Genomic DNA, 72089 nt, shown 5'->3' with positions numbered 1-72089 from the left:
ATTGTAAATTTAGAAAAATTTCCACTTAAGGCTGGTTTAGTGGTCCAGGGTCACATATACCGTTAGCTTTTCAGTGTGCTATGAACATAAATGTACACACAAGCTGATACACAAGATAGACTTAGAAAAGAACAAAGGACATCTATAACACAATTATGTAATATTCCAAATTCTGATTTCACAACATTATTGTTCTTTTTCAAAAATATTATCTTTATAATCTTGAAAAATATCAACAAATGAGTATAATGCACTGTGAAAGGAAATCTGCTTATATTGTACAAATATTCAACTCATATGCAAAATCCAATTGATACTATCTTTTATATAATACTAACATTAAAATGTCTGTGTCTGTCTATTTTTACTACATAAAATAATATCAATGCAGTGCTTTGTAAACTAAGCATTCAGAGATATATCAACTGAGCAGAACACAACATCTTAACTGTAGGAAACTACTTTATGTACAACTGCTTCTCTCTGTCTTTGAAGAGGCTAATGTAGTGGTTCCCAACACTGCACATTTTGCATCTCTCCTTTGTCTGACACTCCCAGCTCATGTCTTGTAGTATCTACTAATGAGCTGATGATCTGAATCAGGTGTGTTTGATTAAGGTGACACAGAAAACATGCAGTGTTGGGGGGCCTCCAGGAACATGCTTGGGAACCACTGGGCTAATGCAATTATATTGAATGTTTTTTTAATGAATATTTTCACATAATAATTACCTAAATTTCACTACTATAGTGTAGATGCACATTTCAGATTCATTGGGTTTCTTTTTAGATAAGTAGTATTTCAGAGTAAATGCCTTAAACAGATTAAACTTTTCTAAAAACGTTTGCATAAAGACATCAAACTGAAATTGTAATAATAAATCAGAAAGAATGTTGGTGTGTAACACATTATTTGTTTTTCTTGGTTTACTTACATACTTGTTCACTGTGTGCTTACATAAATTATATATCACAGGGAGATGATGTCAGAGCTTTTTGCAGTAGATAATATGGAATATCTAAAAAACTGTCTTTACTTAGAAACAAGCAGAAACACAGATCAGAAAAATGCAACCAGTAAAACAAATAAAATATCTGGCATCAAACTAAACCAAACAGGAAGTATTTATACAGAAGGCAAATTAATGAACTAATGATATAATTATCAATGTATTAGGTGACTGAAATGACTGATAAATCATACTGAAAAACTAGAGCAAAGGAACAAACTGAAGGTCTATTATCATGACAGATGACTTTGTCTGTCCGATTAAAAAAGAAGAACCACTTCAGCAGTGTGTGTAAAATACACCTGATGGAAAATTTCAGTGGTAACGTCTTTGGTGTCTATGGGTATGACCTTTATGACACTCAGTACACATTTAATAAGCATTTTACAGATGGTCAGAAGAAACAAAATATGAATTAGCTTGTCAAACTGAAAAATAATACAATCAACAGACAAACAAATATAATTTGGGCAGTATTACAGGTTTTGAACTAATATAGCCAAGAATATATGCAACACATGTATCACCACACACACACAAACACACACATGCACCTCACATCCTGTATTTAACCACCTTCTTATTATTCGTCTCACAAATGCCGCCTCACTAAAGGCGAAACTAGCAATAGAGCAAAGTTCTGCATCACATATCTTGTACTGCATTTATATATGTCTACATGTCTTCTCATATAATAGCTTTAACCACAGTCAGTTGCACAGTAGTGGAACTTTACACAATGACTTTCTGTAGCTCCAATCCTCTGAACTTGTGTGAAATGACAAAGAGCAAAATGCACAAATTTGCCTGCTTAGCAGGAGCAGCTCTGTTCGCGCTTTTAATTAGTTTCTATAAAACCTGATGCATTTTGTGTATACTTGGCTAAAAAGATGTCTTCAATCAAGATTCAAACTGAGAGAGTGGATCTGTGCCCCAATCATTTGCTTAAATAATTTAGAAATATGTGCGTACTGTATATTGAAGACAGGAGAAGGTGTAAAGCAGAACCTTGTGTCACTCCAATCTTTATTGGTATTAAATTAGATAATTCATAATTTAAATAAACAAAATGGTAACATATTTCATAAATATGATTAATTTGTACGGAGGTGCATAATTGAGCAGACACATTTATTTCTAATATTTTAGACACAAACAGAATTTTTGAAATGAGTGGAATTTGCAAAATCATTTACATCTAGTTTCCAAATTATTCTAAAGACACTAAAACCCATTCTCTGAACCAAATTCTCAATAGCCTAAACCAGTGGTCTCAAACTCAATTCCTGGAGGGCCACAGCTCTGCAGAGTTTAGCTCCAACCAGCTCCAAATCACACATGCTCAGAAGTTTCTAGTAAACCTGAAGACCTTGATTAGCTGGATCAGGTGTGTTTGATTAGGGTAGGAGAAAAACTGTGCAGAGCTGTGGCCCTCCAGGAATTGAGTTTCAGACCACTGGCCTAAACCAATGTTAAATAAATCACCCTGTACTTTTCAAACAAGTTCAGGTAGTTTAGACACTGTTTGCAGATCTCATGCACTCTTTTTGCAAAACTCTAAACATATTCTCACTCATTAAATGCAATTTACACTGTGATAAACTTGGGATGCAAAACCCTAAATGCAAAAAAGCAAAATGGTTCTCATAGTTTACATACAATAATTCAAAACTGTTTACACTAGTTTCTAAATATGTGAATGTACAAAATATAAGCCAATTCAAAGTGCACAGATGGCATGGGTGCATTCATCAATCTGAGAGGTACAGGATAGTTTCTATATGATGTGGAGGAAGAGGATGACAAGGAAGAGCAAGACCAAGAACAGTCATTTCAGATGAAATTAGAGCTACTGTGACTGAGACCATGTTTTGTGCATGGAATGACAGAGAACCGGACAAAGTTTTCAATCAAATTTGTGCAGATTCTCTGTGGCCACCATAATCAGTTGGAAAGTTCAAAAGAATAATGGAAGAAATCTTGTGTAGAATTGCAAGTCTACCATGTTAGTGTGGAAAAACTGGCCCATGTTGACACAAACAAGGTTTTTTCCCCTATTGCCTGCCTGCGATGTAGATGAAGTCCTCTGATACACACACACACACACACACACACACACACACACACACACACACACACACCGGTCCCATTACATCGTACACCTGTTAAATTGCTTGGTAACACCAATTGCTAATTGAGAAAATATTTAGTGAGCGGCAGTAGTGTGGACGATAATGCCTAGTTGATGTCAGAGGTCAGAGCAAAATGGGCAGACTGGTTAGAGATGATAGCTAGGCAACAGTAACTCAAATAACAACTCGTTACAACTAAGGTATGCAGAATACTATCTCTGAACACACACCACATCGAACCCTGAAGCAGATGGGCTACAGCAGCAGAAGACCACACCGGGTACTTCTCCTGTCAGGTAAGAACAGAAAACAGAGGCTACAATTTGCAAGGTTTGTCTATATTTCTGCTGCTACATTCAGATGGTAGAGTCAGTTAGAGTCAATTTGGTGTTCTGCCTTGACTCAATGGTTCAGGCTGCTGTTGGTGGTTTAATGGTGTGGGGGATATTTTCTTGACACACTTTGTGCCCCTTAGTACCAACTGAGCATCATTTAAATGGAACAGACTACAAAAGTATTGTTGCTCACCATGTCAATAGCTTTATGACTTCAGTTTACCCATCTTCTGATGGGTACTTCCAGCAGGGTAATGCACCAAGCTCAAATCATCTCAGACTGTTTTCTTGAACATGACAATGAGTTCACTTTACTCAAATGGCCTCCACAGTCACCAGACCTCAATCCAATAGAGCACCTTTGGTATGTGGAGGAACAGAAGATTCACATCATAAATACTGTAGATCCACCACTGTACTGGATCACATCAACTCCACCATTGACAGTGTAACAACAGAAAAACAGATAACAACATACCCTAATCAGAAGCCATGGATGAACAAGGAGGTGCGACTTCTGCTGAAAGACCGCAACGCTGCCTTCAGGTCAGATGACGCTCAGGCCTACAGTAAATCCAGGGCTAACCTGAAAAGGGGCATCAAAAAGGCCAAGTACTGCTACAAGCTGAAGGTAGAGGAACACTTTTCCAACTCAGACCCCCGACGCATGTGGCAGGGCATCCAGATCATCAGTGACTACAAGTCAAGCAACTCCACACCAACAGTCACGGACGTCTCCTTCCTTAACGAGCTAAATGACTTTTATGCTCACTTCAACAGCGACAGCAAGGAGACGGCCACCAAAATCTCACCCTCAGCAGACCACCAACCCCTTAAACTCACCCCCTCAGATGTCCACACTGCACTGAGCCGGATCAACGCACGCAAGGCTGCTGGCCCGGATGGCATTCCTGGACGTGTGCTTAGGGCATGTGCAGCGCAGCTTGCAGGGGTCTTCACAGACATTTTCAACCTGTCCCTCACCCAAGCAACTGTCCCAACATGTTTTAAGTCCACATCCATTGTGCCAGTACCGAAACACTCCTCCCCAACGTGCCTGAATGACTATCGCCCCGTAGCACTCACACCCATCATTATGAAGTGCTTCGAGCGACTGGTCCTAGCACACCTCAAAGACTGCCTCCCACCCACACTGGACCCACACCAATTTGCCTACCGCAGAAATAGGAGCACAGAGGATGCAGTATGCACAGTGCTGCACTCTGCACTCACACACCTGGACAATAACAACACGTATGTTAGGATGTTGTTTGTTGACTTCAGTTCAGCATTTAACACCGTCATTCCCTCCAAGCTGACCACAAAACTTGGAGACCTGGACATCAACACCTCCCTCTGCAACTGGATTATGGACTTTCTGACCAACAGGCCTCAGCATGTTCGGTCAGGTCACACCCACTCCACCACCATCACACTTAATACTGGCGTACCACAGGGCTGTGTGCTGAGCCCATTCCTCTACTCCCTTTACACCCACGACTGCAAGCCTGTGCATGGATCCAACTCCATCATTAAGTTTGTAGATGACACCACGGTGATTGGCCTCATCAGTGACAACGATGAGACTGCCTACAGGGAAGAGGCACAGCACCTGGCCACATGGTGCGCTGACAATAACCTGCTCCTTAACACCAATAAGACCAAGGAGCTCATTGTGGACTTCAGGAAGAAGAATGGAAGCACTCATGACCCCATCCACATTAACGGGCTGGCTGTAGAACGTGTTTCCAGCTTCAAGTTCCTGGGAACCACCATCTCGGAGGAACTGTCCTGGGCCACAAACACCTCCAGCCTGGTCAAGAAGGCTCACCAGCGCCTTTTCTTCCTCAGGACACTGAAGAAGAACCAGCTGTCTTCATCCATCCTGGTGAACTTCTACCGGTGTGCGATCGAGAGCATCCTGACCAGTTGCATCACAGTCTGGTATGGGAACTGCTCAGTGGCTGACCGCAAGGCACTGCAGAGGGTGGTGAAAACTGCCCAGCGCATCACAGGGACACCACTTCCTGCTCTTGAGGAAATCCAGAGGAAACGCTGTCTACGTCGAGCTCGCAGCATTCTCAAGGACTCCTCTCACCCTGACCACGAACTGTTTAACCTCCTCCCCTCCGGAAGGCGTTTCAGGAGCCTCCGGACAAGGACCACAAGATTCAGGAACAGCTTTTTCCCTAAAGCTGTCTCCTTGCTGAACTCTTCCCTCTGACACCCCTCAACACCCCCCACACCACACATAGACTCCTCCCCCTCTTCAACACTCTGATTTATTTATTTATTCACAACAAGCAAAAAACAGTAACTTGTTATTACTTGCACTACTGTCTGTTCATCCAGGAACACTGTATAATCCATTTGCACATTGTAATATTTTCTATGCACTTTACTGTCCATTGCAATACTGTAAATTATGTTCATAGTTCTGCCTATAGTGTACATACACTTTTACATAGCCATCTGTATAGTATGTTCATAGTACACCTATCTGTATATCGTGCTTATAGTATTTAATATCTGTAAATTATGTCCATAATACTTACCTGTATAGTTATTGTACATATTATAGACATTTATTCTGTACTTACTGCTTATTGCACTTCTGGTTAGATGCTAACTGCATTTCCTTGCCTTGTACCTACATGTGCAGTGACAATAAAGTTGAATCTAATCTAATCTAATCTAATCTAAATGTGAAGCTGAAAAATCTGCAGCAACTGCGTGATGCTATCATGTCAACATGGACCAAAATTTCAGAAGAATGTATCCAACACCTTGCTGAATCTATGCCATAAGGAATTAAGGCAGTTATGAATGCAAAAGGGGGTCCAACCCAGTACAACCAAGGCGAACTTTATATGCACATCACACCTCTGTTTATCAATGTGGCTACTGGCTACCAATAGCTGCTCACATAAAATTCAAGGCCATTGATGTTTGCTTACAAAACCACCATGGGATCTGCACCCCTTTACCTAAATTCATTACTTCAGACTTACTATATGTGCCCTCTAGAAGCTTGCATTCTGCAAATGAATGTCACTTGATTGTGCCATCCCAAAGCAGCACAAAGTAACTTTTACAGACTTAATTAAATGTTTCCTCCTGTGGAATGATCTGCTCAACAAGCAACTGAGTCCTTAGCTATCTTCAAGAATCGGCTAAAAACATATCATCTTTATTTTGACCCTCTAACTTTAGCTCTCACTATTTTAATTATATTCTTTAACAACAATAATAATAATAATAATGATATCTAACTTGCTTTCTAATCTTTTTGTATTCTATTTTCTTTTCATTTATTATACAATTAACAAAAGCAAAAAACAAAAACAAAAAAAAAAAAACACTCGCTTGCTCTATTCTTTTTCTATTCTATCTGTTTTCTTTTTATATATTATATTTTTTAAAAGCCCTTGGTATGTGTACTCTGTTAAGCTAACTGAGACTTGTTATAGAACTTGTATATCATTGCTTTTTAGTTGATTTTGATTGCTTCCATTGTCCTCATTTGTGAGTCGCTTTGAATAAAAGCATCTGCTAAATGTATAAATGTAAATGTAAAGTGGGCAGTGAGTGATTTTAATAATCATTATGTGCTCTAAAACTTCCTGGTATACAGCTGTGTTGACCTTGGACCTCAGAAAACACAGTGGACCAACACCAGCAGATGACATGGCACGACAAACCATCACTGACTGTGGAAGCTTTACACTGGACCTCAAGAAACGTGGATTGTGTGCCTCTCCTCTCTTCCTCCAGACTCTGGGACCCTGATTTCCAAAGGAAATGCAACATGTACTTTCATCAGAGCACATAAGTTTGGACTACGAAACTCTTTCTTTTCTAGCATTTTAAATACAGTTGCTCCTTTACACTTAAGGAAGGTTAAGGAAACCAGTATGACACCATGGTATAATGAGCATACTCGCACCCTAAAGAGAGCAGCCCGAAAAATAGAGTGCAGCTGGAGGAAAACAAAACTAGAGGTATTTCGTATTGCTTGGCGGGAAAGTAACCTATCCTACAGAAAAGCATTAAAAACGGCTAGATCTGATTACTTTTCTTCTCTTTTAGAAGAAAACAAACATAACCCCAGGTATGTATTCAATACAGTGGCTAAATTAACGAAAAAGAATTAATAAAAAATAAATAAAAGTGTTGACATTTCCCAACATCACAGAAGTAATGACTTTATGAACTACTTTAGTTCTAAAATCGATACTATTAGAGATAAAATTGTAACCATTCAGCCGTCAGTTACATTATCGCATCAGACAGTGCACTATAGACCCCCTGAGGAACAGTTCCACTCATTCTCTACTATAGGAGAGGAAGAATTGTATAAACTTGTTAAATCATCTAAACCAACAACATGTACTGTATGGTAGACCCTTTACCATCTAAGCTCCTAAAAGAGGTGCTTCCAGAAGTCATAGATCCTCTTCTGACTATTATTAATTCCTCATTGTCATTAGTATATGTCCCCAAAACCTTCAAACTGGCTGTTATTAAGCATCTCATCAAAAAACCACAACTTGACCCCAAAGAACTAGTTAATTATAGACTAATCTCGAATCTCCCTTTTCTCTCCAAGATTATATTCCTTCTTAGAGAAAAATGGTATATGTGAGGATTTCCAGTCAGGATTTAGACCGTATCATAATACTGAGACTGCTCTCCTTAGAGTTACAAATGACCTGCTCTTATCATCTGATCGTGGTTGTATTTCTCTATTAGTCTTATTGGATCTTAGTGCTGCGTTTGACCACAACATTCTTTTGCATAGACTTGAACACTTTTATGGCATTAATGGAAGTGCATTAGTATGGTTTAAATCAGGGGTGCCCAACCCTGCTCCTGGTGATCGACTGTCCTGCAGAGTTTAGCTCCAATCCTAATCAAACACACCTGAAGCAACTTATTAAGGTCTACAGGCTCACTTAAAAATTAAAGGCAAGTATGTTTGATTAGTGTTGGAGCCAAACTTTGCAGGACAGTCGATCGCAAGGAGCAGGGTTGGGCACCCCTGGTTTAAATCATACTTATATGACCGCCATCAGTTCATAGCAGTGAATGAAGATGTATCATATCAATCCCAAGTGCAGTATGGAGTACATCAAGGCTCAGTACTAGGGCCGCTACTCTTCACGCTTTATATGTTACCCTTGGGAGATATCATCAGGAAACATGGTATTAGCTTTCACTGTTATGCTGATGATACTCAGCTCTATATTTCTTTGCGGCCCGGTGAAACACACCAATTTGAAAAACTATTGGAATGCATAGTCGATATAAAAAACTGGATGATGATCAATTTCTTACTGCTAAATTCTGAAAAAACTGAGTTGTTAATTATAGGACATAAAAACTCTGCTTGTAATAACCTAGAACACTGTCTAAGACTTGATGGTTTCTCTGTCAATTCTTCGTCATCAGTTAGGAACCTAGGTGTGTAATTTGATTGCAATCTTGCAAGATTTTAAAATATTGCTTATTACTTATAAAGCCCTGAATGGTTTTGCACCTCAGTATTTGACTGAGCTCTTTTTACATTATAATCCTCTACGTACGCTATGTTCTCAAAACTCAGGCAATTTGATAATACCTAGAATATCAAAATCAACTGCGGGTGGCAGATCCTTTTCCTATTTGGCGCCTAAACTCTGGAATAACCTACCTAACATTGTTCGGGAGGCAGACACACTCTTGCAGTTTAAATCTAGATTAAAGACCCATCTCTTTAACCTGGCTTACACATAACATACTAATATGCTTTTAATATCCAAATCCGTCAAAGGATTTTTAGGCTGCATTAATTAGGTAAACTGGAACTGGAAACACTTCCCATAACACTCTATGTACTTGCTACGTCATTAGAAGAATGGCATCTACGCTAATATTTGTCTGTTTCTCTCTTATTACGAGGTCACCGTAGCCATCAGATCCAGTCTGTATCCAGATCAGAGGGTCACTGCAGTCGCCCGGATCCAGTACGTATCCAGACCAGATGGTGGATCAGCACATGAAAAGGACCTCTACTGCCCTGAAAGACAGCCGAGACCAGGACAACTAGAGCCCCAGATCGCCTGTAAAGATCTTGTCTTAGAGGACCACCAGGACAAGACCACAGGAAAAAGATGATTCTTCTGCACAATCTGACTTTGCTGCAGCCTGGAATTTAACTACTGGTTTTATCTGGTCAGAGGAGAACTGGCCCCCCAACTGAGCCTGGTTTTTCCCAAGGTTTTTTTCTCCATTCTGTCACCGATGGAGTTTCGGTTCTTTGCCTCTGGCTTGCTTAGTTGGGATCACTACATCTACAGAGATATCATTGACTTGATGCAAATAAATGCACAGGCACTATTTAACTGAACAGAGATGACATCGCTGAATTCAATGATGAACTGCCTTTAACTATCATTTTGCATTATTGAAACACTGTTTTCCTAATGAATGTTGTTCATTTGCTTTGAAACAATGTATTTTGTTTAAAGCGCTATATAAATAAAAGTGACTTGACTTGACAAGTGCAGTATGGAGAACCTCTTTAGAGAGGTCCCTTTGAGCCACTGGATTCAGTGGAGCTCAAGTTCCTGTCTCTTAAGACAACACTCCTGATCGCGCTCACCTCCTTCAAGAGGGTCAGGGACCTCCAAGCATTTTTGGTAAGTTAAGAGTGCCTTGTGTTTGGGCCGGCCTACTCTCACATTGTCCTGAGACCCCAGCCTGGATATGTGTCTCCCTTCCGAGACCAGGTGGTGAACCTGCAAGCACTGCCCCTGGAGGAGGCAGATCCAGCCTTGACATTGCTGTGCTGTGGCTCACTGGATAGTGGATGCCATCGCCTTGGCGTACCATTTCCAAAGCAAAGTCATGCCACCTGGGGGTGAGTGCTCATTCCACACAGTTTGGCCTCCTCCTATGCCTTGGTGTACCATTTTCGAGCATCCTCCAGCACCCTCAGCAGTCAGACTTTGCAGAACAGCCTGTCGCCAGGCCCAGTACCGGTGTTAGCACGCCTGGAGTCCCGGTCAGCCCCTGTACTGGGCAAGGTGTCCATATGGCTTGATTCCCTATGGGGTAATCCCATATGTGTAAGTTTTGAAGCAATCTTTCACTGAAGGTTGGAATCCTTTCCAAAAACTTTTTGTGGTTGGAACAGCAGCATGGCCTTCTCCATCAGTGATGTACTCACCCTTTTGGTCCCCTTGGGTACCAAGGTAATTTAATTTGCGAATGAACTTTTGTGGCACCGCGGCTTGTCACAATTGTAGCACCACAGGGTTGTGAGGGTGTTCATAGGATGCCAAATGTCGTTCGACATAACTCGTAGTGACAGGCAGATAGGCAATATCTTGGTTACATATGTAACCCTCAATCCCTAATGGAGGGAACGGAGATGTTATGTCCCCATGCCACAACCTTGAACCATTCATTATTGCCGGGACACATTCTCGGCTGCTCAACATGAAATCTGAATGAGTGGATGTACCTGTCACCTATTTATACTCAGGGCACAGGGAGTGGCTCTTTTAGCCAATTTTCATTGGGGTTTTCTCTTAAACTCAGAGATGATTGGCCTCCCAAGTGAGACCCCATATGTTGTTCGACATAATGTCTCTGTTCCCTCCATCAGGGAATGAGGGTTAAGTACATAACCGAGACGTTTTGTTGAAGCACATTGTCTGTAAGGCAGCTCTCAGTGCATGCTTTGAATGAGACTCCCCCAAGGCGGCGGTGTCTGTTCACGTTTCCCCCGGGGCGGCAGTGTCCACTCAGAAGGCACCAGAGGTGGCGGTGTCTACTCGCAACTCCCCTGAGGTGGTGGTGTCTGCTCTCAGTTCCCCCGATGTGGGGAAGTTCCCCCCATGACAAAAATAAAAATAATTATTTCCGCATAAAAAGTATTCTCATAGATTCATAAAATTAGGGTTGAACCAGTTTTGTCATATGGACTATTTAAACGATGTCCTTATTATGTCCTTAACATGTCTTATATTGTGTCCTGAAGATGAATGAAGGTCTTATGGGTTTGGAACACCACAGCAGTAATGACTTTATGAACTACTTTACTTCTAAAATCGATACTATTAGAGATAAAATTGCAACCATTCAGCCGTCAGCTACAGTTTCGCATCAGACAGTGCACTATAGACCCCCTGAGGAACAGTTCCACTCATTCTCTACTATAGGAGAGGAAGAATTGTATAAACTTGTTAAATCATCTAAACTTACAACATGTATGTTAGACCCTATACCATCTAAGCTCTTAAAAGAGGTGCTTCCAGAAGTCATAGGTCCTCTTCTGACTATTATTAATTCCTCATTGTTATTAGGACATGTCCCCAAAACCTTCAAACTGGCTGTTATTAAGCCTCTCATAAAAAAGCCACAACTTGACCCCAGAGAACTAGTTAATTATAGACCAATCTCGAATCTCCCTTTTCTGTCCAAGATACTAGAAAAGGTGGTATCCTCACAATTATATTCCTTCTTAGAGAAAAATGGTATATGTGAGGATTTCCAGTCAGGATTTAGACCGTATCATAGTACTGAAACTGCTCTCCTTAGAGTTACAAATGATCTGCTCTTATCATCTGATCGTGGGTGTATCTCTCTATTAGTTTTATTGGATCTTAGTGCTGCGTTTGACACAATTGACCACAACATTCTTTTGCATAGACTTGAACACTTTGTTGGCATCAGTGGAAGTGCATTAGCATGGTTTAAATCGTACTTATATGACCGCCATCAGTTCGTAGCAGTGAATGAAGATGTATCATATCGATCACAAGTGCAGTATGGAGTACCTCAAGGCTCAGTTCTAGGGCCGCTACTCTTCACGCTTTATATGTTACCCTTGGGAGATATCATCAGGAAACATGGTGTTAGCTTTCACTGTTATGCTGATGATACGCAGCTCTATATTTCCTCGCAGCCCGGTGAAACACACCAATTTGAAAAACTAATGGAATGCATAGTCGATATAAAAAATTGGATGACGAGTAATTTCTTACTGCTAAATTCAGAAAAAACAGAGGTGTTAATCATAGGGCCTAAAAACTCTACTTGTAATAACCTAGAACACTGTCTAAGACTTGATGGTTGCTCTGTCAATTCTTCGTCATCAGTTAGGAACCTAGGTGTGCTACTTGATCGCAATCTTTCCTTAGAAAGCCACGTTTCTAGCATTTGTAAAACTGCATTTTTCCATCTCAAAAATATATCTAAATTACGGCCTATGCTCTCAATGTCAAATGCAGAAATGTTAATCCATGCATTTATGACTTCAAGGTTAGACTACTGTAATGCTTTATTGGGTGGTTGTTCTGCACGCTTGGTAAACAAACTACAGCTAGTCCAAAATGCAGCAGCAAGAGTTCTTACTAGAACCAGGAAGTATGACCATATTAGCCCGGTCCTGTCCACACTGCACTGGCTCCCTATCAAACATCGTATAGATTTTAAAATATTGCTTATTACTTATAAAGCCCTGAATGGTTTAGCACCTCAGTATTTGAATGAGCTCCTTTTACATTATACTCCTCTACGTCCGCTACGTTCTCAAAACTCAGGCAATTTGATAATACCTAGAATATCAAAATCAACTGCGGGCGGCAGATCCTTTTCCTATTTGGCGCCTAAACTCTGGAATAACCTACCTAACATTGTTCGGGAGGCAGACACACTCTTGCAGTTTAAATCTAGATTAAAGACCCATCTCTTTAACCTGGCATACACATAACATACTAATATGCTTTTAATATCCAAATCCGTTAAAGGATTTTTAGGCTGCATTAATTAGGTAAACTGGAACCGGAACACTTCACATAACACCGTACTTTCTACATCATTAGAAGAATGGCATCTACGCTAATATTTGTCTGTTTCTCTCTTGTTCCGAGGTCACCGTGGCCACCAGATCCAGTCTGTGTCCAGATCAGAGGGTCACTGCAGTCACCCGGATCCAGTACGTATCCAGACCAGATGGTGGATCAGCACCTAGAAAGGACCTCTACTGACCTGAAAGACAGCGGAGACCAGGACAACTAGAGCCCCAGATACAGATCCCCTGTAAAGACCTTGTCTCAGAGGAGCACCAGGACAAGACCACAGGAAACAGATGATTCTTCTGCACAATCTGACTTTGCTGCAGCCTGGAATTGAACTACTGGTTTCGTCTGGTCAGAGGAGAACTGGCCCCCCAACTGAGCCTGGTTTCTCCCAAGGTTTTTTTTCTCCATTCTGTCACCGATGGAGTTTCGGTTCCTTGCCGCTGTCGCCTCTGGCTTGCTTAGTTGGGGTCACTTCATCTACAGCGATATCGTTGACTTGATTGCAAATTAAAACAGACACTATTTCAACTGAACAGAGATGACATCAATGAATTCAATGATGAACTGCCTTTAACTATCATTTTGCATTATTGAGACACTGTTTTCCAAATGAATGTTGTTCAGTGCTTTGGCACAATGTATTTTGTTTAAAGCACTATATAAATAAAGGTGATTGATTGATTGATTGATTGGAATGACATGCGGGTGAGTGAATTTTCATTTATGGGTGAATTATTCCTTTAAAAATTAGTTGGTATGGGATTACCATACAAAACATGTTACAATTGTTTTTCTGATAATTTAGATTTCCTTTGTTTATTAGTATTAGTAGTTTTTTGTTAAACATTTAATATTTATATTCAACCAAAGTTAAAGTTCAGAATATAAAGTTCTGCCAAATGTGTCACTGTCACGCTGACATGCATTACATGCATTACATTTTTACTTGATTGAATACATCTACGAAAGTTACTCCTTGCAATATTAAGCATTAAATTAATGATTAAACAAATAATAATGATAAATTTAAGACCATAAATCCTGTATAATTTTTGATGTGCAATATACTGTATATGCATTATGTAGAATTGATATGATATCATATGATTTGATTTGCAAAAGTCTAAGATCTCTAAATGATCAACATAATCAAAATTTTGCTTAAACTTGTTGTATACAGTCAGCTACATTTTGTCTTATTGGTACAGCAGATACTTTTCTAGCAAGTAAAAACCCTTTTACTATAGTACTAAACATTTCCACATTCAGGTCGTGGTACACCTATCCCTTTGCTGTGAAATCTTTAATGATTTTTATAAATTAAACACAAAGGCAACTTTTTATATTGTTAGTAATATTTGAAGATGAACACTTACCTGACTGAGTCAAATAAAATTTTCTTGATTATCCATACATAATTTCTAATGTTTTTAAAAGGTACTAGTACTTAAAGAATGAGCACTAGTAGATAAAAATTATAGATTTTCCTGAGACTAATATTTCATATGTCAGGCATTACACAGTTAATGCATTTTTAATTTTTTAACAGTCGATGTGGACATTTTACAGCCTAAGTGATGTTGATGGAAAAGCAATATTTTATTTTGATTAAAGAGTCATATTTAAAATATGACCAGTAAGAATTTAAGATGATGAATGTAATTCATTGTTATAAAATATATCAGCTCAGTCTTAGTCTCTCCATCCACCAAAGCGACATTAGCCTAAAAATGTCTGAATACCTCTAGTGTACTCTCACTAACATGTGTGCATGTTTTGAACAGGAGGGTAGACTTTACAAGATAATGGAGGATCCATGGTTGTGACTAGCTGTTTTTTCTTTTCTTTTTTCTGTGTGGGAAAATGCAGGGGGGTGGGCTTGCCTTTCTGGAGGAGGAGGAGCAGGAGACGGTGACAGTGTGTGTGTGTGTGTGTGTGTGTGTGTTAGAGAGAGAGAGAGAGAGAGAGAGAGAGAGAGAGAGAGAGCAAGCATCCACACGCAAGCTAGTTGGCATGGACGAACGGCAGGCAAATGGAAAATAAAAATTCTAAATTTCCTGCTTTCTTCCAGTCCACAATCAGGTAAGGAAAAGAAAATGACGAAGGAAAAAATGGTGATAAATAGAAAGGGGTCCAATGGTTGTTTGCAGACTGATTAATGTGTGTAATCTTAACAGAGAGGAGGATAGATACACGCTTTGTGTGCTTGTGTAAAGGTCAGTTCACATGCATGATGCAGGACATGGTGAAATTCCTATAGATTACCACATAACATAGCATGAATAGATATATTTATGGTCATCTGCACATATCTGAAAGATGCGAAAGATTCAGCATGCAGGTCTTCACTGCATATCACATGCATGCTTAATTGCTAGCAAGCTTGTGAGTCTTTAATAACAGCTCAGATTGTATTTGTGTGTAATAAAGTGCATGCATGTTTATGGCTGCTTCCAGGTGTTTTCTGTGGCTTTGCTGCTCCTGGTACCATGGTAACAGCTCAAAGTGCTGTCAGATCTCTCCTCCAGCTAGTGTGCTGTGCTGTCCTCTGCTCCTCTATAGGTGAGTACCTCTGACCTTGGCTCAATGCCTAATCTAACATATGTGCCTGAAATCTTACAAAACCTGTTAAGGACATGCACATGTCATAATTCAATGTAAAATTAAAAGAAAGTAATTATAATTTATATACATAGATAATTTCTATAATTATTTTAGGACCTTTTAAAAATACCTGTAATAAAAAACGGTTTAAAAAGTGCTGAATTTGGAAAGTCAATGATCACTAAAATTGTTTTGTTACCGCCATTCTTCAAAATATACATACAGTATTATTTTTTTTTTTTTGCCTATTTTTCAGACAATCAGCAGGTTGCACCATTATTCATTAAAAAACATACTTCCTTTATTATGCCACTTATTACATGGCTACTCACCAAGTAAATAAATATGTGGATGTGAAATTATACAGTACTTTCCTAAAAAAAAAGAAAGAAAGAAAGAAAGAAAGAAAGAAAGAATGAAAGAAAGAAAATATTCTAATACAATGTAGTAGACACTGCTACTATATTACACAAAAATTAAAAGTAAAACAAGGGAGTTCTTGCAACTGATGAATCCAAATCAAGTATTCCATAGTGCCATGTAATAATATAATATAATATAATATAATATAATATAATATAATATAATATAATATAATATAATATAATATAATATAATTAGTGATGTGAATAGTTAAAAAAAATAATGAATTAATCATATTTTTTTGATTATTAATCGCGATTAAATGTGATTGATTCCACTAAACATTACAATTTTTGAAAATACTTTTACATTGCAATAATTCACATTGCACACAAAAACTTCTAATTAAAGGGGGGGTGAAATGCTATTTCATGCATACTGAGTTTTTTACACTGTTAAAGAGTTGGATTCCCATGCTAAACATGGACAAAGTTTAAAAAATTAAGTTGTACGTTTGAAGGAGTATTTCTGTTCCAAAAAATACTCCTTCCGGTTTGTCACAAGTTTCGGAAAGTTTTTTCGAGTATGGCTCTGTGTGACGTTAGATGGAGCGGAATTTCCTTACATGGGTCCTGAGGGCACGTCTGCCGGAAGAGCGCGCGCTCCCGTAGAGCACAGCACTGAGAGCACAACAGGCATTCGCTGATCAGAGCGAGAGCGTCGCGAAATGTCACAAAAGGAGTGTGTTTTTGGTTGCCAGGGCAAGACAACCCTGCACAGATCACCAAAAGAGAAACAGCATTAAGGGACCAGTGGATGGAGTTTATTTTTACAGAGCATCAACGGAGCTGTGCAAGTGTTTGTGTTTGTTCCCTGCATTTCGAAGATGCTTATTTTACAAAGGTCCGGAATTGCACATCGTTTTATTTCTTAAGGACAATGCAGTCCCAACGAAAAAGGGTCACGATCGTGTGTTGGAACCGCATGCGGTGAGTAAAACTGCTTCAAATATCTCTGTGTTATTAACTTAGCTATCAGCGTGTAAGCACATCAAGTAAACAACATGCAATGTTGTCATCAATCTGCACGAGTAAAACTGTTTCAAATATCTCTGTGTTGTTAACTTAGCTATCGGCGCATAAGAACATCAAGTAAACAACATGCGATGTTGTCGACAAACTGCACTTTCCACATGTACAGCTTAAAAAAAAAAAAAGTGGAACTTAGTCATTTTCCAAATCCGCTAAGCAAATATATACAGTTTCAGTACATACCACATAGAGACGTTGTTGCTGATGCTGCTCTTGTCAAATTTCAGCCTCTGGATCTGATTCTGGATCATAAATATACGGTGAATCTGACTGTTAGCCATGGTTTGTTTTGGTTGGTTTTGTCCTCACGGTGTCACAGCTTCCAAACTCTCAACGCTAAAGCCTACTGGCGCTCGTGATTCTTTAGCTCCGCCCACACGTCATGCCTCCAGCCGGTCGTGTTTTTCCGGGAAAAATCGGTACAGGCTATCTTTCTCTTATGAATATAATAAAACTAAAGACTTTTTGGAGTTATGAAAGAGGCAGTACTACTCTATAGGTACTCAAGATTAACAGGATATTGAGTGAAAACGAGCATTTCACCCCCCCTTTAATGAATTAATGAATACTTAAAGCTACACAGTAAATTATTTGATTGAACATGATGTGGATCTGACACACATCTTTAAGGCTATGTTCACAAACAGCCAGAGCTTTCCCTATCTGATCTTTTTTTACCCCTAATCTCAAGAAATATCTACGGTGCCTGGGAGAAGACATGGTCGGTTCACTTAGTTTTGTTGTGGCCACGACATAATAACTTGTGGGAACATCATATTAATTCGTGGGAACGTTATTATGTACTGGCCACGAGATCATTTTGTCAGGGTATCGACATCCATTTCTCGTGGCCACGACTTCTTATTTTGAAGGAACAACATGTATACAAGAATTTATGACGTGCCAGTGGCGGCGCTAGGGAGGTGCTTGATGGAGTCACATCAGAAATTGCTTAACCCTGGCACAAAATGTAGTTTAATTTGTCAATGAAAACACAACATGCTTATTTATCATTTATCTGACAATTATGCCAATAAAGTTTGAGGTGATGTGATGATAAGCGCGTTGTGTTTTAATTTACAAATGAAACTACGTGAATGATTAATTTCTCAACAAAACTCTGTTGTATTTATAATTATGGTCTATTAATAAGCAGAAATAAAAATGAAATATATGTTAAATTTAAAATGCAAAAATTGCAGTCAGCATAAACAAAGCTTGTTTTGAATGTCGAGAATTCAATTCAATTCAATTCAATTCAAGTTTATTTGTATAGCGCTTTTTACAAAATAAATCGTTACAAAGCAACTTTACAGAAAATTATGTTTCTACAATATTTAGTAGTAGCTAGTAGTTTGTGCACATTTGACAGGATTTTAGAAAAAAATAATAATAATAATACAAGACGTAGTCAGCTAGACGATGAACTATCAATATTATTAAGTTATTATATGATTCAGTCACACATTTAGCAATAATTGTTAGTTCTGTTTGTTGATTCAAGGTTAGCATCATCTGGGGTCCTCTGAGGGTCAGCATCATCTCTTCTCAGGTGTTCTGGATCCAGACTGGAGCTTGTGTAAATCCTAGTTACCACGGGATGTAAATCCCGTGGCGAAACATAGAAACAAAATACAGACATCATTAGCATAGCTGCTGATCCAACAAAGTAAAATTAGTTTAACCCAAGCTAATGAATAAAAATGCAACTTTGAACAGATGCAACTACACTCACAATTAAAAAGAAACATTATTCGAATGCTTGGCGAAAGAGATGTGTTTTTAATCTAGATTTAAACAGAGAGAGTGTGTCTGAACCCCGAACATTATCAGGAAGGCTATTCCAGAGTTTGGGAGCCAAATGTGAGAAAGCTCTACCTCCTTTAGTGGGCTTTGCTATCCTAGGAACGACCAAAAGTCCAGCGTTTTGTGACCTTAGGGTGCGTGATGGGTTGTAGCGTGGTAGAAGGCTAGTTAGGTACGCTGGAGCTAAACCATTTAGGGCCTTATAGGTAAGTAATGATAATTTGTAACTGATACGGAACTTAATAGGTAGCCAGTGCAGAGACTGTAAAATTGGGGTAATATGATCATATTTTCTTGACCTCATAAGGACTCTAGCTGCTGCATTTTGGACGACCTGTAGCTTGTTTATTGAAGAAGCAGGACAACCACCTAGAAGTGCATTACAATAGTCCAGTCTAGAGGTCATGAATGCATGAACTAGCTTTTCTGCATCAGAAACAGATAACATGTTTCGTAGCTTGGCAATGTTTCTAAGATGGAAGAATGCAGTTTTTGTAACATTGGAAATATGATTTTCAAAAGACAAATTGCTGTCTAATATAACACCCAGATTTCTGACTGTAGAGGAAGTAACAGTATATCCGTCTAGTTGCAGATTGTAATCTACAAGATTCTGTGTAGTGTTTTTTGGTCCAATAATTAATATCTCTGTCTTATCCGAATTTAATTGGAGAAAATTGTGTGTCATCCAATCTTTTACATTTTTAACACACTCTGTTAGCTTAGATAATTGGGAAGTTTCATCTGGTCTCGTTGAGATATATAGCTGAGTATCATCAGCATAACAGTGGAAGCTAATTCCGTATTTTCTAATAATATTACCAAGGGGCAACATATATATTGAAAATAGAAGGGGACCTAGGACGGATCCTTGTGGCACTCCATATTTTACTGATGATAAATGAGATGACTCCCCATTTAAGTAAACAAAATGGTAGCGATCGGACAGGTAGGATCTAAACCATCTTAGAGCCTGCCCTTGAATACCTGTATAGTTTTGTAATCGATCTATGAGTATGTCATGATCTATGGTGTCGAACGCAGCACTAAGATCAAGTAAGACTAGAAATGAGATGCAGCCTTGGTCTGACGCAAGGAGCAGGTCATTTGTAATTTTAACAAGTGCAGTTTCTGTGCTATGGTGGGGCCTAAAACCTGACTGAAATTCTTCATACATATCATTTTTATGCAGGAAGGTGCTCAATTGAGCAGACACAACTTTCTCTAAAATTTTAGACATAAATGGAAGATTTGAAATAGGCCTATAATTTGCCAGTACACTAGGATCTAGTTTTGGTTTCTTAATAAGAGGCTTGATAACCGCCAGCTTGAATGGTTTTGGGACGTGTCCTAAAGTTAACGACGAGTTTATGATATTGAGAAGCGTTTCTTCTGCTACAGGTAACAGCTCTTTCAGTAATTTAGTGGGTACAGGATCTAATAAACATGTTGTTGGTTTAGATACAGTGATAAGTTTATTTAGCTCTTCCTGTCCTATGGTTGTAAAGCGCTGCAGTTTATCTTTGGGTGCGATGGATGAAACTGAAGTGTTAGACGCTGTAGAATCTACATTCGCTATTGTATTTCTAATGTTATCTATTTTATCAGTGAAGAAATTCATAAAGTCATTACTATTTAACGTTGGTGGAATATTTGAATCAGGTGGCATCTGGTAATTTGTTAACTTAGCCACTGTGCTAAATAAAAACCTTGGATTGTTTTGGTTATTTTCAATGAGTTTGTGTATATGGTCTGCCCTAGCAGTTTTTAGAGCCTGTCTATAGCTGGACATACTGTTTTTCCATGCAATTCTAAAAACTTCTAAGTTAGTTTTTCTCCATTTGCGTTCAAGACTACGAGTTAATTTCTTGAGAGAGTGAGTATTACTGTTATACCATGGTACAGTACGTTTTTCTCTAACTTTTTTCAATTTGATTGGGGCAACAGCTTCTAATGTATTAGAGAAAATAGTGCCCATGTTGTCAGTAATTTCGTCTAATTCGTGTGTATTTTTGGGTACAATTAGCAGTTGAGATAGATCAGGCAGGTTATTTGCGAATCTTTCTTTGGTGGCTGGAACAATAGTTCTGCCCAGACGGTAACGCTGCGACATATAGTTAATATCAGTTATACGCAGCATGCACGATACAAGGAAATGGTCTGTAATATCATCACTTTGAGGTACAAAATCTATAGCAGTAAGATCGATTCCATGCGATATAATTAAATCTAGTGTATGATTAAAACGATGAGTGGGCCCGGTGACATTTTGCTTGACTCCAAAGGAGTTTATTAGGTCAGTAAACGCAAGTCCTAATGTATCATTTGCATTATCAACGTGAATATTAAAATCTCCCATGATTAGCGCCTTATCAACTGTAACTAGAAGGTCTGAGAGGAAATCTGCAAATTCTTTCAGGAATTCTGTATACGGCCCTGGTGGTCTATACACAGTAGCCAGAGCAAGAGATACATTAGATTTCTTTTGCATGTCTGACAGAGTAACATTTAGCAGAAGTATTTCAAATGAGTTAAACCTGTATCCTGTTTTCTGGGTAACATTGAGAATATCACTATATATTGTTGCAACACCCCCGCCACGACCAGTCTGACGGGGCTCATGCTTATAACAGTAGTTTGGTGGAGTAGACTCATTTAGACCAAAATAATCATTTGGTTTTAGCCAGGTTTCAGTCAAGCAGAGTAAATCAAAACTATTATCTGTGATCATTTCATTTACAATAACTGCTTTTGGTGCGAGTGATCTAATATTTAGGAGCCCAAACTTTAAAAAATTGTTTTTGTTCATTTACTTTACATTTTTCTGGTTTAATTACGATAAGATTTTTTCTAGATCCTACATTATTATTTATATTTTGTACTGTAGACTATTATTTACAAAAGTATCCAGAACATTAAGTAAAGAGACCGAAATGAAGCAAAAAAAGAAAAAGAAAAAAGAAAAAAAAGAACATAAACTAATATAAAAACAATAGAAATAATCTATTAATAATAAGAATGATAATATACAAATATTACAGGGAAAAGACAATCAGTTAATTCAAAATAAAATATTCATGAATACATCTCTGATAATCCCAGGTTGCTATGGTCACGCAGGTTTGTTTATGTTTTAAACTCATAGCCACGAGAAAAACATGTTGTTTCTTCAACATAAGAAGTCATGGCCATGAGAAATGCATGTCGTTCCCTCAACATAGCATCTCAAGGCCACGACATATGGATGTTGTTACCTCGACAAAATGACCACGTGGCCACGCGAGATGTTAACTCATGCCAAAAATTATGTTCCCACGAGTTGATATGACATTCCTACAATTAAATCTCATGGCCACGACATATTATCACATTCCCACGAGTTATGTTGTGGTCAAAACTAAATGAACTGACCATGTCCTCTCCCATGCACCATATATCTATGTCCACGGGAAACCAACACAAAGTGATGTAGTATACATGCCAGACCAGTATGTGGCGTTATAATTCTGCCACACAGATACACAAAAAATGGAGAAGAAGGCTTGGACTTTATATACAAATGAGCATGAAACAATACATTTATTAATCTGTGTTAATGTTAGTTGATAAAAAGACAATTGTTCAGTGTTTGTTCATGTTTTTGTTGCTGTTATGTGACATAGTGGTGTCTGACAAGGGGCAAGACATGGGCTGATAATCATTTCAGAAAATATACAGATTCGCTGTCCACATGAAAATGCAAGGGTGGTGTTTTCAGATTTATCCACTCAGGGACCCAGTTTCAAAAGAATATCAGTTTCACTAACCCAAATGCCGGATCCGGATGCCTGGAAGCTGACATGGCCGGCTCACTCAGTTTTGTCATGGCCATGACATAATAACTTGTGGGAACGAGATAATAATGTGGGAAGTCAATAATGTGGGAAGTCGTGGTCTAGTGGTTAGAGAGTCTTACTCCTAACTAGGGGTGTCACGATTCTCCAAATCCTCGATTCGATTGCATTTTCGATTCTAAGGTCACGGTTCGATTCGATTCTCGATTTTTACATTGAGACAGTCATGAAGCTCTGTGTTGCTCTGGATGTCCAGCAATCTGTAGTCAAGGCAACTAAATGTGCGCTGCTCAGACCTTCAATAACTTTCTCTTTTACATTATTGTACATGGAGGGAATCACCGTAGCTGTGAGATGCGTTCTACTTGGGATTTCGTAGCGTGGCTCTAGCACGCTAATTAAATGCCTAAAACCGGTGTTTTCCACCACCGAATAAGGTCGCATGTCCGGCTATGAATACTCCTACCGCACGCGTAATTGCATTTACACGAGTTGAGTTGCTTGGAAGTTTAATTCCAAATGAAGACGGAAGAGTAGTTTGTGTAGTTGTTGGTTTAACAGATAAATCTATGTTTTTGTGGTGCATGCGGAGATGCCCTGCCATGTTAGTCGTGCTGCCAGTGAGAGAATATGGTACACGCAAATAGCACAGCTTGCAAACTGTTGTTGTTTTTTTTTGTCGACAACGTAAACGTTGTCAACATAACTCACTGGAAATCCAAAATACTTACACACCAGCGATTTCAGTGAAAGAGGAGGGGATTTGAGTTCTGTCGATGGGTCTCCTGCATCTGCAGTTGCCATGCTATCTTTTGAGTGGCTGTTAGAGGAGGTTGACTCGCAGCACTTCAACACGTGTTTTTTTCCGCTTGGCAAGTAACCAGACACAACATGGGGGAGTGGCAGCATCGACGATTCCATTTTTTTAATTTGAAGTTTGAGACTGTGACTTAATTTCGATCGATTTCGATTTAAAATCGAAATCGTGACACCCCTACTCCTAACCCTAGGGTTGTCGTTTCGAGTCTTGGGCTGGCAATACCATGACTGAAGTGCCCTTAAGCAAGGCTCCAAACCCCAACTGCTCCCTGGTATTGCAGCATAAATGGCTGCCCACTGCTCTGGGTGTATGTTCACGGTGTGTCTGTGTTCACTGCTGTGTGAGTGCATTTTGGATGAGTTAAATGCAGAGCATTGATTGATCATCTCAAGGAAGACCGCCTGACCAAGATGGTCAGTATGCAACAGCAAGGTGCCTGGACTAGGTGGGAAAATGCAGAGGAGTGCAAGATTACCTGGGCAGAATTGTGGAGCTCTGAACCACTGCGCATCAAGTTCCTCATCGGTTCGGTGTACGTTCTTCTACCTAGCCCATCCAACCTACACCACTGGGGCTTTGTAGACTCACCAGCATGCCAGCTGTGCCAGAGAAGTGGCACACTGGAGCATATCCTGAGCTGCTGTCCAAAGGCATTGGGGAATGGGCGGTATCGCTGGCGACATGACCAAGTCCTCAGGGCTTTGGCATATACAATTACTACAGCAATCCAAAGCAGTAAGTGTCAGCATCCTTCCAAGCAAACCATCTCATTTTTCAGAGCTGGGGAGAAGGCATATCAGCAGCCACGTTCCACAGGGGGGCTCCTCGCAAATGCAAGAGACCTGCATCTTGAAGTGGACCTGGGAAAGCAGCACAAGTTCCTGAATCACATCACGGTCACCTCACTCCACCCAGACATGGTAAAAATATCGTCGACTAAGCAGTTGGTTATTGTGGAGCTAACAGTACCCTGGGATGACGGACTGGAGGAGGCAAATGAGCGCAAGAGAGCCAAGTACACGGAGCTGGTGGGGGACTGCAGGAGTGATGGCTCGAAGGCATGGAGTGTGCCAGTGGTGGTCAGATGCCGGAGCTTCGCTGGACAGTCGTTGCTCCGAACACTCAAAATCCTTGGAGATGAAGGACAACTGTGCAGGCGAGACATAAAGAACATCTCTGAGGCTGCTGAAAAAGCCTCACGATGGCTGTGGATCCAGAGGGGAGATCAATGGAGTAGCATGCCACTTGAAAACAGGCCGGGGACTGATCACCCATTGCAGGGTTGCCCAGGAGGGTGTCTGTTGATTATAGACCTGAAACACCTGTTGACCCCGGGTTCATCACTGATGATGTGTCCAAGTAGCACCTAAAGGTGTATGTTAGAACCGTACTGATTATGGTTGTCTATGAAATGACCAGTCAAAAAAACATCAAGATTTATTAGCAAAGAGACAGAGCTTTGGGACGTAGATAAAATTGCAAAATCCAATCTATATCTAAACACGGTGCTGAAAAATAGTCACAGAATGCAATCAATATATGCTATTTGGGTCATTCAATACTTATAGGATAATTGAAGTACCAGTGGCTAACAATGTGAATTTAGACAGAAATTAGAAAAATTACATTGTTTTTTTTTTTTATGGCTTCTGGGTAAAATCATCAGTCTCAGTGAGGCTAGGTGACTTATTTTGTCTAATATTACATCCAGCTTCAGATGTCCAAAAAATGGAATTATACAGTAGAATATTTTCAGATGCGGTTTAGAGACAAAACAGGTTTGCTTGAGTTGTAAAAATGCATACAGTGCATACACACATATTTATTCAATTCACATATTTTTACAAAATATTTGAAAAAATAAATCAATAAAGAAATGTAGGTCTGCAGTGTGCATGCATATAGAATATAATTTTTTTTAGCAATGTTCTTACATCAGTCTCTTTTGAAATCAGTTGTGCTTCTATCAATTATAGATTTAACTGCATATATAAAGCATTCTAAATCAGTCGCCTCTTCATTAAATGCAAAAGCATATGTAGGTAGCAGACAGCGAACTGGGTTTGGGAACAGAGCTATAGTGTATGACATTTCAAATTAAAGAAAATCCCTCCCACCAGTGATGGTAACACTACCCAGATGACTTTTAATCCAATTTAAAACTCAGAGATTCATAAATCTCCATTCATAACTCTGCCTGCCCCCACAGAAATGAACATGTGTTCAGCTAATCATGTTGTGTTTCCCTTAGTGACTGTAGAGACTCAGAGAGGAAAATGTGATCACACATGATGTTAGCATGATAGCAACAGCTGATGGAGATCCAAACGAGCTTTATTAGAGTTGATCGAGTTTATGCTGCACATTACAAACAGAAGTAATTTTTTTTATGGCAGCTTTGAAAGGCTCAAACTCTGATATTCAGTGATATTCCATCATTCCAGTAAGAATTAATTATGTTGTTTTGAATTTTGTCAATGGCAAAATAAAATCTAGTTATCAGTATAAATATAAAGCACTTTATACAATACAGATTGTTTCAAAGCAGCTTTAGAGTAATAAACAAGAAATTAACAGAATCCATAATGCAAACTTCTTCAAACTGTCAGATAAATTCAAATTCTGCTGTAAAACAGTTCTAAATAGCCAATGGTTCATGACAGTTCCATTAAATAACTGTGTGAAGTTAATCAATTATGAAACAATTGAAATTCAGCTATAAGAAGCTCTATAGAATGCAATAGTGTTGTTACTGAGGTCAAGTCAGTTCATTGTTGATTCAGTTCAGTTCAATAATAGTGTTGATGCTGCAAAATTCAATAATCATGAAACAAATTAGATTCAGAAGCAGATTTATCAAACTCAGTTCAAGTTTTGTTATCCACTAATACTGTCAGTGCAGTCAAATCGATAATCTTATATATTATGTGCCAGATTTACCAGACAACAAGGCAAATTTGAATGAGACTGTATATCCATAAAAGCTCTGATGGGAGTGTAAATTTCTGACAATTTCTGACAAACTGACAAATTAAAGAACACAGATGCAGCCAACTCATTTCCACAGTACCAATGAAATTTACCAAGAGCAGCAGAAATAAACTACCGTCAGCTGGAGTTCCCATGAAGGACTATTGCATTTGGGGTCTGAACTGAACATTTCCCATAATCCCGTGCCTAAGGCCAATCAACGCCAGGTGTTCCCCATTACCAGTCCCCTATATATACTGTGTTTGGACTCTCAGTTATTGCAAAGTCTTGTTAAGTCTAGTCTGACTCTTCTCAGTGGTTTCCTTGTGTTTGTTCCTACCGTGTCTTATCTTGGATTGTTTTGTCCCCATTGTGCAGCTGTGGCCTAATGGTTAGAGAGCCTGTCTAGTTACCAGAAGGTTGTCGGTTTGAGTCTCTGTGTTGGCAGGAGTTGTAGGTGGGAGGGGGTGAATGAACAGAGCTCTCTTCCCCCCTCAATACCCATGGCTGAAGTGCAGTATGAAGTCAAGTGTGGGTTACCATACTTGGCAAATGTCACAACTTTCTCTTTTTTCACTTTCACTTATACCGCCTGTGAATCTCTGCCGTCTGGTTTGACCTCTGCCTGGTATTGTTTCTGATTTTGGATATCCTTTGACATACTTGATGCTGTTATCTGATTACTTCCTGCCATTCTCTAAATAAATATACTGCAAATGGATCCTAACGTCTGTGACTCTGCATCACACTATCGTTGGCATGTCAAGTGCAAAATATTTAAAAACATGCTTTTTGGGCATTAAATAATAGCATAAATACCAGTACCATACCACTTGTCTTAGTAAATAATGTTGCATGGTTTATTTAAATCTTTTCCCATACATTTTGCATCTGAAAAGGAACTTCCTACAAATGCATGTGCAATACAGTCAGCCATTAGTGCCAAAAGAGGGTTTGAATTGATGCAAACTGTTATTAAATCTGGCCCTGTATTTTAAACTATAACTAAGCAAGTCAAAGGCAACAGCGGCAAGCAGCCCAAACTCTATCAGGTAAAACCTAAATGCCATATGAAACCTATATGTTATAGCCAGAGACATTAAACCAATGTCCTGACTCTCTGTGGTCATTAAAAGTCCCAGAATATATTTTGAATATATTTCATCCTGGCCAAAGCGCTTTAAGTGTTTAGAAAAGCATTATATTAATGCAATGAATTATTATTACTATATTATTATTATTATTATGTCTTGGGTGAGTTGTTCAATGTGAGATCAACATGATCATTGGAAAAGTGTCAATGAAATCATCACACCTTCTATAAACCTGTGTGGTTCTTATGTCTTTGGCTCTTGGTTGAAATTACTGTTGTTTAATGTCCCAGTCCATCGTGATTGAATTTAAGAGATTAATGTGAAGTTGTTGTTTTATTTAAGGGCCTCCTGTACTGTCTTCTTATGCCAAGGCAGAAGACAAGCTGTTTAAGCATCTCTTCAGCAACTACCAGAAATGGGTGAGACCAGTGGAGGAACTAAATGGAACGGTGCAGGTGAAATTTGGCTTGGCTATCTCCCAGCTCGTGGATGTGGTGAGAACTAGGGATGCTGAAACAGCATTCTCCTTATTCAGGCAAAATCTAGTCTTACAGTAAACATTCCTCAGTAGACTGGGAATTTCACATTTATTGTTAACCATTGTGTTCCGTTTGGGGTCAGAAAGGTTAGGGTAAGGTTAGAAATAATGGGATAAATCATCAGTAATATTGATGTATTTGGGACACCAAACATTAAGAACATATAAAATCAATTTTAACAGAACATGAATGTTAATAGAATAACATTATACATAATATTGGCTATAATATTGGATAATAATTATTATTATTTTTTTTTTTCAGAATGAGAAGAACCAACTGATGACGACCAATGTTTGGATGAAGCAGGTAAACAGGACTAATCCATTAAAAGATTTATCTGATTAATATGAAATATATATTTTTTTAATACCTTTATTCATGTTCTGTTCTGGTAGTCATTGGTCATTGGTACACAACCAACATGTATTGCTTTCTTTACTTTTTTAATTGCGTGAGGATCAGCTATGCCCATAAATCCATGTCTCTCTGCTGTCAGGAGTGGACAGACATGAAGCTCCGATGGAATCCGGATCATTATCTGGGCATCACCTCCATCAGAGTTCCCTCAGACTCCATCTGGCTTCCTGACATTGTGCTCTATGACAAGTATGTGGTGCCACTCAGTGGCAACCTAATGAGTAAGAAAGGACTGAACATGATGTTTAACATTTCTGTCAGAACAATTAATAACAAGGATGCTTCTAATATTTTTTTATGGATATTAAGAGTGGCATTATGTGTACATATACTGCATCACATGACTTACTTATTTCATACATAATTCCCATGCATAACTTGTGAGTAACTATGATTGTCAAATCCCTTTTTTTAATCAAAGGTACTATTAAAATCTTGAAAAATATGCAATTTGAAGCCTTAACAGTCTGTATCTCAGCTTGATAAGTGATTCTCACCTGTAGTGCAGATGGTCATTTCGAGGCCACAGTGACAAAAGCAGTTGTGAGATATGACGGCACTATCTCCTGGACCCCTCCTGCCAACTATAAATCTGCCTGCACCATCGATGTGACGTTCTTCCCCTTTGACCTTCAGAACTGCTCCATGAAATTTGGCTCCTGGACCTACGATGGTTCCCAGGTATGCTGTAAAGTTTGTAACTGTTATTAAAGGCATGAAAAAACAATGTTTACATCTATAAAGGAAAAGATATACCTAAAAATTAACCAAAATTTTACCTTTAATAAAAATGTATCATCAGTTCATAGTGACCACTTTAATCAAGCACAAGAAAAGTAACTAAAATGACTCATACATAGTTTTTTTTGTGTTTATATGAAAATGTATGCAACAACTGCATAATGTTCCTTTTCTTAAGGTGGACATTCTCCTTGAGGATGTACATGTTGACAAACGTGACTATTTTGACAATGGCGAATGGGAGATTGTGACGGCCACGGGTAGCCGGGGTTTGAGGAGTGATGGGACCTTTTTCTATCCATCCATCACTTACTCCTTTATTATCCGACGTCTTCCTCTTTTCTACACACTCTTCCTCATCATCCCCTGTATTGGGCTATCTTTCCTGACCGTGCTGGTGTTTTATCTCCCATCTAATGGAGGGGAGAAAATCTCCCTCTGCACGTCTGTCCTAGTCTCTCTTACTGTCTTCCTTCTGGTGATAGAGGAGATCATCCCTTCCTCCTCAAAGGTATTACTCTTTTTAAGAATTTAAAGCTATATTATGTTTTATTACACTGCGATTAGTACTGTAAGTCAGTGTGCCACACTTTTTTGTTTAATTTGACATTATTGTCAGCAATAAAATTGCAGTATTGTTCAGCTATTTGTTTTTTGTGTGATAAAGTTTCAGCACCAATATAAGTTCATTCATTTAGGCATTGAAGTGCTTTTCTGTATCTGCTTTGAGGGCTCTTATGTCATTCTGGAGTTGTGGTGGAAGAGTCTGTCATTCATTTCTAGATGTCAAAAAGTCAAACTGCAATGCATAATTTCTAGATTAAACCATACGGTATATGCAACACCTGGAACAGTGAATGATATACAGTACATGATATAGCATCTATATCTATCTGATAATCCATAGTTTCAGTTACTCTGAAAATATAAAAAAAAAACAAGGATGCTACTGGGATTGTAAAGTGGAGCAGAGAAATTTGAGAAGAAAATAAATTATTTAAAAAAATGTTTTGGGGCTGGCAAATTTGCCATATTAACTAAAAGTGATAATTACCCACCAAAATAAATAAATAAATAATGATTTACTCTGATATTGTTCCAAACCCATTAGACTTTGGTTAATCTTCAAAACACAAAATAAGATAATTTAATGAAACAACTTTATGGCTTTCTTTTTTGCGATCTTCTAAGTTCTGGTTACCTGGACTTTCAGTGGAGATACAGAAACGTCTAAGCTTTCATTAAAAAAAACATTTTTTTTTTTTTTTAATAGACCTATAGTTTTGTAACGGCAAGGTCACAGTATTTGTAATTTTTTTTCACTAGCCCTTTAATGTATTAAAACAACATACATAAATTCTAATATTATTACGGATTAAAAAAAATGTAAACACATGCTGAAATTATTTCCACTGAGGATTATTTTCATGCTTTCATTCTCATTTTCAAATGACTTATATTTTATTGCTCTGCTCTTATGTTTTCTGTCCCAGGTGATTCCTCTCATTGGAGAATATCTGGTCTTCACTATGATCTTCGTGACGCTTTCCATTGTCATCACTGTCTTTGCCATTAACATCCATCATCGCTCCTCATCTACTCATCACAACATGGCGCCCTGGGTCCGCCGTATCTTTCTGCACCACCTACCAAAACTGCTTTGCATGCGCAGCCATGTGGACCGCTATGCAACCACCGCTGCAAGGGGTGGAAGAGAAGGGCTGGTCTATGGGAAGAGTTCGGAGCAGGATACCACTCCTCTGCTCAATGCAGAACATAGTCTGAAGACAGCCTTAGACTCTATAAGCTACATCATGCTTCATGTTGTGAAGGAGAATGAAGTCAGAGAGGTAAGTATCTCACTTTAGAATTTCAGACTTAATAAGCTTTGAGTTCTAATAAATTCTTATGTAATGCCTTCTTGTAGGTTGTTCAGGACTGGAAGTTTGTGGCCCAGGTTCTGGACCGGGTTTTCCTGTGGTTGTTTCTCTTAGTATCACTGCTCGGTTCTGCTCTGCTTTTCATTCCTGTCATCTATAAATGGGCCAACATAATTGTTCCCAGCTATGCTGGAAGTACCATCTAAAACAAATGAATGTATAACATTGAGAAATCTATAGCTTGGATAAGGTTTTCGCATCATTATTATATTAAACATCTATGCAACTTGTAGCAATTGAGCGCTGTCATTTATGCTTTAACATGCTGCATCACATTAAACGTTGTATGCTGATTTCATTACAATAAGATTTAGAATAAAAATACTGTTTTAAAGTTATAGTGCTTTGTGAATATGTATATGGTAATGCACTCCTAAAGGTGATATGTATCCTAGATTACTCATCTTGCACCCAAGGTCATATAAAAATTAGGGCTGTCAAAAATAGCGCGTTAACGACGTTAATTAGTTGTTTGTTGTTAATTATGTTAAAAAAAAACATATATTAAAAAACAGCGGCGAGCGCCGCTACGAAAACACAGAGGAAGCTTAAGGTTTTACCCCGTTTACTCTCAAATATATTCATGCCAAGCTCGATAAACAGAGACGACTTTGGTAGTTGATCAATGGAGCTTCTTTCTGTTATAGCGTCCTGTGTTTCACACTGCGCATGCGCAGAACGCATACATGCAATGCAGCGAAAATTACAGCTGTTTGGGAAAGCATATGCATTTTTACTTGGTTTTACTGGCACTTGAAGCCTTCAGAACGTGAAAATATCGACCCTAAAGTATTGTGGCAGAGCAAATGAACATATCCCAAAAACAAGAGTGCCCAGAGTGCTGCTTATGTGATGGTGGAGCATGTTTGTGTTTCTGAGTTCATGCTTTCAAGTTTCTATGCATAATTTCATAGATATGTGGCTATATTTAACCACTGGTTCACCTAAAACTCTTACACTATCAGTAGTTAAATGGCATGGTTTGATATAGTGCTCAGGTAAATTTGATCATTTGTCATTTAATCATTTGACAGCCCTAATAAAAATGTTTTGTCCAATCAAATGCTTTCTAGAACGGAAATGCCCCTTTTTCCTCATACCAGCTGCAACCTACTAGCACTAACAAGCTAATTATAGTGTTTTGAAGTCCATGGTTTTCCTGTGGAATTGGGCTACTTTTATACTGCTGCCATGGGCTGTTTTTTCCGTCTGCTGGTTGAAACGAACACCCTTCACAACCACCGCCCCTGGAACACATCGGTGGGACAGTTGATACCTGGAACATGATTTTGAAGTGAAAGATAATTTTGTTCCTTCATTGGACAAGTAATCCACATGACTCCAGTCCAACAATTAAAGTCTAATGAACTGAAAAGCTCATTTGTGTTAATAAACATTTTTATCATCAATACACTGTTAATTTCAAACCATTGGTGCAAGTCCTATCTACTTATCTACATATACAATATTGCTCTTTCCTGTGAAAAAGCTGCCTAGGTTAAATCAGGAGATAAATATGCACAGATGAAGATAAATGTTATACACTGTTTACAAGCAAAAATCATCATTACAGTTTTAAAACAATATATCACTTTTTTTTTTGAAGTGATAGGGCAAAAGGGGGTGGACTATTTCACAGGAGAAAATGTTTCGGATTATAGACCAATAGTGACGGTTCAAAGTAAAAATGCCTTATTGATGGATCTGTTTTACATACACACACACACACACACACACACACACAACATGTTAATTAAAGTAATGTAGTCACGTGGATTACTTGAGGATCATTGCTATGTTTTTATCAGCTGTTTGGATTCTCATTCTGATGGCACCCATTCACTGCAGAGGATTAATTGGTGAGCAAGTGCCGTAATGCGTATTTCACCAAATCTGATTATGTAGGTGGACAAACTCATCTACATCTTGGATGGATGGCCTGAGAGTGAATAAAAATTTCAGCAAATCAGTTTTGGGTGAACTATTATTTTAAAGAACACCAGTAATTCTGAGTTTGGCACACAGTTTGATAAATCAAGTGGAGGATGAGAGAGGACCAGGCCTGGATTTATAGTTTTGTTTGGTTTTTGTTTGTGTGCGGCAGTCGTCCGCAAGGGGCTGCCACACTGTTTTTTCTTTATTTTATTATTAAAGTATTTGATTGTCCGCTGGTTCCTGCCTCTTCTTCCACGAACATTGTTACAATCACTATAAGCTAGTCTGTCATTTCAATTTCATTCAATGTCTACTGAGTATATAGCAGTAATAGCAGTATATCAGTACACATAATAGTTGTCATTAAAGTCCACTGGTTTACCATTATACAAAGCTTCTTAAACCCCACTTGTTCCACTGTATGCAACACAAAATGGCATAGTTATATAACTTGAAACACATCAGTAATTATGCAGAGTAGACATATTTAATAGTTTTTTTTTTCTCAGCTCCTGACTTTAATAATTCATTTATTTAAACCTGTGACATTGCATTGTGGTTCAAGGGTTAACTCTCTGTTATTCAACATCCAGTCCCTCTCTCTGAAGACATTCACTAGAGTCTTTGTGACACTTCTTCTCACTAGCAAATTCACTCTCTGGCTCATCTAAGGGTAAGAGCTTTTTTAAATGAAAATAATGTGTATTTAGAAAGTTATTTATTTCTCAGATATCTGTTGATGCATTACCACTATTTAAATAGGTGCTTAAACTCTTTTTTTTTTTATCATTGTCTGTCACTGTAGCTTCTTTTTGTAGGTTGCCACATCTTAACTTTTTATACCTTTCACAACTTTATTCTTCCCTCCTATTTATGACAATTTTATTTCGTATTTTAAGTAACTGCTTATAAAACGTACATGCAATTCAAATATTGGAACATGTTATGTAATTTTAGTGACCACAGAAATGCTCTTGTTTAGGTACAGAAAACAATATTTTCTTCATCTATATATTGTGAAACATTATATCAGTATTTTACTTCTATTTTTGTCTTGAACTGTAAAAAACAAAACAATATATCTTATATGTAGAAATAAAAATGTTAAAAGAAAAAAAGAAAAACAGCTTTAGTTTTCTGCTATACACAGCAGATTTTTTTTAAACGGAGTTAACACTAGAAAAGGGTAAATTCTGTTGAAGCCGAGAATCCACCTTCACCAGACAGAACACAGAACACAATAAGCTTGTTTGAGATGACAAACACCCCGTCTTGAATGCAGATGAGAGTAGAATGCTGCAGCCAGAGAAAGAACCGGATAAGAGCTGTCAAGAGCTGATAATTCTCACTATACTTAGTAGACATGCAATCTACATGAACAAATACAAAATGCAATATTATTAAAACATCACATTTACATAATTTGTTGCTAATTAAGCGGATGCATCCAAAATGTATTCAAGTTGATATAGATAATAGAATAACATTACACAAGTGAGCCTGTCCCAATACCCACACATGTGGTATTGGCCACTTGAGATGCACAAAATAAGTGTACAAAACTATCCCATGTCTTAAAAAGGACCTTGAGGCACACTTAATCCACATCTCTAAATGATACTGTTCAGAGTGTTGTTTGAAGCTAAGCCAGTAAGTGAAATTTTTACAAATCTATGTTGTATGATCCATCATATAATCAAAGGTTCCACACACTTGCAGTCTTCTTGCTCACTTTGAACACTTGGGCCCTAGACAGAAAATACTCCATGGTAGTAGAGAAGTGGTCAATTGCAAAGAGCGCAAGCATGGGCACTGAGACAAGCCCATTCTCAAAGACATTGCTAATAAGAGATAGAAATGTCAGGATACACAAATTACCCACACACTCCTATCTCTACAACTGGTCATGCCCCAAACCAACCCTAACCCTGGTTTCAGGATGATCAAACAGAGCAATATTTTGATAGCACCACAGAGACAAAAATGAACAAAATTAACCAACAAATGGTGTAGTTGTCGCTTTGCCTTGAATAGTATTTTTTTTTTAAGATGGGCTCAGAAATTAATATTTTAGCTTAAAAATTGTGTTTGCATTGTTTCTTGAAGGAATCTAATGGATCTAAGAGGGTACTTCAACAGGATCGGGTTTACTGGTCCATATGACAAACCTGACCTGGACACTTTACGCACCGTCCATAAGCTGCATGTTATGACCATTCCATTTGAGAACCTCAGCATCCACTGCGGGGAGAAAAACACAACGGACCTGAACATCATCTATGATAAATTAGTCAAGAGCAATCGGGGAGGCTGGTGTTGTGAAAACAACCTCTTGTTCTCATGGGTCCTAAAGGAGATGGGTTACAAATACACCACACTAGGCTCCAAGGTGTTTAATAAGTTCCAAAATAATTTCTACCCTGTGGACTCTCATCTGATCAATATGGTGGAGATTGATGGGAAGCCTTACATTACCGATGTGAGCTATGGAGTGTCATGCCAACTCTGGTATCCCTTAGAGATGATCTCGGGTAAAGATCAGCCGCAGCCTCCAGGCGTGTTCTGCCTGCTAAATGAGGGAATGACGTGGGTTCTGGAGAAGACTTCAAGAAAGCAAGTGGTCAAAGATAAGGCTAATGCTAATTCTAGCCTCATTGACAAGCGCCTGGTGAAGAAAATGTATTGCTTCCCATTAACACCCCGTAATAAAGAGCATTTTGTGGAGACCCTGGATTGCTTGCAGACCAGTCCTGATTCTCGGTTTGTGCTGAAGTCCATTTGCTCCCTTCAGACCCCCAACGGCTTCAGAGCTCTGATTGGCTGGACTTACAGCGAGATCATATACAACCCAGAGGAGGACTCTGACATGGTGGACATGAAAGAAATCCCTGATTGTGAAATAGAGGCTGTGCTGAAGGAAAAGTTTAATGTGGTGTTAGTCAACAAGTTCACACCGAAAAACAAAAAAGCTAATTATTGCATGTAATAAAGTATAATACAGAGAAAACACATACTTCCTTAAATGGCTTTTCTTTTTCTTTTTTTGGAAGTGACTGGTCTAGCCAATAAAATCGTTTCTGTGAAAGCCCTGAATGCAGCAGTTTCTGTTTGTCTCAATGTTTTTTTATGATTTCTGAAAAGATGATTTAACATAGATACAGAATATATGCACTTCTAAAGATTGTTTAAAAATTATTGACTCTTTATTTCTTAGTGATTGATAGAAACATGTATGCTCCAAAACACTGTATTTACATGTCCATTAAATAAACACAGCTCCATATTTTGTGCCAACAACGTATTTAAAATTGCTTGAACAGAGTGGGGAGAGCAGCAAGACAAACCCCCCTGGGGTACAGAACAGAACCATTATAAGCATACATAATTACAATTCACAATTACATGAGTTGTAAACAAAATGTGATAGAGACTGCTTCCAATGAAGAGACTGTAAAGAAAGAACAAAGTTAGATGGATTAAAGGGAGTTAAATGGATTAAAAGAGCATTCACTTATCTTAGTTGTGGATTTCAGATGTTCTGGAACAAACTGCAACAGTTTGATTTGCAAGCAGCGATGCAATGGAAGAGACACTTAAAAATGGGACTTTAAATAGACCGCAGGTGATAGGTGTCAAGACTGGATTGGTACACTGACTGTCTGCTGATGCAAGCTTGACCTACGTGGCCTGACTGAACTAACGCGATGCTCCATAATGACATTTTTATTAAGTCTAAATGCTTGTCCAGGGTGCTGTTGAAATTGCATGCATATATCATTGTGAGTTATAACTGGTTACTGACAGGTCAGGTTAGTGTTTAAATTTAGCAGCTTTGAGTTTGCCGCACTTTACAGATAACATAAACTTTTCTCCCAATATTGCATCTTAGTTTATAAAGTGACCAATTAAAACAAAAGTGTCTCCCTCAAAATTATAAAAGAAGGCAACTGCATGTACAGTATAATAATTAAACAGATGTTGATTAAATTGCATTTAGTCACTGCACAATGTATTTGAATTGATACATTTATTTTCACGTCATGTTTCTTTTATTATGTCATGTCTCATTTTTAACATTCAAAATGTCTGAGGTTAAAATTTACAGGGTTGAAGGTGAAATGGCTATTATTATTCAAATATTAATTAGGAAACACCACTGCATCATACCACCTTATTTTCAGTATAGTGAATGTTATCATTTGAGCAATATTAATATATTCATCAATAAGTATTGTTTTGTTTTTGTAAAAAATAATCACTTAAGACAAGTTCAGATTTAAAAAAAAAAAAACATTACATAAAAATAGCACATATGAAAGCACAGTCAGTGTTCTGAATTGTCTAAGATTTCTGATTCTTTTTGCAATAGAATTACCATACCTGCTTAGACATTTACATTTATTCATTTAGCAGTTTGACTGTAAGTGCATATGTGTCCCTTTCTTTATTACTTATGCAATGAACAACACACTGAACTTGGTACAATGATTAATAATGACATTAAGTTCTGACTTGTACTTCTTGAAAAGGTCAGGAGGATATTTCGTTTTTGGGCCAGATTGTACATATCACTCAGTTTTCCTTTTTCTGCTGCAGCACTTGACACAAAGATATTTAACTGTAAAAAATATGGAGAGAGTGATTACCAAAACAACTGCCAACAATGTAACTGCAACATCTACTGAGTAATAGGAGTACCAAGGCAGTTTATAAGATTCTGAACGAAGGTGAGCAGCTCCTTTATGTCTCATTACAAACTCAATCCAGAAGAGAGCGCTGTCCAATGGTTTAACTGGTGTGTCTCTGTGCAGATGAGAGAGCCTCTGCATACTCAGTCTGTAAGATGGCTCACTGATTACTTCTTGTATGGCCGTGTGCAGTGTGTATTTATCTAAAGTTGTTAAGGTAACTATCTTGGCTCCTCCCCTAACTTGCAATCTAACAAGATTGTCGTACTGGTCAAAAAACAGAGGAATTCCAATCACTGGAATGCCATGGTACAAAGCTTCTTGAAGCCCATTAGTTCCACCATGTGCAATAAAAACTTTAGTCTTTGGATGCCCTAGCAGATCATTCTGTGGCATCCAGTCAACTAGCAATGTGTTGTTGCCCAAAGTAGATGGTCTTTTTCCAGTGTATCTCCAAATTACCTTTTGAGGAAGCGTAGCAAAAGCAGCCGCTATTTCAGCTGTTAAATCATCTGGTAAGACACTGATAAATGACCCTAAAGACATGATAATGACTCCATGCTCTCCAGAACTTTGCATGAAGACTTCCAGGTCACGTGGAAGGGTCTTTGCTGGTTTGCAGTGGAAACCGCCAACATAGATGATATTTGGCATTGTTGGACGTGGAAACTCAAAAACAAAATCAACCCTCATAAGCCATATATCAGCCCCCTGGAGAAGTTCATAAAAACTTACAGGTGGATCGAAATATTTGTCACAAAGTGCTTGGTACTGTGCCAAATTAAAATAGCCATATTGAAAGTACATTAGCAAATAATAGAAAATATTTTGAACTCGTTGAAAAAAGTTCATTTTGTCTGTGTTTCCAGATTTTGTGATAGGAATGTAAGACAGCGGTGAGGGAGCGATCTCAAAGTGTCCCTCTCCAGGAGTGGTCCATCTCACATTATATACCATTGGTAACTTAAGTTTATGAGCCAGGAAAATGCCTGTACCCCATACAGGATCAGTGAGCACCAGATCGTATTGCTTTTCCTTCAGTGTCTTCAGAATTTCCTCACTTTCAAATATGTTTGTTATAAACTGACATATAATTTCATGCATTTTATAAGTGTTATAAAGTGTATCCAAATACAGCCAACCTGAGCCCAGCCAGCTGCTCTTTCCTCTTTCATAGTTGATTGCTTTGGAAAGCATGTCATCTACAAATTCTTCATCTAAAATATGTAACTATATTGCAGATATTAGCAATTTAAGCAGACATGCTAACGGCTCTAGCACAACTGTTAGACGTGACAAACTAATAATTACATATCGCGGAATACTGCATTAGCTACTGGGTTAATGCCGGAAATAGCTGCAACAGCTTACAGAAGCATTCCGTATTAAACAAAGAACCACGATAGGAACTTACTTCGTCAATAAACTTGAAGTTTAAGACTGAGCCAGAGCCGTTGAGCTGCTTAAAAAGGCATGTGACAGGGTATGACAGCCACAATCACATTCATATAGCTATCAAATATATAATTCCGTGTAGAATTCAAATTGGTCTGATTCGTTTTGTGGTCTGCGCCGTCGCGCGCACGTGATCCGCTCCGTGCTATCGTGTCCCTCCCTGGACCGGAGAAGAGTGTGTGCAGTGCGGTGGTTAGCTTGACACATTGCGAAACCAGACTTCTTTTTTTACTGAATGGAAAGCATATTTACACAGTCTTAATCGTTCCCTGTCCCCTGTGTAGTGCACTACGTGGCTTTCACCTTACAGAAATAGGAAAAGTTCAAAAGAACAGCATTGTCAAAAATAGAGATGTTTTCTAACAATATCAATCTTTACTACCACTGTTTCTATCAATTTAACAAATCCTTGCTTAATTCAAAACATCAGAGTTATTACATGATAAATCTAATATAAAGTGTAACACTTTCATTACCAAAAAGTGCTGTTAGTCCTGTTACACATTTGTACTTACACATACACATACCATTCAGTGGGTTGTTACATATGTGTAGTTACACAAACATTACAGCTGTAGATACTATAGTATGTACCAGTATGTACTTACACTGTGGTTACATTCTATGTACACAGTTACTATGAAAGAACACGGGTATTAAGGACACCTAATATAAAGTGGGACCAAATACTGACCTCAAGGTTTTGAATGGTAGTGTCTATTGTTACAAAATTTATATTTTAATTAAATGCTGTTGTTATTCATCAAATGATCCTGAAAAAGTATCATATGTTTCCAGCAATGATAATAAATTACATAAAATTTATTTTAAAGTACATTTTTATCAAGTAAATGCAGGCTTGATGACTAACAATATAGCCTATAAGGTTTTGACTTATATATATATATATATATATATATATATATATTAGGGGTGTAACGATACGCGTATTCGTATTGAACCGTTCGGTACGAGGCTTTCGGTTCGGTACGCGGTACGCATTATGTACCGAACGGTTCGTTGGACTCATTAATTATATTTGGAAAATAAATAAAAAATTGTGAAATATAATGATATGCGTTCAACAAGGTAGCCCAATAACCCAAACAACGTAATAGACAACGCCCCTGACACCCCGAAGAAGAAAAAAACACCAACTTATATGTTTATGTTAGGCTACTCAGTCAGGCGCTCGCTCACTCAGTACGCGCTGAAGGCTCGTTGCAAAATGGCCAATGCGTTTAACAGACCAGAAATAGAAGATCCTCCAGTAACCAACAGGTCTGGTGTTTGGGTGCACTTTACCAATCGATCGGGGCATCCAAACAAGCATGGAAATCAAAATGGACTAGTACTGTACTGTGTCGGAATTTCCTGAGCAGTACGATACAATTAACAGGCCTGCACGTTATTAGATAGAAGAACTGTTATAAATACAACGTATGCACGGGCAGTTTTGAAAACTCCACCTACTTTGCTCTTGGCATAGTGCAGCGCAAATCGCGTTGTATCTGAAGGGCAACGCTGAGCCCAGGGTCCAGCGCCACGCATACCGCGTCCTGTGTGAAAGACCCTTTAGCCATTTCGCAACGAGCCTTCAGCGCATACTGAGTGAGCGAGTGCACTCTCTGTAGTGGAAAACGCAGGTTTTAAGAACATGCTTAATGTAATTGAGCCCCGTTACAATATTCCTTAACGAGCCCATTTCAGCCAGACAGTAATTCCTGCTTTGTTCCAAAAAACATAAGCCCTATAGAGAACCAATTGAGTAAAAACACACTCAATATAAAGAGTTATAGAGTTCCATATAAAAAGTTACATCTTTGTATTTGTTCATAACTACTACAACAATATAACATTTTCATTTTTTTTTTATAAGGAGCTGTTTTTGTTTTATACGGTATGCTGCTAAGAAAACACCATAGAAGATGGGTAAAGAATAGCTCCATCATTGTTCAATGTAAAAAAACAAAACAAAAAACATACGTTGTTAATTTTAAAAAAATCAAGGAAATGTATCTGCCAATTTTTTCTTTTTGCTGTATCTAAAACGTACCGAACCGTACCGAGACACCAGTGAATCGTATCGAACCGAACCGTGAATTTTGTGAACCGTTACACCCCTAATATATATATATATATATATATATATATATATATATATATATATATATATATATATATATATTTATACGTATAATTTTTTTATTATTATTATTTTAATTTTATTTTACATTGCCTCATTTTATATTTGAGCTCCTGTCCCTGAAGAACTGTCTGCACGTCCCGGTTTCAACTGATTAATTAAACTGACTTAAAAAATAAATAAATAAAAAAAAATTGTCGCCATGATTTCTGGATTATATCATAACCTGTGACATGTCTCTATCCTACCCAAATTAAGAATTAACAACAATTTCTACAGACAGCAGAGAAAAAGCGAGGGCGTTGCAGCAACAAATCTTGCATTCAAAAATATTCATATTTATTTCATGTTGCAATTATGAAAGAGGAAAATATCATTGATTCATATGCAGCTTGAACTGAGGCGAATTATCTCACTACAAATTAAAGAGCGTAAAAAGACGTTTATTGTTTGTATTTTATCATAGAATTGACAGAAGGCTGAGACTTTGTAGTAACAAAACACAAATCTGAGATCACTGGGTGGCTTGCATGCTAGTAATAATAAATGGACTTGAAAACTTTAAACAACATTTCCAAGCATTAGCCTAAATAAAACAGCTTGTGAATAGTCACTATACACATAACTTTATTTACTTCTGAAACATCAACAATAAGGCCTAAATTAAGTTAACCAAGTTGGTGCCCAAAAAGTTTGAGTGAGCAATTATGTGTTGCATATGGGCCCAGGGCTGACTTGCTACGCCACTTAAAAAGACTGATGTATCTGCATTTTATTATCTTATTGATAAAAACACATCATCAGCCATAAAATAGTACACGTGTCATGTCGTCTTTTTATTTGAAACATTCCCAAATGCATTAACTTAATTATAGTCACGACTATTAGCCGGAGTGCCCATAAACTCCAATAAAGGGCACTTCACTCAGGACTCTGACATTTTTGTTTCCATCAACCACCAGATGTCACCATATCATCACTTGGACACTAGTACCTTTCATACTGTTGCACCACACCCGAACTACATTCCCCATGAGTCACTGCATCACAGATCACCTTGCCACACCTGCACCTCATTCATCAGCCAATTTCCTAGCCACACCTACACCTCATTTACACACACACACACACATATAACCAGCACAGTCACTCTCATACTTTGCAAAGTCTTGTTTAGCCCCGTCTAGCATTTCAGAGCATTTTCCCTGTGTTTGTTCTTCCCATGTCTGATCTTGGATTGTTTAAACCGGCTCTGATTCTCTGCTGCCTGCCCAACCTCTGCTTGTTTCGGTTATGATTCTGGATATCCCTGACGCCATTCCTGATTACTGCCTGTCTGACCATTCTCTTAATAAAGTTCTGCACATGGATCCGAAACGTCTCTGACTCCACGTTACAATTATCATGAAATATCTTTCTTCTCACCTTTATAGATTATGCTGACCTATAGTGGGTGATGGTCAAAGTAACCTAATAATGTAACCTACTATGCATAAAAAACCTGTCTGTTTACTTAACAGATAAGAGTGTCATGTCATAACATATTTTTAATTTGAGTTTAATTGAGTTTATATTTAATCTGAATTTAACATTGAAAGTTAATGTGAATAGATGTGCAAATTAGGCTCATGACTTATATTAAGAATATTTACAATATCAGAGAACATTTTCACTGACAGTCTAGTTCAAGCACTATCAAAAACTCATATACACCTAGGGTGCCTTGAGGGTGAGCAATTTATGACCTAGTTTTCATTTTGTGGTTGAACTAACCCTTTAAGCATAATATAAAATCAAATGTAAAGAACATTCCCATCCTCAAGCATCACACTGGGGCTACTAAACTGCATCAAAGAAAGGAAAAAACATCTTTGTTAAACGAATCGTTGAGAACCAAAGAAAATTACAGATGATCCCTGAAATAATGGAAAACTTAAATTTACTTGGAATAAATACCCTTCTGTAAAAGTTCTTAAATCTTAGTTTTAATCCATGAACTTTAAATTACTTACAGTTATACCGACTGGCTTATGCTTCTTTGTTCAGAGCCGATATCTTTATCTTAAACTGAGCAAACTTCAGCATTACACCATATCATGCATTATCTTTTAAAATGCAGTCAAAGTCCAAAGTTTATTTGGAACATGATTTACAGTATGGCACAGATGTCTATAAAGTACACACTTTTACTCACATGTAAATTTGCTGGTAATATCAATTTGATAAAGAGGGGTTTAAACTACTTTTCCACACTATGACTATATCATACAGCATATATTATAAAACAAATTAATTTGGCACAGTGGCAATTTAACTGGCGGCTATCACTATGCCAACTTGAGAGAGAGGAATAAAGAGAGTTCACATGAGGTAAAGCATAAAGAAAGAGTATATCTGCATAAAAAAGCATCTCTGCGTAATTTGACATATGAGATCAGATGTTATAAAATAAGATAAAAAGAACCCAAGAAAAAATGTTTAAGCAAGTGAAAAAAAAGCTTAGTGTCAGAGATAATAGTTTAGTTGTTTTAAGTAAATATCCAGGGCTCCATACTACCACACCATCTACATGACACTTATCTCTTATGTGGTCAAAAAAAGACGATTTCACCATAAAGTCAGAAAGATCAAATCATTATTCAAGGACGTAGGGCAGGGGGATGTCACAGCATTTACAAAAAAATGCATTGAGAGCAGAGGAATTCAATATTATTCTATAGAATGTGAAGAATGGGAACTTTCAATATCATCTTTTTGTTGCACATTTAACAGTCAAACCACTTCATATGGAAACATGTCACTCGGTTTTCCTTTTTATGCTGCAGCACTTGACACACAGATATCTAACTGCTAAAAATATGGAGAGAGTGATTATCAGAACAACAGCAAACAATGTAACTGCAACATCTACTGAGTAATAGGAGTACCAAGGCAGTTTATAGGATACTGAACGAAGGTGAGCGGCACCTTTATGTCTCATTACAAACTCAATCCAGAAGAGAGCGCTGTCCAATGGTTTAACTGGTGTGTCTCTGTGCAGATGAGAGAGCCTCTGCATACTCAGTCTGTAAGATGGCTCACTGATTACTTCTTGTATGGCCGTGTGCAGTGTGTATTTATCTAAAGTTGTTAAGGTAACTATCTTGGCTCCTCCCCTAACTTGCAATCTAACAAGATTGTCGTACTGGTCAAAAAACAGAGGAATTCCAATCACTGGAATGCCATGGTACAAAGCTTCTTGAAGACCATTAGTTCCACCATGTGCAATAAAAACTTTAGTCTTTGGATGCCCTAGAAGATCATTCTGTGGCATCCAGTCAACTAGCAATGTGTTGTTGCCCAAAGTAGATGGTCTTTTTCCAGTGTATCTCCAAATCACCTTTTGAGGAAGCGTAGCAAAAGCAGCCGCTATTTCAGCTGTTAAATCATCTGGTAAGACACTGACAAATGACCCTAAAGACATGATAATGACTCCATGCTCTCCAGAACTTTGCATGAAGACTTCCAGGTCATGTGGAAGGGTCTTTGCTGGTTTGCAGTGGAAACCGCCAACGTAGATGATATTTGGCATTGTTGGACGTGGAAAATCAAAAACAAAATTAACCCTCATAAGCCATATATCAGCCCCTTGGAGAAGTTCATAAAAACTTACAGGTGGATCAAAATATTTGTCACAAAGTGCTTGGTACTGTGGCATATTAAAATGGGTGTAAAGAATGTGCATCAGAAAATAGAAATACACATTTTTTACTCTTTGAAAAAAGTTCATTTTGTCTGTGTTTCTAGATCCTGTGATAGGGATGTAAGACAGCGGTGAGGGAGCAATGTCAGAGTGTCCCTCTCCAGTAGCACTCCATCTCACATTGTATACCATGGGTAACTTAAGTTTATGAGCCAAGAGAATGCCTGCTCCCCATACAGGATCAGTGAGCACCAGATCGTATTGCTTTTCCTTCAGTGTCTTCAGAATTTCCTCACTTTCAAATATGTTTGTTAAAAGTTGACACATCATTTCATTTGATTTATAAATGACATGAATCGTATCCAAGTACAGCCATACAGCACTCAGCCAGTTGCTCTTTCCTCTTTCATAGTCGATTACTTTGTTAAGCATGTCTCCTACAAATTCTTCATCCATTCCTTTGGTGTTAGGTATGGTTATAGAGCTGTAATAAGTTGAGTTCTCCTTTACAAACCAGCTGTTGTAGGTGCGTATTACATCAACGTTGTGTCCTCGACCATGTAGCGCTTTGACGAGGACTTCCATGTTCACCCAGTGACTTCCCTCCAAAGGTACCACCAAGACTTTGCCACCATCACAGAGAGAAACGAAACAGATTACAATCGTTATCCAGAGCGAAGCAGAAACCTTGTTCTTAGAAAATGGTGTCATCTTGCCTGTAAGTGACAAAAAAAAAAATTAGATGACTTACGCTGTGCAGTACTGCATAGTCAATGAAATTAAGAAACAGAGTCCAATTTATATTTTCAAAATGATTTTTTTTTTATGATTTTTTAAATGAAAAAAGTTTGGATTATAAAAATATGTAGTAACATTTTCAGTTCCATTCAGTTGTATTATCTCAAGTATACACCCACAAGGTGAGGGATTATTTTTAATGCCCACTACATGTTATATATATATGCTCCTGATTTCTTCAGCGCTGATATATTTATTTTGGCATGTTACACTCTGACCAAATTATTAGCATAATCACATCACCAAAAAAAGTGGTTACTTAAAATGAAGTGAGTAGCCAACAGCAAGCCAAAGTGCAGTTTGTTTGCAACAATGTCTTAGGCACATATACGTTTATAAAGTGCACACTTTTATTCATATATAAATGTGTTACTGATTTCAGTTCTACAGATTAGTAGTTGTGTTTATCAACAATATGACAACATGCAAACTTGACAAGAAATAAATCCAGACAACTAATTTGTAATTTAACTGTATGTATGTAATTTGTTCAGTATGGACTTTGAACTTTAGAAAGAACAGTGAGGAAATAACAGATCACTTGAGGGAATGCATGAATTTAAAATTCATTTAATCTGTTGAACTTTGTGAACACAGACTCAATGCCACTCTCACAGATACAAGTCTCAGTAAAATCTGTGCGATTAGATCATACACACCTTGGTAGAGGGGTACAGCATGCATACAGTCAGTTTCAACACCAGCCCAAGCCGTTAAAACGGAGAGTTGCTGCAGCCAGACACTGGAATCAGATCATGCGGAAGTAACGTTATTTCCAAACACTGCTGCGTCCGAAAGCTGAAAAATGCTGCCTCTGCAGGCAACATATGGAAGAAGGGAAGGAAACAAGGCACGTTTAAATCCTGGCTATAGTCAAACCATTTTTTATTTATGTTTTTATATTTTTTTATAGAATTTCTAGCGAGAAATTAGTAGTGTAGTAATTAATAATAAATTATGAAAAAGTTTTTTAAGGTATTTTTTTTTTTATGTATCAACTGACCCCATCATGAATCTAGTGAAGGTGAAGGTGAAAGTGACATTCAGCCAAGTATGGTGACCCATACTCAGAATTTGTGCTCTGCATTTAACCCATCCGAAATGCACACAGAGCAGTGAACACACACACACACACTGTGAGCACACACCCGGAGCAGTGGGCAGCCATTTATGCTGCGGCGCCCGGGGAGCAGTTGGGGGTTCGATGCCTTGCTCAAGGGCACCTAAGTCGTGGTATTGAAGGTGGAGAGAGAACTGTTCATGCACTACCGCCACCCACAATTCCGTCCGGCCCGAGACTCCAACTCACAACCCTTCGATTGGGAGTCCGACGCTCTAACCATTAGGCCACGACTTCCCTGTCAGTATAGTGTTACTTTTTGTAGAGATTTAGTAAATGTTTATTAGATTTTACTTGCACACACACAGTTTTTGTGTGTTTAGATTTTAAATGAAATTATAAGTTTAAATAATAATAATAATAATAATAATAATAATAATAATAAATTATTGCATACAAAATTCTAAGTTTTTAGTGCAGGTTCTCCTACTGGAAAAGGGCTTAAGAATCATTCAGAGAGCATGGACAAAGTAAGGCATCCACGACCACGACATGCTGGAAGAGCTACAAAATTCTGTTGGAACACTGAGAAATGGCAGAACAGCTTCATAGTGTAGGAGAAATAACTGAGAGACGTGAACACCTCTGATGTGTTGTTTTCTGCCATGTCATTTCTGGGGATGGAGGTGACAGCACTTCTTGGGCAAGATGAACAGAGCCACAATCTAATCAGTGAGGCTTTCTTGAGTGCATGAAACTTATCACAGAGTTGTATAGCAGTACACTACACCATCCTATGATACCTCCCTGTCTCACTCAGAGCAAAATGAAATGATGCAAGCACGGGACAGGCACTCTGATCAACTGGAGATTGGAGTGTGTAATGTCAAATCTGATTTACTGTTGAGTCTATTCATTTTTTCATCTGTAGTTAATCACCAAAACATTGCAGATGTTTGAAATCATCTTGGACTGCTATCAACTGAGCTGATGCAGCTCTCAACAACATGTTAACCATGCCTATGTCCGTGAGGTCTGTCATTGCTGTAATTGACACCTTCAGTGTCTTGACAAAATTTCAACACCATGTACAATAGGCCATCTGGTCCAGACTCAAGTTTAACACTGTCTACATGCTGCTGATGTTTCAGAAACTTCTTTCCATGACTGAAGGCCTCCACAACTACCTGCAGAGGGATACTGCAGACCTGGGACAAGCAGTTCAGTACAAAACAGTGGACTACTACTCTTTTAAAAGAACAATGCAAAGGTCAAGAGTGCTATGCAGAGCTATATTTGAAGGCCTTGTGTGAGGCGAAAACATTTCAGAGCTTTCTGTAGGTTTAAGAAGAAGATGATTATGTGGTGGAGAGATTGTATAATGTAGGTCCTTAAATACTGTCTCCACCACACAATTATATTATAGCCTCTTGCGTTTTGTCTGTTTCTGTTCTACATTGTAGGAACAACCTCAGAAATCAGTTTCTCAGATGTACATTAGGCTTACTGCTCTAGCTTTGACTGAATGATCGAGAGATGCAAGAGGTGACAATCATGGAAAAAGTAGATAAAAAATTAAATAAAACACTTTCCAATGCTTTATTGGTTAACCTTAGTACTGGATTACCAGTTAATCAAGAACATTATTTCACAGTGTACATTTCTTGATCATTTTTCACTATACCATTGTTCATTGTTTTCTCATTAGTATGTAATGCATTAGTATATGTGAAACAAAACAATAAAAGTAATAAAGATATTATTCGTTTTTTGGTTAATGAAGTAGGCAAAGTTGAAAGAGGTGAAAAGTGTAAGGGATAGTAAGAGAAAGGAGTAGAAAGAAGGGAGCAGAAAGGAGAAATAAGAAAGTAAGAAGAAAATAACTGGATATAAAAAGAGAAGTTAAGATGTTAGATTGCACACAAGGATCCTGAAATATGTGCAAATATGGGTATAAACATTTTGACTTGAGGAGCTTAAAATTACATTAGGCCCATCTATTTTCAAGACCTCCTGTGCCCCCTCCACATGTCTCATGTTTCTGTCTCCCTCTGGTGGTGGGATGCTTTCCTAGTGGTCTTGGCCATGTTGGTCATGTTAGGGCATGTTCCAGCTCTTATTTTTTGTGGTCAGACTTACCTTTCAGTCATTATCCCATACCTTTGCCCTACATCTCATCTACAGGCTTGAAGTTCGGATGCATACTGACACACTCTGTAGTTCAGAGAAGAACAAGGACATCTCCAGGGTGAGTTTAGTCCTGCTATTACATTGTGCATGTGACGCTCATGTTTAATGTCTGATTAGTTATTTTGTTAACCACATTGGCCTAGGATTGTATGAATGCATTGGGTGAAGACTATTTTACTGTCTACGGGCCTTTTCTTCATCTGTCTTCACCAGAGACTGTCTGGGGTGAAATTCTCTTTTAATAGGCCCTTGTAAACAAGTTAAAGCAGCTGGGTTAGTAAGGTAGTCACAAATGCTATAACATTTTGAACCAAATATCATCTGTCAGTTCAGACAACATTTTACAGAATGTTTTTAGGTTACTCTGATTATATATATATATATATATATATATATATATATATATATATATATATATATATATATATAAAGATAGATAGATGAAAATGTTTTCAGTTTAACAGCAATTGCTCTCAACAGTCTCAAAAACTGGGAGTCAAAAGTTTGGAATAATTTAGATTTGTTTTACAGTACGTGTACTTACATGTACTTATAGTGTACAGTGTATTTATCTAAGAAAGTTCTGGTAACACAGGGTAACTACATGGGGTAGGGTTAGGTTTAGGGGTAGGTTCAGGTTTAGTACCTAGTTATTACATAGTTATTGTAATTACTATAATAAGTACATAGTATGTACATGAGGAACAGGACTGTAAAATAAAGTGCTAAGAACATCTTACCAAGTTTTACCAACTTCTTACCAAGGTTTCTTTTATTTGATAAAAAAAATAATAATAATAAAAAAATACAATAATTGAACAGTAATTGATTGAACTACAGTAAATATAGTAATATTGTGAAATTTTGTTACAATTTAAAACAACTGTTTTCCAACAGAATATATTTTAAAAAAATTTCAGTAGCCATTCATAGCCATCGTAGCCATACAGTCTTCAGTGTCACAAGATCCTGAACTGTTGAAGCATCCAGTTGAAAATGGCTTCATTTATTAATTTATTTGTACATCATCATCATCATTTATCTTTTTTCATTATTCTTTGATGAATAGAAAATCTAAATTAAATAAAAAAAAATAATATATATATATATATGTTTTTTATGAGAAAATTTTTTTTTTGAAAAATTATAAATATCTTTAGTAACTTGATTTTTTTTTTTTGCTTAATAAAAATATTCATTTCTTTTGAAAAAAAATTACTTTTGAATGGTATCAACTGTTCTGAAATATGAAATAATTACTAATGTTTCTTGAGCAGCAAATCAGCATATTAGAATGATTTCATGTGACACACTGAATACTTGGGTAAAAGTGCTGAAAATTAATCTGTGCTACCACAGAAATAAAATGTCAAATATATTCAAATAGGAAACTATTTATTATTTATTAGCTACCATGCATTTGTAGTAATATGTATCATGAATTTCTTTTTTAGAATAGTGGTAAATCAAATAGCAACAAGGGTTGTTTGTTTAACATCACACAAGCCTGCGGGTTTGTAATAATTGTATTAATGGAGAATGTGACCTTTGAGTGACACTCAGAGAGAGAGAGAGAGAGAGAGAGAGAGAGAAAGAGAGAGAGAGAGAGAGAGAGAGAGAGAAACGTAAGATCAGCAGATGGCACTAGAGACTCACTATTGAAAGAACTGCTCCAAGCCTTGCAACGCCTCTTTCTGACCTTACATCTCAACCTTCTATCATTGCATGTAAAGTTTTATCAGCTTAATCTTGTTTTTTTTTTTCTTTTATTATTCATAAAAGAGAAATGTACATATTATACTATAATCATGTCACGTTGTAGACCTACTTACTGTAAGAAGCTCAATAGCCTGGACACCTTAGTTATAACATTAAAAACTCATCTAATTCACAATCTGATTTATAAGCACACGCATTGTTTATTAAAGATGCTATATAGCAAGATATCCTGAGGGATCTAGCAGTCAGCTCATGTGAGCTTTGTGTGTATATGAGAGATTGAAATGTGCAGTGGAGCTGAAAAAGCCCAGTGTGGTTTGTGTGAGTGAGGGGCCTTCTGAGGGATCACAGGAACAGACTGTTTGAGATATCATCCTTCAATGCCACAATCTCCTCCTCCAAAAGCTTGTGTGTATTCAGTGTTTTAATATGGAACATAAAGAGTTAATCCCAATCACAGATGCATGTCATAAGTAGGCCCATGTAAAAAAAAAAAAACAATTTTGTGAAGGTAGAAAACAAAGTATTGTTTTCTGTGTTTGGTTTGAGGACAGAGTGACTGTACAGCACTATGTATGTATATGTGTGACACAGATGAAGTTTGCATGTGTTTGTGTGTTTGCATGAGAGAATGGGCGTAATGAGTGTTCCACCTGAACATAAAGAGAGAGAGGGGCAGTAATTACCTCAACACAGGGGGTCTGCGCTCTTTCACACCTACACACACTCTCTAAAGCCCTTTCTGTTATTATTCTGTGAATAAGTAAGAAGTGGCAAAGACCATGGGAGGCCTATTTAAAAAAAAAAATAAATAATAATAATAAATAAATAAATAAATCTGTAATTACCGGGAAGAGAAAACACTCTAAAATACTTTCTCCTTCAATCATCCTCAAAACACTCTGCATAGGTTTCTGTAATTCTGCCTATTAAATATGGTATTCAATTGGAGTTTATTAATTATGGAGCCCCGCACATGACATGCAAGAAAAAATAAATAAATTGTGCGCACGATTTACTAATTAGTTTCCTCAATGTACTAAAACGTGCACACGATTACTATTGCCCTCACTCGATTTGCTATTGCTTTCCCTCGATTTGCTAAATCATGTGCACGATTTAACAAATCGAGCGAACGAATTAGGAAATTGTGCGCACAATTTATAAATCAAGTGAACAAAATAGTAAATCTAGGGAATGCAATAGTAATCGTGTGCACATTATAGCCTAATATTTTTTTCCTGCATGTCATGTCTGGGGCTCCGTAATTAATAAATGAAAATTGTAAAAGATTTTTGTAGACAAAGGCTATCATTCATTAAATTCTACATTTATTTATTTAATATTTTCACTGATTTTATTATTCTTTTAGCTACCAAAAAGGGTGTTACTATAAGCAGAAATTGCAGCATAATACTATGCCATGGCATTGGTTTCCCTTTGAAACACAGATGTTGTGGAGATGCTGGATGTGTCCCATGACAGACAAATGCTTCACATAAAGGTAGGAAGGAAACAAGGCATGTCCAAATCCAATGAATGTGTCGCAGCATGTCCACTGAAATGCCGTCATCTTATTCATTTTTAAAGGCAGAATAGATGTGTGCTTTTCTGCCTATGACATCCCTCAATACTGCTTTATAGTGGAGCTAAAACAAAACTAAATATGAAAGTTATTGTGTAATTGTATGTTTTCTGAACATTTATTTTTTTCACCTTTCATTTAATTAATATGAAATCAGTATTGTAGTAACTAAAAATTTGCTTAGTTAACTTAACATCACCAATCTCTCTATTTTGTTATATCTTTAGACTGTCACGTCGCCTCAGAATACTCTCCAAAACCATGTTCTGGAGTTACTTTTGTATGCAAATGAAGTAATTGCCTGACAGGGCAGCGAGAGAGCAAGTCAGCTGCCTAAGCTTTCAGAAGCAGCAACTGTCTTATGTTATTTAGGTTAAAAGTCAGCAGAAAGAGTTGACATGATGCTGTTTGTGATGAGGAACAAATCAGATTTAATGGTCAAAGTTAGTCTCACAGAGCAAGAATATAAGCAGTAACTCATCCACGTTATAGTTCTCTGGGAAAGGTTGGACAACAAGGCAGTAAGTTTACTTGTTACTATTACTGGTTTTGGCTGAAGTCTAATGACATGATCACAAACTAACTGATTAATTGGAAGTTCTTTCTGTTTGTATTATTTATCTTCAAAGCCTCCGAGGGTCCGTTGCACAAACAAACTTTTAACTGCATTGAGGGGGTCTGAACCTCTCAATGTGCCTGTGTTTGGAGAGGAGACACTCAGTGGGTTTGTATTTCTGAGTGTGAGTGTTTGCCGGTAGGAGGGTCTTTTGTCTCTCTGATTGTATTTTGCAAACACACAGCAGGTCTATCAGCATATGAACGGCCCAACAGTAGAGGCTACGCATAACAGAAAGGAAGAGAGCCACGAAACCACAGAGTGCGCACACTGCATGCATCCACATGAATGCATGCACATCTATGGACACGAATGCAGGCACCCATACACTTACAGTGTTTACCTTGGACATCAGCCCAACCCACCAGTGCTGATTATAGAATGCATTCACTGAATCCTTACATGCACGAACTGCATTCGATGCACACCTCTATTGTGTGTGTGTGCTTTTGGAAGACCAATGCTAAATAAACACACTGACCGTGCCGTTAACGCTTTCATCATATACTTTTTTAGCATTTCCTTACGGAGCTGTCAGAATGATAAGGAGCTGAAAAGCAAGTAAGGTGGTAAAATGGTTATGTTTAGCAGCACTTTCACCAGAATACCTTATTATACCTCAAAACATGACACCTTACAGACACAAAAAAGCTGCTTTCTCATGCTCAATTTACTGCTCCCCGGGCGCCGCAGCATAAATGGCTGCCCACTGCTCCGGGTGTGTGCTCACAGTGTGTGTGTGTTCACTGCTCTGTGTGTGTGCATTTCGGATGGGTTAAATGCAGAGCACAAATTCTGAGTATGGGTCACCATACTTGGCTGAATGTCACTTCACTAAATCACTAAAATGTATATAGTTAAAAACTTCTAAAAAAGTTTGAAAGTATTTCTGAAACTAGGGATATTATAAGTATAAGTAGAGTGAATGTAGAATTAAAGTGATTATTAATTAATTAGTTTATTTATTTTAGTAAGATTAAAATTATATATTTTGTAATGTTGGTGTTTACAAGAGTTTACGTTGGTATTTTAGGGGTTATCTTGTGCTAGGATACATGGCCAAAATCTTTCCTGAATATGGCTTTTTGTGTGAACGCAAACACGTTCCGGGATTGATTCCGGTATTGATCCTAGGTCGGGGGCCTAGAAACATTGAAGTGTTCAGTTCCGAAACCAGCTATACGTAAACAAAAGTCAGAACTAATGGCGTAAAATGTGTGTCGTAGTGATGATGCACGTTATCGTGCAACTTTTTTACCGGGTGTTTTGAAGGCAGATCAACGTTCACAACTAAAAAATATGTGCAAATTGTAATGAAGCAGAGATCATTTAGCTCCTCACTATCTGCACTGAGTTCGTTTACCAGCTTAAGTGAAAGGTAATGTGGTCAGCATTTTTGTCTCTTACATTGCACTTGGATTTTCCAGAATCCAGATTTTTTATGTTTTTTTTTTTTTTGTTTTTTTTTAAAGGTTCATACATGTTTTGAAGTTTAATGAACCATACTTCAGTAATTACCAAATGGCTCATAGCATTGTATGTCCATTTTTCTCACTCAGTGGGAAATGGACTGACCAGCATGCGAGTTTGTGCTGTGCAGGGTAGCAGATCTCCCGCCCGAGCTTTGACCTTCCTCTTCCTTGACCTGCTGACTTGTAGTGAGAAACACAGGTCAGGCACTAGGTTACAGAGGGCATTAGTATTGTGTGTTGTGTTTGTACTAAGATTCTCATAATAATAAGGCATGTGGCCTTTGTGTTGCCTTTCTGCTGTCCTCGGCAACCCCTGACATTACCAAAATTCTGCTTCTAACCAGTGATCTATAGCCTGTATTCTGTCAGGTCCTGCAGTAAAGAAGCTGACAGCACTCTCTTTTGTGGTTATGAATATGACACTCTTGTATTCCAAAATTTTGAAGTGCAAGAACCAAAATCATTTGTGTGGCTCAAAACGTGCTTCTGATATGGATAAAAGTGTGAGTCAGGCCCTCACACTCTCTGCCAGTAAAGTCTGTCTGTAAACTACCTCTCACCTGGAGGCTGAAATATTTTCTCTGCATCTGTTGCCAATTAGAACTTTACCTTTGTTATACATAGTATGCCTGTCTGTAGTTAATGATAATGAACCACTTTTATGGCTAAATAGGTTTTTATCAACAGCATCTGTGGCATGGTGTCTGTTGTCACAGACAATAATTTTAAATTGTATCTCTTAACAAATAGCTGTGTTAATTAATTGTGTTATGAATAGTGCATTTACAAAAATTTAATGGAACAATCCATAATTATTAAAGCTGCATTTAACAACTTTTTGTTGTTGTTGTTGCTTAAAATGACTTAATTTCCATTAAAATAAATACATATATATATATGTATATATGTATTTATTTTTTTTCACAGAAGTGTTCAATACTGATAAAATGTTTGAGCTGTTGGATCTGATTTTGACGATTTTGACTATTTTAACGATCTGAAACGCAAGTGTCAAAGCGCGAAGCGCAAGTAACTTTGTGGGCGGGTCTCGGCGCTGTTGCTATTTTCCCGGCGGGATCAATGGCTCTTGCGCCCGGCGCAAATCTAAAATGGGTTGGTCTGAAGCAGCTTCATTATTCATAGGTGTGGTTTGGGCGTAACGTGAAATAAACCAATCAGAGCGTCATCCAACATTCCCTTTAAAAGCAGGTGCGCAAGTTCCATTATGGATTGCTATTATTATGGCGTATTTACCAGGCGCACGCCAGGAGCGGTTCACAGCCGAGGAGACTGATGTTCTTGTAAGAGCAGTGAAAGACAGAGAAGGTGTGTTGTATGGGGATGGGAGAATAATTAGCCTGAATAATTTGTAAGCTAGATTTATGCCTATTTTTTTCACATCTTCGTGGCACACCACAATGATTTCCGTCATCTCATGTGTTAATATTTTTTTTAGTGTAACAATTTATGATTTGCAAAAATAACTGTTGCATCTGTGTAGATTACATGAGCAAAGTGTATGCGCGTTGTGCACGCTATACATTATGGTCAAGCATGCGCCCTTAAAATAGCATAATGAACAACGCGTAACGGGATTGTTTGCGCCGGAACACGCCTCCTTTTTTGCGCTGAACCGCCCAGGGAGCGCAAGTTCATTCACTAGTTTAGCGACGTGCTTCTGTGGAGGGAAAAGCGCGCTTTGCGCGGGTGCAAAATAGGAATGACACATGCGTCAGTGTACAAAGTCAGTTGCGCTGGGTGCAAGATAGGGCCCTTTGTGTTCTTGCATGTTTGTGTCCATAAACAACAAGAAGGTCATTATATCATTTGTAAGAAAGAATTGTTGAAACCTGTTTTGATATTGGTGTTGTTGCACAGAATTCGAACTAGTCAGATAGCTAACATTAAACATGGATATTCTATGCTGTTTAGTTCTAAACAGCAATTCTTATTGACTTTTGATGATTCACCCATTGTCACAACCAAGAAACCGTGAAAATATATTGAACTTTTGTTCTGATATTTTTTCTTTGGAAGATCTTCTTTCTGTCATTGAGCCTTGGTGAACCATGACAGAGCTGTTCTGGTGATAACCCTAAACCATGTTGATTCTTCAAACCATTAGTCTAATTTGCAAACAAGATCAAAACACCATTACTTTGTAGAATTCATGGCAGCTTTCATTGGCCAAGGCCTGCCCATGAAGCTGTTTGACCAACATGTCCAACATCCAATCACAGTTTGTTTAGTTCATCATCACGTTTCGAGGCATGGAAATGTCGCCACAATAACAGACTAGTGTGTAAAACTCACGGACGTATTTTAAAGATTCTATGTCGTGAACTTTTAATATTTCACATACTTTTCAAAATCCAGTGTTAAGTTGATCCTGATAAGCGCTCTTCATCACAGTTGTAAACACGACTGCTTTCTTATTTCGTGACGGGGTTTGAGACAGAGGGAGAGAGAGGGAGACAGTGGAAGAGAGAGAGCGCTTCAAACAACACGTCTTGCTCTCTCTTCCTTGCGCATATTAATCAATTGACATGATGGTGTCAATGTTTAAATCATTTAAAATGAGAATGTAAATCTGCTCACCCCATTTTTGTTTGTAAGAAACAATTAGATTCGATTTCATATCGCAATATATATCGCAGAAAAAAAAAATATTGCAATGTAATTTTTTCTTTTTCCTAGCGTAGGGAATAAGGGAGCATCTACACATTACTTAGCAGGAAATGGAGAAGGAAATTTACTCACCAGTCATTGTGCATTACCACAGTATGGCAACAAGTTTGATTTTAGTTTAAAATAAACACAATTACAGTGCAATATCATTATTGTGGTAAAAGATAATAAAATACATATCTAATTTATTTTGTTAAAACATTTCAGTCTATCTTTTTAAAACTCATTTTATATACTAATGACAATAATAATTATTATTATTATAAAATGAGATTTTAAAAGACAAATATTCAAATGTTTTATTTTAAAGATAGAGTTAAAATGTATATTATTTAGAAATAATTATTTACAATATGCATTTATTATTATTATTATTAGAGGTTTTATATAAATATATATATATATATATATATATATATATATATATATATATATATATATATATATATATATATATATATATAAACTGGAAATAAAAAAATAAATGAATAAATAAGTGCAATTAGATTTGTTTTCCCAATTAATTCACCCCTAAGATGTAACTACCTGTTTTAATGAAACAATGTCAATACAATTTCATGGGCTTTAAAATTAATATTTATGGCCGGTAAATAATTCACTGGCCATAGGTGGTGTGGCAAAAAGTTAGATTTTTGTCCTGATAACATGTTTTTAAATGAAGCTGTATAGCTTAGAAAAGCTTGCTAGACATTCATTAACTTAGAAAAATAATTCCACCTCTAAATGGGTGATTTAGCAATTCATAAGCATTTTCTGTGATAATCAACAGCATGATAAAGATAAAATGGTGTTGAGCCTTGAATATTTATTTGACCTACTATCAGTTGTGCAGTATTTTAGCTGTTCTTGCGTGTTAATGTAAAATATTTATTACAACTGGCTTTGGCTCAGAAGGCTCTGGCTCTATGAACTTGAATTTGTGTGTGTGTGTGTGTGTGTGTGTGTGACATGCTTGTGGCAAAAGGATTTAATCTCTAAGAGGCTGAAGGCAGGGCAGCTCATATTAGTCTTTTATATGCTGAGACAATAGTTGCCTTTGTGAGTAGAGAGAATGGCTTATATCATACTGGTGTATTGTGTGTGTACGTATGTGTGATTTTGTGTTTGTGGGTGTTCATATCTTTTGTGGCTGAAGAAATGGATACATTGGCCTGAATTGCCTTTCAGACACGCAAAAACTGCATGTACTACAACACAAAGGCTTGCGTCCTGCTGTTTGAGGGATTTAACTTATGACTTGATGGCTGATGGACCCTCCTTCCCTGAAACCATGGCGACAACAATCAGACGCACCGCAGAGTCATAGACAGCAAGAAACAACACAGACTCAGAGCAATAGACATTTCTCTCTCTGTGTCTTTGTCTTTCTCTCTTTCTCTCCCTGTCTGTCCCCAATGTGTTTCCAGTCTGCTGAGCTGAAGGTTACTGAGCTCCTCTGTGATCAAAGAGTTTTCTATTCAGACCATTGACCCTACAGTCCACCGCTAACCAGAGCACCCATTGAGGGCCCCTTTACATCTAATGTTCACCCTCAGTCTCTATTTTCCTGTCCATCTCATACTCACTTGTGATATGTTCACACATCAGACAGTGTAAAGGAGTATCGAGAAAAGAGTTGCCCCCGCTGTCACTATTCAACATCTTCACTGCCCTGTATTGACAGTGAACATCAACATGAAACAGTGGAATCAGAAAATTTTAGTTCTGTAATGTGACATTTCCAAATAAAACAATATATTCAGTGAGGAGAGATGTAGATTTTATTAGTTGGGAATTAACAGGTTTGTGAAGAGCAGATGGTTGACTTGCTAGTGTAGCGCTCCCCTCAAACTGGATGTTATTAAGGGCAGGGCTTTTGGGTTCTTTTAAGGTATTTATCACATGTGTTTTAACCCTGATTAACTCAGTTTTAAATGTTATCTTGGATCTCTCTTTTACAGTACACACCAGAAAGGTTTTTATAACTAACTTATGAATTCACAGTTCTTAAGTTATAGTTTTAATGAAGATTTTTACCCCTGTGTAAAAATGACACCTATTTCAGCAAAATGATTACCTATTTCAGTAATAAAGTAACACAACACAAGATTTTAGAAAAATATATCTCAATTATTTACTCAAAGAAATTATTATCTCCCATGAAATATGAAAACGAAATAAGAATATGATTGTTATTTTTTAAACCTTCAACATAAAATGTCTCTCTTTTTTAAAAGAAAATACTGTCAAAACTGTATATATAAATGTACAGACAACAATTTAAACCCTATTAATCTTCAATTGGCTTAATTCAGAAAACTTCGATGAATAACTTCAAAATCACTTAAACCAACATAATTTGTGGGCCCACACACACACCTTAATACAATCTAAAGCCGGCAAACAAAATTCTTATAAAACAAAATACCGTAGCAGGCCTGATGCGAGGCTTGTGTTCGTTGTGGCCCAAAAGTAATGGCCGCTTCGCTCGTCAATGAGCAAACAAAAGGAAAAAATACCTGATGATAACGTTTCTGTCCAGTCCTTCTCCAACAATCAAATGAGCAGGCTCCACATCCGATCAGCCTTTCAGCACGAACTCTATTTGTTTCTCTTTTCTCCTCACAGTTTCGGTAAAACTCACGAGAGAAATCCTTGTAAATCCAAGATCAGTCTGAGTCCCTTCCGTCTTCAGGTCGAAAACAGCAGATAAACCCCTCAAACAGTTCAACTGAGCTAGTCAAACTTTGGCTAGAAAATGTCATTCACTTGTAATGAACGGACTCCAGCTTATACTTAAATTTATCTGATCGTTAATATTAGCAGTAACACAAAAATAAACAGTCACTGAACTTCGTGCAGAAATTCCTCCCGTTTTGCAATATGCAGCTTGTCACTCTCACCGGTTGTTGTGTAAACAATCATAAGACACAATCTACACACTGGTTTGTGCACTACTAACTCACAAATTAAATCAGAAAATCTCAGTTCGTCTCACACACTCTTTTTTTCTCTTTCCTCTCGCTGTCCGTGCTCAAAAAAAAACCCGCGAGCTCTGACTCTCCGCCCCATCGGTATTAACCACATAAATGCTGGTTTGGACAGTTTTCAGAATAACATAATCTTTTACCATGAAACAATAAACAAAATAATTTTTAAACTGCTTTTAACATTTTTATAACAACTTTTTAAATGAATGTCAACCTTTTAAATCACACTATTTATACACTCTGTTAATTAAATGTTAGGCCTACTACAATCATCACGTATCAGCTCATGCTTTTTTAACCGGGTTACACCCTCCCCCTTCTAAAAGTTTTTGATGTCCTCATCAACCAATGAATTCTACCCCCTTTTTGTTTTTTTTAAAGGTACTAAGGGGAAAGGTGTATAGCTAGTTTAAATTAACTCTTGCCAATCTTAATGATAACACCTCTATGCACAATAGTGAGAGGCTGATCTTTTGGCTTACCCGGCTCATCATAAGTTAATCTGATAACTGGTTTCACCATCCTCTTTGGACGGTTTTCAGATTTGCTAATCACTTTTGTCTTAGTGACTGTCTCTGGGTGCTTATCGTGGCAAGGGTTATCAGTCTCTGGATCACTTTCTTCCTCAGGAACTGAATCTTGTTCTCCATCCTCTTCACATATACTGTGATGTTCCTCCTCCAAACTATTTCCCTCTGACAAACTATCCTCAGCATTTTCATCTGACTGTTTAGAATAATCACTATCATCTTGGATGAAATTTGACTGTCCAGCAGCATCTCTTTCTTTTGTCAGAATCTCTTTCAGGTAAGTACTGTAGGGTTTCTCAGGTCCATAATACTCCACATCTGAGGAGGAATCTGTAAACTGCAACTCTTGAAGAGCTTCCTGTACTTCAGGTAAGACTTTATTTGACCTCTGTTGTGTCTCAGTTCTTGTCCTTGATCTTGTCTTGACATGTGACTTGTCCTCAGTCTCCACATTTGGCATTCTGACTAACTGTCCAATTGGCAAAAGATGATCCCGATGAAGAGTTTTGACTCCTCCTCCTCCATCCTCCGGTTTCACTTTGTACACTGGAATGTTGGGCATCTTTCCCAGGACTACATAAGGGATGGGACTCCAACGACTCTCCAACTTATGTTTCCCTTTCAATCCTAAATTCCTTAGCAACACTCTGTCACCGATATCCAGTGTTTGGAATCCCACTCTTTTATCATAGGACCTCTTGTTCCTCTGATGTGTCTTGTAGGCCACCTCAGAGGCAAGCTTGTAAGCTCTTTGCAAGTCTTCTTTTAGCTTGGTTACATAGCGTGAATGGCCACCCTCAGCTTTGCCATCAGGAGAGGTTCCAAAACACAAGTCTATTGGAAGCCTTGCTTCTCTGCCAAACATTAAGAAATAGGGTGAATACCCCGTAGCATCACATTTGGTACTGTTGTACGCGTGAACCAGGTAGCCAATATGTTTGCTCCACTGCCGTTTCCTCTCACAGCCCAGAGTTCCCAGCATCGAAAGAAGAGTTCTGTTGAACCTCTCAGGCTGCGGATCTCCCTGCGGGTGATAGGGAGTGGTCCGTGATTTCCGGATCCCCATCATCTTCAAGAGCTCTTTGATTAACTGGCTCTCAAAGTCTCTTCCTTGGTCTGAGTGGATTCTGGCCGGCAAACCATAATGCAGGAAGTACTTGTCCACCAGGATCTTTGCCACCGTCAGTGCTTTCTGATTTCTTGATGGGAAAGCCTGTGCATAACGGGTGAAATGATCCGTGACCACTAACACATTGCTGATACCCGCAGAATCTGGCTCCAAGGACAGAAAATCGATGCATACCAGATCCATCGGTCCATTGCTTGAAATGTGATGTAAAGGCGCTACCCTTTGACAGGGGGTTTTCCGAGTCACACATTCTCCACAGTTCTTTATGTACTGCTCAACATCGCATGTCATTTTTGGCCAAAAGAACCTGCTCCTCAACAAGTCTGCTGTTCTTTCAATACCCAGGTGTCCGAGATCATCATGGGTTGCCTTTAACACTACTTCTTTGAACTTACTTGGCAAGACAAGTTGAGTGAGTTCTTCTCCAGAGGGTCGCTTGCTCAATCGGTGGAGTAGCCCATCTTTCATCATCAGTTTGCCCATCTCTTTTTTAAAATGAGAGCGCTCTAAACAGGATCCATTCTCTTCAGGCCATTTGCCATGTTTCACAGCTTGTACGACCGATCGGATGGCTGTATCATCCTCCTGAGCTTCAATCAACTCCTGCTTTGACATCTGCCCCAATGATTTCAATTCCAGGTGAGTTGGAAATGCATAACTATCAGGCACACATTTTGGCGAAGCTCCCAACTGATCTACATACCTTGGTGGACTGCCCGCTGAACCAGGGATGCAGATTCGTTTGCAGATAGATCTCACACCAGACTGTGGTATGGTCTCCCATTCCTCTGAACTCTCATCAGGCATATTCCTTGAGAGCAGGTCAGCGTCTATGTTGTGTCTACCTGGTCGGTACTGGACATCAAAGTCATATGTGGATAAAGCAGAGAGCCATCTGTGCCCCACAGCACTGAGCTTGGCGGTCGATAACACATACGTAAGCGGGTTATTGTCCGTACGTACAGTAAATCTGACTCCATACAAATAATCGTGGAATTTATCCACAACGGCCCACTTAAGGGCCAGAAACTCCAGCTGGTGAACGGGGTAATTCCTCTCAGATGTCTTTAGCTTCCTGCTAGCGAAGGCGACTGGTCTCAGACCCTCACTGTGTTCCTGATATAGGACGGCGCCCAGCCCTCTCAAACTGGCGTCCACATGCAGGACATAGGACTTGTTGGGATCTGCAAAAGCCAACACAGGTGCATGAGTAAGGCAGTGGATAATCTTGTGAAAAGCTTCTGTGCAGGACTGGTCCCACCTCTCACCAAAGGGCTCAGACTCTTTAAGGTAAATCTTAGTGTTGTCTTTCTCAGATTTCTTGCCCCGCTGGGTTGGAGCATAGCCTTTGGTGAGCTCAGACAATGGCCTGACGATGGCTGCATAATTGGCGATGAAACGCCTGTAATATCCACAAAATCCCAAGAAGGATTGAAGAGCCTTCAGGTGCGTAGGCTGTGGCCAATTTGTAACTGCCTCTACCTTAGCTGGGTCAGGTGATACTCCATTGGCTGACACAATATGTCCAAGGTATTTTACCTTTGGGAGGCAGAATTGACATTTATCAAACGAGATTTTCAACCCAACCTCTGCCAGACGATCAAGGACTTTTAAAAGTCTTTCTTCGTGCTCTTCCAACGTTCGGCCAAATACTATCAAGTCATCGAGGTAGACAAGGACTTCAAGCAGATTCATATCACCCACAGCCTTCTCCATTAATCTTTGAAAGGTGGCTGGGGCTCCAGTTATCCCCTGCGGCATCCTCTCAAATTGAAAGAACCCCAGTGGGCAGATGAATGCCGTCTTTTCCTTATCTTCCTCGGCCATGGCAATTTGGTAATAACCGCTCCGCAGATCCAGAACGGAGAACCACTTGCTTCCGGTCATTGAATTCAACACATCATCAATACAAGGTGTTGTATACTGATCTGGGATTGTTCGGCTATTTAACAATCGGTAGTCGATACACATTCTCACCGCTCCATTCTTTTTGCGAACAATCACGATTGGGGATGCATAGGGACTACGAGACTCCTTGATTATCCCTGCACGCAACAGTTCTTGGAGATGCTTTCTCACGTCTTCCAGGTCAGCTGGAGCCAAACGACGAGAGCGCTCCCTGAACGGCCGTGGATCTGATAACCGGATTGTGTGTTCTACGCCCTTTGCCAATCCAACATCCCATTCATGTAAAGAGAACACCTGAGACCTTGAGGAAAGCTTTTGACGGAGTCTCTCCTTCCACTCCTCTGAGACAGGTGAGTCTCTGAAGCTGATCAGGTTCACATTAAACTCAGTGTCGACTGTTTTGGATGGAGAGAGAGAAGTGACTGCATCTGTCAGATACATATGTCCGATAACGGTTCCCACTGGTATGACTGTCTCTGACAAAGACTCATTCTGGACTAAGATTCTGAAATGATTGACGTTCACCTCTTCGCTGGGCACCACTGTGGGTTGAAGTAGCACACCAGCTGGGAGTGGAGCTACAGGAGACGAGTCAACCATCAGGATTTCTTTGTCAACCTGGAGCTTGTACTCGACTTTGCAGACTGCAGTACAGTCACCACCAGGGGGCAGAGTCAATGGGCCAGGGCCTTGCCAATACACACAGCCAATATCACCCTCCTCTTCCAGAGCTGTGACCGTGCCAGGCGCTGTTAGCTCGTTGTCGCTGTAACAGACTTGTATTCCCCATGTCTGGGTGATGTCAATGCCATTGTCCTTACATTGCTGTACAAGTCGTCGGATGTGACTGGCATTGGTTCCCACTATGATAGGAGTCTGGTCTGCAGTTCGGGGCTGGGGGCATATAAGAGCGAGAACTGTCACCGTCTGGTCTGCACCTGCAACCTTTGCTGGATATTCAATGTCGACCACTACATACCCACGGTATGGATAACTGATCTCAGATTCACTTAGTCCCCACAAGGCTAAACCAGACACGGGGCGTATTGGGACATCAGACAGGTAAGTTTGATACCAAGACTCAAAAATAATTGTGACCTGAGAGCCACTATCAAACAAGGCATCACAGCAATGTCCATTTACTTTCACAGGTACTACGCTAGGTGGTCCAATCAAGCCTTCAGGGATGTCAGCCCGCTCTGATAAAGTAACAGCACTTTTCTTGACTCCACAATTAACTTCATTGGTGGTGGCATCCCCAGACTGCTGTCTGTCTTTTGTCACCTTCAAAGCATGAATTAGCTTTCTGAAAAACCTTGGCTTGATTCTCAAGGTTTCGGCACTTTGTGGCAAAATGGCCGCTCTCACCACACCTGTAGCAGAAATTCTCTTCTGGGCTTTTTGATGCTCCCTTGGGGTTTTTGGGGACCTGTTTAGTAGCCTCCAAGGTTGAAACAGTAACTGCAGCATCTTGCTCAGGCATCTTGTTGCTAGTTTTCTGTTTTAATCGTTTCAATTGTTTTTTTAAGGCAGCCAGCTCGGCATCTTGCCGGTTCTCAACAACAGGTGGTGCACTAATGGATTTAAGCTCCATGTAATCATCTTTGTCATGAGTGGTTTTGGTCACTACTGCTGCCACCATTGACTTTAGCTCTTTTATTTCAGCCTTTAAGTTTTGAATCTCAGCTTGCCTGGTATCCACTTCTGTATTAGCATGCACTTGATGCACTGAGGCACTGAGCTTCTTTCTAGAAGTTTCGTACTCTTCCTCAGCACGAATCTCAGTCAACAGCTGTAAAAAATTTGGGGGTGCAGCCCTCCTTTCTCTCAACCGCAGCTGGATCAGCATCAGGTCTGAGGCAATAGCACCCCTCAGCAGTTGCTCCAATCGGGCTTGATCTTTGCTGCTAGCATGGAGGCCACCTCTTTGAATCACTTTAACTAGTGACCTCTCTAGACGTCGAAGAAAATCTGATAGTTTCTCTCCTTTTTGCTGTTGCATCAAACGGAAAGCAAAATAGAGATCATCTCCGGACTCAGCACTTCCAAAAGCACTTTCAAGGGCTTCTAAGCACTCTTTTGGGCTGGCGTCAGGATTGGTGTGCCGCACTGCTTTCACAATTTCTAGTGCGGGCCCTTTTAAACTTCCAATAATTCTGCGTCTTTTTTCTCTATCTGAGCATTCAGTTTCCTCCACCATAAGCGATGCCTGCTCTAGTCAATTATCAAATGGTTCCTCCCCTGGCGGCGTTGGTAGGACTCCCGAAAACATGCGTAGTCGACCATAACTCCCTCCATCAGCTGGTTTAGTTGTCTTTTCCAACAAATCTCCGACAGCGCGAAGGATGGATTCAGTGGAGCTAGTGGGCGGGGTTGTACTGGGGAATAATGATTTGAGATCCTCCATGGTTTTCCCTTCTGCCTGCAACAACCCTTTTAATTTGCTATTGAACTCTTCAGCAGCTTCAGGCGACCCTCCTAAGATGATTACAGGCCATGCCTCTCCACCATCAATAGGCATCACTTCAGAAGGAACACTGTCCTCTCGCACAGTCTCTTTACTCTCACACAAAACCATTCGTCGGTTTAGTCTTGCACTGAAGTTTCTCCCACGGACACGCACCCGTCCTAAAGACTTAATAGTTTCCAGTGTTTCTTCCACTTCACTGATCTCTATATCTTCTGGGACAATGGTCATAAAGGCATGTGTCTCATCCAAACCCTCACCACGGCACCAGCGTTTTAACTCTGACACTAGTTCAGTTTTTTCCATGTTAATACTATTTGCAAATAAGCTTAGTACTTTTACCTTTTCACTATATTTGTATTTTCTTCCTTACTGAAAAATCCAAGACAATCCCAGCGGTGCCTCCATTTTATGTAGCGCTCCCCTCAAACTGGATGTTATTAAGGGCAGGGCTTTTGGGTTCTTTTAAGGTATTTATCACATGTGTTTTAACCCTGATTAACTCAGTTTTAAATGTTATCTTGGATCTCTCTTTTACAGTACACACCAGAAAGGTTTTTATAACTAACTTATGAATTCACAGTTCTTAAGTTATAGTTTTAATGAAGATTTTTACCCCTGTGTCTGTATATGTCTCTACTCAAACAAAATGATTACCTATTTCAGTAATAAAGTAACACAACACAAGATTTTAGAAAAATATATCTCAATTATTTACTCAAAGAAATTATTATCTCCCATGAAATATGAAAACGAAATAAGAATATGATTGTTATTTTTTAAACCTTCAACATAAAATGTCTCTCTTTTTTAAAAGAAAATACTGTCAAAACTGTATATATAAATGTACAGACAACAATTTAAACCCTATTAATCTTCAATTGGCTTAATTCAGAAAACTTCGATGAATAACTTCAAAATCACTTAAACCAACATAATTTGTGGGCCCACACACACACCTTAATACAATCTAAAGCCGGCAAACAAAATTCTTATAAAACAAAATACCGTAGCAGGCCTGATGCGAGGCTTGTGTTCGTTGTGGCCCAAAAGTAATGGCCGCTTCGCTCGTCAATGAGCAAACAAAAGGAAAAAATACCTGATGATAACGTTTCTGTCCAGTCCTTCTCCAACAATCAAATGAGCAGGCTCCACATCCGATCAGCCTTTCAGCACGAACTCTATTTGTTTCTCTTTTCTCCTCACAGTTTCGGTAAAACTCACGAGAGAAATCCTTGTAAATCCAAGATCAGTCTGAGTCCCTTCCGTCTTCAGGTCGAAAACAGCAGATAAACCCCTCAAACAGTTCAACTGAGCTAGTCAAACTTTGGCTAGAAAATGTCATTCACTTGTAATGAACGGACTCCAGCTTATACTTAAATTTATCTGATCGTTAATATTAGCAGTAACACAAAAATAAACAGTCACTGAACTTCGTGCAGAAATTCCTCCCGTTTTGCAATATGCAGCTTGTCACTCTCACCGGTTGTTGTGTAAACAATCATAAGACACAATCTACACACTGGTTTGTGCACTACTAACTCACAAATTAAATCAGAAAATCTCAGTTCGTCTCACACACTCTTTTTTTCTCTTTCCTCTCGCTGTCCGTGCTCAAAAAAAAACCCGCGAGCTCTGACTCTCCGCCCCATCGGTATTAACCACATAAATGCTGGTTTGGACAGTTTTCAGAATAACATAATCTTTTACCATGAAACAATAAACAAAATAATTTTTAAACTGCTTTTAACATTTTTATAACAACTTTTTAAATGAATGTCAACCTTTTAAATCACACTATTTATACACTCTGTTAATTAAATGTTAGGCCTACTACAATCATCACGTATCAGCTCATGCTTTTTTAACCGGGTTACACTAGCATCAGCAGTGTTGATAAAATAAAAATGTGTACATCATACATTTAATGTAAAATTTATAAAAAATAATGCTATTTATTAAAACAGCATTTTTAAGGAATGTCACACATGGTTTCAACCATGTTTTAAATTAATCTGTTGTTAAAAAAAATAATTAATTTAAAAAATAAAATAAATATATAATTCATTCATTTTTTTATTTGTTTACATTTTTAAACGTTAAAGGGATAGTTCGCCCCCAAAATGTGATGTTTATCTGCTAACCCCCAGGGCAAGTTGTAGGTGACTTTGTTTCTTCAGTAGAATACAAACAAAGATTTTAAACTATAACCGTTGCAGTCTGTCAGTCATATAATGGAAGTGAACGGGAATCACTGATTTGAGACTCAGAAAAACATAAACAAAAAAAACTAAATTAAACCCTTTGGCTCATGCTGATACATTTATATGTAAAGACACAAAACGATTGGTCTGTGCAAAAAACAGCAATGTCTGAACTCTCCTGAGAACGTTCTCAACAGCCAGCTTGTGACACGTCTTCTTCTTCTTCTTGCTTTATGGCGGATTTTTGAGGGTGCACTCTTGTCATTAATTAATTTATTACTTTTCCTACATAATTTTTAATAAACAACATTGGTAAAATATATATTTGGGAGTCGTAGACCTTTCCAATGATATATAGTTTGTCAAGATTAGATTAGATTTAATTGTAATATAGTGAAGTAAATGTAGGCGTCCTGTATACGGGACGGGGTGTCAGTTAAAGGTTAACTGAGATTGTAAATAGAGTGTCAATGGTCTATTTGAAAGATGGGTGTTGGTAATGCACTTATAAGTCTGTGATCCTCTGTAAAGCAAGAAGAAGAAGACGAGGTGTCACAGGCGGCTGTTGAGAATGTTCTCAGGACAGTTCAGACATTGTGGTGAATCAGAGGTAAAAAATTATATAAATGCTGTTCAGTTTCTAGCACAGACTGATCGTTTCATGTCTTTACACATCAGTGTATCATCATGAGCCGCAGGTTTAATTTGGTTTTGTTTTTATATGTTTTTTTGACTCTCAAAGCCGTGATTCCCATTTACTTCCATTATATGACTGACAGACTGCAACGTTTTGAGTTAAAAATCTTCGTTTGTGTTCTTTAACTGAATAAACAAAGTCACCTACAACTTGGATGCCCTAGTAGTAAGCAGATAAACATCAAATTACAATTTTTGGGTGAATTATCTCTTTAATTTCATTGATAGAGTTTTGTGCATTCATTTCATTACTACTGTTTTTGATAATAGATTTGTATTAAGTCATAAAACGATGCTGAACTGATTGTACACTTTTAATAAGTGTACAAATAACGCAAATGCCATTAGAATAAACAGAAATGCAAGCTCTGCATTGTGTGAGTTTGCTAAAACAACATTGGCTTAACATCATTTTTGCCACCTGTGTGGTGATGTCAGTGGAAAACAAGTCATTTAAAGGGGGGGTGAAATGCTATTTCATGCATACTGAGTTTTTTATACTGTTAAAGAGTTGGATTCCTATGCTAAACATGGACAAAGTTTCAAAAATTAGGTTGTACGTTTGAAGGAGTATTTCTGTTCCAAAAATACTCCTTCCGGTTTGTCACAAGTTTCGGAAAGTTTTTTCGAGTATGGCTCTGTGTGACGTTAGATGGAGCGGAATTTCCTTATATGGGTCCTAGGGCACGTCTGCCAGAAGAGCGCGCGCTCCCGACCCGTATAGCAGAGCACTGAGAGCAGAGGCATTCACTGATCAGAGCCAGAGCATCGCGAAATGTCACAAAAGAAGTGTATTTTTGGTTGCCAGGGCAAGACAACCCTGCACAGATTACCAAAAAAAAAAAAAAAACAGCATTAAGGAACCAGTGGATGGAGTTTATTTTTACAGAGCATCAATGGAGTTGTGCAAGTGTTTTTTTATTTGTTCCCTGCATTTCGAAGATGCTTGTTTTACAAACAAGGCACAGTTTGACGACGGATTTGCGTATCGTTTATTTCCTAAGGATGATGCAATTCCAACGAAAAAGGGTCACGATCATGTGTTGGAACCGCAGGCGGTGAGTAAAACTGCTTCAAATATCTCTGCCTCCTTCTTAGTGCGAGACTCGGGTTCGAGCCCCGCTCGGAGCGATTTGTTGCTGTTGCTGCTCTCGTTCAGTTTCAGCCTCTGGATCTGATTCTGGATCATAAATAAACGGCTGAATCTGACTGTTAGCCATGGTTTGTTTTGGATGTTTTTTTTCCCCACGGTAATGTCACAGCTTCCAAACGCTTTCAACGCTCGTGATTCTTTAGCTCCGCCCACACGTCACTCCTCCAGCCGGTCGTGTTTTTCCGGAAAAAATCGGTACAGACTATCTTTCTCTTATGAATATAATAAAACTAAAGACTTTTTGGAGTTATGAAGGATGCAGTACTACTCTATAGGTACTCAAGATTAACAGGATATTAAGTGAAAACGAGCATTTCACCCCCCCCCCCTTTAAGATTTGATGAAAGTAAATGGATATACAGTGTGTCTATAATAATGTGCACTGAGTTAGAAAACTCTAACTGAAATGCTCATTACTAAAATATGCATTCATTCTTTTATTTCCATTTGTCTCACACTCAGCAGTGTAGGTAATATGCAGCTGTGATGTTGCTGGTCAACAAACAGCATGTTAAATGTTGTTTTATCATGCATAAATGAAGCAGAGTGTGAACCATATTTAACATATTTAATTCTTTATCTTTTTATAAGTAGCAGGCCATAGTTGATTAGATTGGCACTCTAATGTGGATTGGTGCATGTTTTTTTTGTAATTAACATAATACTTGTTCACTTCTGATTGCCACTATGAACAATCGTACACATGCTGGCTGGGCTGTATAGAGACTTGTTAGGCATCTATGCATCCTGCAAAGACCCTAAGAAAGAAAGACCCCCAGCAGGCTTTTAATAAACCTTACCCAGACCCCCCACCCTAAGACACACATAACACAGAATCTGAAGTGCCCCTTCTTCTCAGAAATGGAGAATAAAGCTTTTATCACAGTCAGGAGAGTTGGAGAAAAGAAAATCTCAGACAAGCAGGTCACATTTTTACAAACCTTACATTTTTTCTTTTTTAATTCTTTCCTGCAGCGTGACAATTATGTTTTTTTGTTGTTGTTGTAGTTTTTTTTTTAGTTTTTTTAGAAATGAATACAAATTGAAAAATAAATTAAACATTCATGTCAGAAAGAATATTTCCTTATATATGATATGATCAATTTATGACATGATCAATCTATTAAATTATTTAAATGTTTATTGAAAAATACAGAATACTATAATGTGTTAATATGTTGCAATTTATTGAATACATGCATAAGCAATTGTCACTTGTCATATATTGAAAAACATGATTATATATTTCTAATAGATATATTATTTTAATCATAATGTATTCCATAATACACTTCTATATAATATATAATAAAAATTATGAGGATTTATTTATTTGTTTATTTATTTTCTCAATCTGTTAAATTAAAAATCTCATTTTCCACTCACCATGTTGCCATGACTTTAACAAGGCATCCAATTGTCCATATAT

The 72089-nt window shown here is 38.2% G+C and overlaps 3 protein-coding genes across 6 annotated transcripts; 2 read left to right on the top strand and 1 right to left on the bottom strand.

Moving 5' to 3' along the window:
• Nucleotides 1-15286: 15286 nt before the first annotated feature.
• On the top strand, nucleotides 15287-31887 carry LOC127934478 (neuronal acetylcholine receptor subunit alpha-5-like). Of its 2 annotated transcripts, XM_052531900.1 has the most exons (10): nucleotides 15317-15410; nucleotides 15506-15544; nucleotides 15786-15890; nucleotides 28252-28403; nucleotides 28713-28757; nucleotides 28948-29057; nucleotides 29372-29549; nucleotides 29788-30120; nucleotides 31103-31459; nucleotides 31537-31887. In XM_052531900.1, exons 3-10 carry the CDS (start codon nucleotides 15818-15820, stop codon nucleotides 31693-31695), a joined length of 1407 nt encoding a protein of 468 aa, XP_052387860.1. In that variant the 5' UTR covers nucleotides 15317-15410; nucleotides 15506-15544; nucleotides 15786-15817; the 3' UTR covers nucleotides 31696-31887. The 2 variants fall into 2 exon arrangements, with proteins under 2 accessions (XP_052387862.1, XP_052387860.1); XM_052531902.1 differs by lacking the exon at nucleotides 15506-15544 and having other exon boundaries at nucleotides 15287-15410.
• A 2189-nt stretch (nucleotides 31888-34076) lies between these two features.
• LOC127934489 (arylamine N-acetyltransferase, pineal gland isozyme NAT-10-like) lies at nucleotides 34077-36569 on the top strand. The gene is made up of 2 exons (XM_052531925.1): nucleotides 34077-34157; nucleotides 35591-36569. The coding sequence occupies exon 2, from the start codon at nucleotides 35598-35600 to the stop codon at nucleotides 36468-36470; it is 873 nt and encodes a 290-aa protein (XP_052387885.1). The 5' UTR covers nucleotides 34077-34157; nucleotides 35591-35597; the 3' UTR covers nucleotides 36471-36569.
• A 96-nt stretch (nucleotides 36570-36665) lies between these two features.
• LOC127934474 (UDP-glucuronosyltransferase 2B31-like) lies at nucleotides 36666-47047 on the bottom strand. Of its 3 annotated transcripts, none has more exons than XM_052531891.1 (3): nucleotides 46913-47047; nucleotides 45282-46171; nucleotides 36666-38763 (listed from the first exon to the last, which is right to left on the bottom strand). In XM_052531891.1, the coding sequence occupies exons 1-3, from the start codon at nucleotides 46935-46937 to the stop codon at nucleotides 38053-38055; spliced, it is 1626 nt and encodes a 541-aa protein (XP_052387851.1). In that variant the 5' UTR covers nucleotides 46938-47047; the 3' UTR covers nucleotides 36666-38052. The 3 variants fall into 3 exon arrangements, with proteins under 3 accessions (XP_052387851.1, XP_052387850.1, XP_052387849.1); XM_052531890.1 differs by having other exon boundaries at nucleotides 36666-38909; nucleotides 45428-46171; XM_052531889.1 differs by lacking the exon at nucleotides 36666-38763 and having other exon boundaries at nucleotides 43888-46171.
• Nucleotides 47048-72089: the final 25042 nt, after the last annotated feature.

Source organism: Carassius gibelio, chromosome A18, assembly GCF_023724105.1.
Source record: "Carassius gibelio isolate Cgi1373 ecotype wild population from Czech Republic chromosome A18, carGib1.2-hapl.c, whole genome shotgun sequence".
Lineage (NCBI taxonomy): Eukaryota > Metazoa > Chordata > Actinopteri > Cypriniformes > Cyprinidae > Carassius > Carassius gibelio.
The sequence above is the reverse complement of the archived record's forward strand: the minus strand, read 5'-3'. Positions and strand labels throughout refer to the sequence as shown.

Bases quoted from the DNA above. Each gene is read 5' to 3' on its own strand.
- LOC127934478 (XM_052531902.1), top strand. From the start codon at position 15,818: ATGGTAACAGCTCAAAGTGCTGTCAGATCTCTCCTCCAGCTAGTGTGC. The intron at 15,891-28,251 runs GTGAGTACCTCT...GTTTTATTTAAG, and splicing joins TGTCCTCTGCTCCTCTATAG to GGCCTCCTGTACTGTCTTCT. The intron at 31,460-31,536 runs GTAAGTATCTCA...GCCTTCTTGTAG, and splicing joins AGGAGAATGAAGTCAGAGAG to GTTGTTCAGGACTGGAAGTT.
- LOC127934489 (XM_052531925.1), top strand. From the start codon at position 35,598: ATGGATCTAAGAGGGTACTTCAACAGGATCGGGTTTACTGGTCCATAT.
- LOC127934474 (XM_052531891.1), bottom strand. From the start codon at position 46,937: ATGCATGCTGTACCCCTCTACCAAG. The intron at 46,172-46,912 runs GTGTGTATGATC...TGTCACTTACAG, and splicing joins TGCTGTACCCCTCTACCAAG to GCAAGATGACACCATTTTCT. The intron at 38,764-45,281 runs CTGGAAGTCTTC...CTTCCACGTGAC, and splicing joins CAAAGACCCTTCCACATGAC to CTGGAAGTCTTCATGCAAAG.